Here is a 72,089-nt window from a genome sequence, read left to right as displayed (position 1 = left end):
GTCATCAGCAGTGTCACATGTCTCCACTTCAGAAAAGTGACGAGAAAATGGTTAGAACAGTTCAAGGAAGCGAGTATTTCTCCGTTGTGTCACAGTGGGTGAAGTGAATCTTGCTCTATGGAGAAATAGAATGGACAAGGCAATAAGTTTAAACAATCTGCGAAAGATCAGACTAAACATTTTAGTCACCTCACAAACAACTGTCTGTCGCGATTGCCGAATAACTGTGTTCAGTCCTATAAGGTAGTAAAATTTTTTGACGAAAGCTAAGGCTACAGTTAAATTAAAGCCTAAAGAAAAGAGAACCATTGAGAGGTGGTATGAGCTCCCTCTCATATTTCTATCTTACTCTGAGTAATTCGATTTTCCTAGACTAATTGCATGCGGTGAAAAGTCGCTATTCCTTCACACGCGGACTTCCCACGCAGCGTCTCTCGTCACCCAGGTGGTCCTGTGACAGGCGGGTACTGCTAATCTTGAAGGGGTAAGCCGACGGTTGTGAGGGAGTGGAGTGGATACTTTCCAGACGCCGACATTGTCATAAGAGCGGCGGCGACACGCCCGCAGGGGCCTGACGGAGCGGCTGGGCTAGAGATTCCGTTACTTCGCAGAAACTTAGTGAAAACGCTTTCTGGCAGGCTACCAGCCAGGCGTGGAAATGACTTCTGTTCCCAGGGAGTCTTGGCGGGCAAATTACCGCGTTTTCTGCAAAATAATAGCTTTGATTGGCTTGCTCAGGGAATAGCTCCGTGACGTAGCAAAATCAGCGCAGAAATTGGCGCCAAGTATCTCCATTGTTCGAATAGTAATGCGTCGGCAATAGAGGGGAATTTTCCGCCGGTTTTCGAGTTGCTGATTGGAACGTTTAACCACGACCACTGTCGTGGGGGCGGCAATGTTCTGCGTTCGGTTTGTACAGGTGCTCTTGAGACTGAATCCTCGCTGCTCTGGACAGCCTGCCTTCCGTTGGCTGTCTAATATACTTTCATTTAAAAGTAACTGTTTGCCGAAGTTGCTGAAGATTCGACTTCAAAGTAACTTTCCGAGTACAGTTGGCAATTGAGCGTTCTGCGTACAAGCGGACTATGTTGCCCATCTTGAGCAGTTTTCGCTAAAGTTGACTGTACCAGAGATACTGTGTGACTTCTCTTGTTAAAATCACTCACTGTACCATCTGTGATTGTGTAGCAAGCCTTTTTCGTCTCCCTCAGAGGCGTTTTTGTGTTGCTAGGAAGTCTTTAGTCTGGAACAACCAGACCAGGAGAATTTGTTTCAGGCTATACTCACGACATTATCATCATCATGACGGGACGTCGAAGCAACCAGCCATCGCCTCCGGTATGCCACATCGTGTCCTTGCAGTTAAGAAGACAGCTTGGTACTGTACGTCCGCAGCACCGGTAAATCAGGCAATTTTGCTAGGTGATGCTCAGAGCTCAGCAGAGCGCGCCTGTTCGTCTTTTCTAACTTTGTTCTGTCTTGGGTGTTCATTGTCTGAATTATCACTACTGTAGAAGCAATTAATGTAGGGTCGGCTGAGTGTTTCTCTTAAGATTTGAGTTGCAAGGAATTGGATCCACATACCACTTGGTCATAAATGTCCCAATCTAGTTTATGGACAAATTCACCTTCACAGCATTTATTTGAGTATCCAATTTGACGTGCTGTAAATGTTTCATGTGTTTTGTTTATTATTTTGAGGTTAGTCATAATAAATCAAATTGTTATTTTGGACAGAACTTTCATTCTGCGGATCGGTAGAGCAACTCTTTAATTTCTCGCTACGTTAATGAAACTTTCCTTTATCAAATTCATTTCTATCAAATTAAATTATTGCAGGTGCCAAAGTCTTTTTTACTCCACTTGCAGGGTCAATTAGAGTCAGTTTGCATCCATGTGCAACAGCAAAAGTCGGAGTTAGAAAAGTGGGGGCTTAGAGCATCATTTCCATATGAAGATTCTAGAAGAATTTAGTGTTAAATACACTGCTAGCTCCGGCACCTCGCACCATTCCTAAGAACGTTCGGTTTGGTTCTTTGCCATCTACACTACTGCCCATTAAAATTGCTACACCACGAAGATGACGTGATAAAGACGTGAAATTTAACCAACAAGGAAGAAGATGCTGTGATATGCAAATGATTAGCTTTTCAGAGCATTCACACAAGGTTGGTGCCGGTGGCGACACATACAACTTGCTGACATGAGGACAGATTCCAACCGATTTCTCATACACAAACCGCAGTTGACCGGCGTTGCCTGGCGAAACGTTGTTGTGATGCCTCGTGAAAGGAGGAGAAATGCGTACCATCACGTTTCCGACTTTGATAAAGGTTGCATTGTAGCCTATCGCCATTGCGGTTTTTCGTATAGCGACATTGCTGCTCGCGTTGGTCGAGATCCAATGACTGTTAGCAGAATATGGAATCTGTGGGTTCAGGAGGGTAATACAGAACGTCGTGCTGGATCCCAGCGGCCTCGTATCACTAGCAGTCGCGATGACCGGAATCTTATCCGCAGGGCTGTAACAGATCGTGCAGCCACGTCTCGATCCCTGAGTCAACAGAGGGGACGTTTGCAAGACAACAACCATCTGCACGAACACTTCCACGACGTTTGCAGCAGCATGGACTATCAGCTCGGAGACCATGGCTGCTTTTACCCTTGACGCTGCATCACAGACAGGAGTGCCTGCGATTGTGTACTCAATGACGAGCCTGGTTGCACGGATGGCAAAACGTCGTTTTTTCGGATGAATCCAGGTTCTGTTTACAGTATCATGATGGTCGCATCCGTGTTTGGCGACATCGCGGTGAACACACATTGAAAGCGTGTATTCGTCATCGCCATACTAGCGTATCACCAGGCGTCATGGTATGGGGTGCCACTGGTTACATGTCTCGGTCACCTCTTGTTCGCATTGACGGCACTTTTAACAGTGCGCGGTACATTTCAGATGTGTTACGACCCTTGGCTGAACCCTCCGATTCCTGAGAAACCCTACATTTCAGCAGGATAATGCACGACCGCATGTTGCAGGTCCTGTACGGGCCTTTCTGGATACAGAAATTGTTCGACTGTTGCCCTGGTAAGCACATTCTCCAGATCTCTCACCTTTTGAAAACGTCTGGTCAATGATGGGCGAGCAACTGGCTCGTCACAATACGCCAGTCACTACTCTTGATGAACTGTGGTTTCGTGTTGAAGTTGCATGGGCAGCTGTACCTGTACACGCCATCCAATGTCCGTTTGATTCAATGCCCAGGCGTATCAAGGCCGTTATTTCGGGCAGAGGTGGTTATTGTGGGTACTGATTTCTGAGGATCTATGCACCCAAATTGTGAGAAAATGTAATCATATGTCAGTTCTCTTGTAATATATTTATCCAATGAATACCCGTTTATTATCTGCATTTCTTTTTGGTGTAGAAATTTTAATGGCCGGTAGTGTAGTACGGAAGCTAATCTTGCAAACACTGATGTAAAAGACTGACTCACTCTTGTTTCTGGGGCAATCAGTGTTTATGGCAAACAAGATGCACATCTCTGATATTCTGACCCAGGATTTCTACTTTATGTATGAAATAAATTTTAATTTACTTTTTCATAATCTTATGTTATGTAACTGTGGATCATGCTCTTTTACCGCAAAATCCTAGAAAACCGTAAAATATTATTTCTTAATCTGAACTATTTGAAATATGTAATGTCAATGAACAATCATCTTGTGCAGCGTCAAGCGGCCACAGGTTACGAAATCAGTCTATTCACCTCGCCGACTACATATGAGAAAGCACTACTACATCAGAGCCGTAAGTTACACACAAAAACGTGATATATACTCATTTCCGTTTGTAGCTACATAATAAACTGATAAATAAAAAATTAAGTTTTGCTGTTTGCAGATGAGAAGTTGTAGATTGTGTAGATTGTGTAGCAGACTAGTTACCAACACAAATGTCCAATAGCATCATGTAAGGTACGTAAACTAAAGCATACATCCACTCTTTTGCCAATGAAGCTATAACTAGAACTTTAGACATAATGTTATAAACAGCTGTTAGATCGGTTACTGCTGCTACACTGGCAGATTATCAAGATTTAAGTCAGGCCTAACGTGGTGTTATCGTCGGAGCACCAGCGATAGGACGCAGTATCTCCGAGGTAGCGATGAGGTGGTTATTTTACCGTACGACCATTTCACGAGTGTACTGTAAAAATGAGGAATCCGGTGAAACATCAAATGTCCGACATCGCAGCGGCCGGCAAAGATACTGCAAGAAGGGGACCAACGACGACTGAAGAGACTCGTTCAACATGACAGAAGTGCAACCATTCGGCAAATTGCTGCAGATTTCAATACTGGACCATCAACAAGTGTTAGCGTGCGTACCATTCAACGAAGGCCCACTCGTATACCCTTGATAAAATGAAATGTCGTGTGACGAGGGCCTCCCGTTGTACGGTAAATAAACTCCCTTACCTCTCCATAAATATTTTGTAACACCATTGCCGGAAAGCCATAGCAAGAGATTTGCAGTATTATATTTATGCAAGAATTCTATTATTGCGTTCTTCGTCAGATATACTTGTACGTTATGGAGTGCAGTACTGTGCAAAGTATTTTGAGGTGTGCTGCTCTAGAAAAAGTGTCTGAATAAGCTCGTGAACTGAAACTCAATGAGGACAGACTCTGTTCACCACAAATAACGCGGCATGTTTATCTCGTTTTCGTGGAACTGGGTTTTGAGGGATCCGTTAAGGAAAAGTGAGAACGCCTTGCAACAAGCAGCTGCGATATTTCTGTAGCGATAGGCATTCGAGGAAAAACTGTAAGATACCACAGAGGGTTGCACAAGATAGTGCATGTGTTACAGTGATACGACACAGGGTAAATATTTAGAGCAAAGGTGCAACTAGTTTCCGCTTAGTGTTCTTGAGAGATAGGCCAGTATCAATACTTGTGACATATTTCATTCCTTCCATTGACCTCTACCAACACCAGCTATGGTAGATGGTGATTCCCATAACCGCACAGGGAACAGGAGGTTCGAACACTCCTTAGTAAAAGGTTCCTCGGCTGTAGTGTTGGTTACATGATTCGTAGCAACCTCAAAGTACCAAATGTGTTTTTGTCGATACTGCTACTGGAATTAACCCTAGAAACCTCTTGGAAAATCCTGACACATCTATGGATTAGTACCAAAAACATATTCACTGTGTTACACGCAAGAACGACACTTCCTTCGATAAATCAGCTATACCTCACTGGTCTTCACTAATGAGGTGTTTAATTGCTACTGGTGATTTTCTATGGCGTTAAGAGTATTCCTTGAATTAATAAGTATTTCTTCATCATTTTTAAACTGACAATACTAACGAAATTTCCACTTGGAAGATATATATGCTTCTCATAAATTATTCATTTCTTGCAAGACGTAATTTTCCAAGGAGTTTCGGAAGGTTCTTCGGGTTGTGTACGATATTTGATTATCGTAATCCCGTGGGCGTTCTTTTTTTCTTTATGAGTGCCATCATTGTAGTCTACGAATGAATAAAGGAGGGATATTTGGACAGGATGCTACTATAAAGTCAGAATTATGCCAAACACCTGGATGTAGCAGCACGGATGTCTTGAGATTCATTGTCGAATGTGGAGGCATTAAAGAGAGTGTTACTGACACTGCAACGGGAAAGTGAAAACAGAACTTCAATTATTGTTATTCAGATCCGTCTATTATGCAAACGAATCTTACTAATAATGCGCCGTCGTCAGTAGGTACTATTATATAGGTCTGCAAAATACAAATATGTTTTAATGAATAATAATTATAAGAAAACATGCCTAAAAATTTATATCTGTTGTGATTATCACAAGAAGTACGTATTTTCTGCCAAAAACAGTATAGCGTGATAATGCGTACTTGGACTCAGGAGAAGAGAGCTTCACAATGACTTCAAGCAAGTGAAAAGAGCGTTATTTCTAGACAAGATTATCTGATCAGCAAGCAGTGGTTGTAAGTAAAAGTTAAATATATTGTACAGGAAGTAGGTAGTAAAATGGTGATAATCAATTAACCGCCGTTCGACCTGTTTGGTAAATTTGCAAGACTTCCAATGGTGGTAAACGATAACGTTCTTAAGCGAAAACTAATTCGGGTCCTACCTGTCTTAAGACCTTAAAAGTGTGACCGAGCGAGGCGGCGCAGTGGTTAGACACTGGACTCGCATTCGGGAGGACGACGGTTCAATCCCGCGTCCGGCCATCATGATTTAGGTTTTCCGTGATTTCCCTAAATCGCTCCAGGCAAATGCCGGGATGGTTCCTTTGAAAGGGCACGGCCGACTTCCTTCCCCATCCTTCCCTAATCCGATGAGACCGATGACCTCGCTGTCTGGTCTCCTTCCCCAAACAACCCAACCCAACCTTAACAGTGCATGTACACTGTTTCTTCGTCTCTTGGCTGCCAAGCCTGAGGTTAAAGAAATCGGTAGATATCAACAAATGATGTGTTCATCAAGCTGTGCATTAATACAATTCTGCAGCGCGATACTGATTTGCATGTATGCATGTAAAATCTGAGAGAAATGTCAAAAATCGGAATATAAACAAGGTAAAGTTACTATGCCCTCAGGTCAAACATGGTTAATGAATCTTGTTTTATGTAGCATAATTGGTGTTGGAGGTACATGATGCAAGATGATTAAGAAATTGCGCCGGCCGGAGTGGCCGAGCGGTTCTAGGCCCCGCAGTCTGGAACCGCGCGATCGCTACGGTCGCAGGTTCGAATCCTGCCTCGGGCATGGATGTGTGTGATGTCCTTAGGTTAGTTAGGTTTAAACAGTTCTGGGTTCTGTGGGACTGATGACCTCAGAAGTTAAGTCCCATAGTGCTCAGAGCCATTTGAACCATTTGATTAAGAAATTGCACTATAAATATACCGGAATATCGCTCTCCCTCCAGCATTTTTCAAGGGTGTTTTCGATTTTTGACCATGCTGGTTCCCAATCTGGAAAGTTACAAACGGACGACATCCCGTTACTGTTACCGTAGCCCTCCGAAGATAATGACTGTTGGGCGCTTATATACTTATCTTACTTAACCGGTAATGTTTTGCCAGAAGCTTTGAAGTTACCATAAAGCCACTGCGCCTTCTCTTTTCACGATATCATGTGTCGTAGGAAAAGATGTAATCTTTCTTTCTTGGAAAACTGTCACGCTGACAACTAAAACTCAGTGAATGAATAAACCACGGTTACTTATCTCGATGCTATATACAAATAGTCGTAGAGGTCGCTTAATCTTAGACACTCTTTCTTACACAAACAGTTACGTGTGTAAATACTGAGAAGTGAATTCGTCACTCGAAGTGTGACACGTATTAATAACTTTGGAGATTTTAAACGTGCGAAGACATGAATGAGTTACACCGGAAACTGGTTTAACATTTGCGAGAATGTTCAGCTGTTAATGTTTGAGCCTCAGCAGGCAGAACAGGATTAGGCAAAACGTATGCCCGGTTACAAGAGAACTTCCGGTGATATCAGATTTGTCTTAGATCTACTGTGATGGATGGAAGTCACGAGAAAGAAATTCTCGCTAAGCACACGATCAATCAATTGTGAATTCAGTTGAATGGAAGCCGTCAGAATATGACAAGAAGGATTTACTCATAGTTTACGAAATTTTGTTCGACAGAAGTACAGTTGCCACAAATCACAGTTCCTGTAACCGTTGCAAAATACGAAACGTAGCTGCGCAGTCGCTGTGTTCGGCCCACTGCATTCAAACGACTCACTCGATACTTAGACCGTGCCTCATATGGAGCAGCTATCTTGATATATGAGTCTGCTTACCGTTTATTTTGTGGGTAAAAATATGGAACAAGAAATTCAGACCGGAACGAAACGCTTACTTCTTTGGCATCAGCGACAGAACCTCACTAGTTCCTCGGTTCTGCAGATGTATTAGCATTCCAGAAAGCAAAACACGACTAGTATTATTGATGACAGTTTTCTGTAGCATACGTCAGATTATTAAGTTAGCTGCTGTGAGTAATGGACCATGGATGGAGGAGTTGCAAACCATTTGAGTTTTCTTGTGGAGTTAATAAGTGAAGAACCATCACATGGACTTCAGTCTACGGATAACTCTTTTATAGAGGAACCTATTATGTATGAAGTGTAGTAATGATTCCAATCAATTTACACATTGATTTTAACTTCTATTCACAAATTTGGTACGATATCCAACAACTCTGTCAATCAATGTAAAGCCGAGTAATTGCTTGCATAAGGACCAGAAGTGGACGAACGTGTTACTTGCTTGCTCAATTTGTGAAGCTCTTGCTGTTGAATAAGTAATCCAATTTTTCTCAAATGTAATCGTTTGTTTGTCTCATCATGTACATCTATCAATTTCTGACCCATTCGGATAATTCCTCCGTGGTGCGTCGCCCTTTTCTTACCTTTGTATCTTAGAGTATATCTACTAAGAATAAACTTTGCTGTTTGCAACAGTCTCTTATGTCTGAAATGCAGAAACTGCTAGTAAAGAATCCCAGTGACACGTGTGTGCCAGATATAGAAAATAATTATAAATTTTTCCCGAAAAAGCTTTCACGAGGAAACTTTGTTGATCAGATCTAACAGCAAGGTTTTCTTAGTACCAAATTTGATTATTCCCATTGTTAAAACATCTAACACTCATAATGCCGGCCTTATCCGCGAATAGCTCTTGTATATATGGAAGCCAGCATCATTAGCATTTTAAAGAGAGAAATAACCAATAAATTCCAGGTGCGAAATCTTCCGGTCCTTGTATCTATATATTATGAAGGGTGTCTGCGTAATGGTTTTCATACCATCCTAACGGTTGCTTGGTTTGAGCCCACTGTACACTGTTAGCCATTACAGCTGCAACACCATGAATACAGCAGAGAACGAACGTGAAACTGGTGTGATGTGTGCTTCATTCTTCAGTATTCAAAAGAATGGCATTCCAAGCAACCGCCCAAAATAGTTTGGATTAACGCATTCTCCATTCCGTATACCAGAAAGATTACGCGGCGGGTATCTCATTCCAAAATCCCATTTGCATGTTGTTTGTTTGTGAGCAGATCGTGTTAAGCCCCTCGTGTGAGGAGAAGGAATATCTATCAGCACGTCGTGTCGGAACTCAACAGCAGCTGTTAACCGAAATTTCTGGTGCTGATTATGATTTCACGAGTTCACGACTGTTGTACAATTGCGGAATCGTTGGGTTTAGGGATAGCGCACTCAAGGCCATGCGGCCCCACGCGAATAACGGGCGAGAGGACAAAGATTTTCGTTCTGACACGCAGGATCGTACAGCAATGCCACACGTCTTGGATCAGAAATGGGGTGGTATTCAGCAAGACAAGTATCGACAGAATAGAGCGGTGAGGTCGGGAGCAATCGTGTACTGGCAGTACGGCAACCACTGTTACAGCTTCCCTTGACGTAACAGCACTGGCGCTGGTTCACACAACGACAAAAGTAGATATAAGAGCGGCATTTCGTTGTCTTTTCGAACGAGTCTCATTTCTGCGTACAGCATCACTATGGACGCATCCTTGTATGACGCCTCGAAGAACACCCAACGATTGCGGACTGCATAGCAAATGTGCTCATCGCCTGGCGTGATAGTATAGGGTGGCACTGTGTATACAACAGCATTATCTCTGGTTCCTATAGTCGGCAGTTTTGATAGTAGACGTGTTAAGGTTGGTGTCTGTGCCCCATCTTCGAGATCTTCTTACAACAAGTTAACCTAAGACCACATGTTAATCGTGCTGTCCTGACTTTCCTCGCTGCAAGATGGTGTTCGACTGTCGCCTTGACCAGTAAGTTCCCCATATAGTTCACCAGTTGAAATCACCTGGTCGTGAGTTGCCGAGAGACTGCCATACCACCACTCGTTAATTATTAAATTTGTTGACCGCTAGATTTGAGTTAAATCAGCATGGAATGATGTGTCCATCTCTGCCATCCAAGGTTTATTCGACTCGGTGCCTTGGTGGGTAGTCGCTGTTGTTCCTGCTAGAGGTAGTGTAGCAAATCTCTCGCTTTGTATGTGCCTAAAGTCACTCATAAGTTTATATTTGCTTCCACATACTGTCCACGCACAAGAAGCAAAGTTTATTTATTTCCTGGAGTTGCTACTGTAATAGTAATGAGCGTACATGCAACAGCATGCATGCTGATAACACCTAATTAAGTACAGCTCTCTACGAATCGCCCTCAAAATATGGGGTCGTCACATAACATCCCCCACCAACAACAAGATCACAGTGAAGACTTCGACTGTGTCAACTGTAGCACAGTTACTCGCTTCACCATAGCACACAGCCATGTCAGTGAGCTAAAATCACTGCCTCTTATACAAACTATGACAACTGGTAAAGGGACAACGAATGCTTGGAAGCAGAAGAGCAAATAATTGACAGTTAATTACGACGAGTTGCGTACCAGACAAATATGCCGTACTCTTGCAGGTAACTCTATATTTACGCAGCTGAAATCGACATGCTCCTTTAGAAAAAAAAATGATCCTTTGTGAGTGATTCGTCCTGTTCGAAAGTTGGTGAGTAAATAAATAACATCTGGCATTGTTGGCTGGGATATCCAAGGAGATGCATTCAACCACACAGGAAGTTGTGTTCTCCTGTACGCACATTGGCTCCTTGCCTTGCTCATGTTTGAGACCTGTGTAATAACTGTATTAGTAAAGTGTAATGGATACTTGTATAGAATTTGTGCTGTATGAAGATAATGAAAGAAGCGAGATGGTGAAACCCACTGCCGACACATAGCACCAGGGGGCCGACCAAGCTTAACACACTCAGCCGTCGGACGGATTATCATCAACAGTGTCAAATGCGTTCACTTCATGAGACACTCCAGAGAGGTTTGTAATTTAGTTCGGGACACTGACGTGAAGATTGTTGATCATGAATTTACCGCCATCAGCTCTCCTCCATTGTCGGTAAAATATTGGTGGTGAAAATTTCTTGCACCATCGGGATTCAAACCGTGTCACCTTTGAACAGAGCGTTATCGCACAGGTGTGCGTAGGCGATGAGGGTTATGGAGGGGGCAGCTGAGTCAGTGCATAAATTATTGATTATTATCAGGTGTGTGCCATGATTGTGGCGAACACCTCTCCCCCATCAAAAAGAAAAAAGAAAAATCACTGTAAGCATCATTGGTGGAAACCAGTTATTAATATTTGTATTGTCCAGACAGCTGCAGTCGTTTACGTGACACGATGTTTCGCCTGCGTAACTTCCAGTCATATTTTTGCAGCCTGTATGCACTCTCCAGTCTCCTACATATTTAGTCACATAAGTATGCTAATGTACCGCACACAACAAATAAATGTTATTTTTTAAGGAGTTATTATGGTCAGCAAATGATGGCAAGGTACACCACAGAGACACCTTGTTATATAAACGACAGCACGCGGCTGCATACCCGAGAACAATACAAACAGTTGGTCCCTCGGGATAACTTAAAGTCACGCTGGTTATTATGATTATATTTAAACATTTTACATATTTTATGGTAAGTGCGTCATGTTAATAGATAACTGTTCGGCTGAAACCGTTTGTTGGCAGACACTATGAAGAATAGCAAAAAATAATGGTCACAAGCCCACCATAGTCGACAAAATTTATACCAGGAATAGACACACAAACAAAAATAAAATAAAAGGCATTACCTTGATTATGGCCGATTATAGCAAAAATATTCAACTCGACATCATACCACGCTGGAGAAAATTTTTAGACAAAATCGACTTGCACTTCAGAGAACCATTCTAAAAACAGGCATCGGACACACAACACATTATTTTCACAAGTTTACCGTGTTATAGTACAGCGCTTTAAATTTACACTTTTAGGTGTTTATGAATTTAAATGCGATAGCTGTGAATAGTTTTACATACGACAAACAAAACGAAATTTAAAAAAAAAAGGTTTAAAGAACATCTGAGTGTGACTATCCTGAACTTATGTTCAGTTAGTACACATTTAAAAGAATAAAATCACGTAGTGGGTGACATGACAAAACGTCTATCAATCGTGCATATTGTCGAAAAAGGCAGCTATTTGCAGGACGAGCCACCCTGTACTACTTTGAATTAGCAACATCTGATCGACTGCGAAGGCAGATGCTTTTGTGCGCACAATATTATGTGACCTGCTGCTCCGCGGTGACGGAATGGTAACTATAATTCAGAAGCAGCAACGATGGTCCTAAAAGTAATATATGGGCTCTAAAAAAGAAGTAGAAAACATTTTTGTGGTCTGCTGAACGACGATATTGTATCGTACACTCAAGCGCCAAAGAAACTGGTACAGGCATGCGTATTGAGGTACAGAGATATGTAAACAGGCAGAATACGGCGCTGCAGTCGTGAACGCCTATATAAGACAACAACTATCTGGCGCATTTATTAGATCGGTTACTGCTGCTACAATGGCAGGTTCTCAAGATTTAAGTCAGTCTGAACGTGGTGTTATAGTCGGCTCACGGGTGCTGGGACACAGCATCTTCAAGATAGCGATGAAGTGGGGATTTTACCGTACGACAATTTCACCAGTGTACCGTGAATATCAGGAATCAGTTAAAAGATAAAATCTCCGCATCGCTGTGGCCGGAAAAAGATCCTGAAAGAACGGGTCCAACGACGACTACAGAGAATCGTTCAAGGTGACAGAAGTGCAATCCTTCCGCAAATTGCTGCAGATTTCAATGCTGGACCATCGACAAGCTTAGCGTGCGAACCATTCATCTAAACATCATCGATATGAACTTTCGGAGCCGAAGGCCCACTCGTGTACCCCTAACGACTGCACGACATAAAGCTTTACACCTCGCCTGGGGTCGTCAACACCGACTTTGGACCGTTAATGACTGGAAACGTGTTACCTGGACGGACGAGTCTCTTTTCAAATTGTATCGGGTGGCTGGACGTGTACTGTTATGATCTCATGACTCCATCGACCTTGTATGTTAGCAGGAGACTGTTCGAGCTGGTAGAGGCTCTGCAATGGTGTGCGCAAGTGCAGTTAGGACCCCTGGTACATCTAGATACGACTCTGGAAGGTGACATGCACGTAAGCATCCTGTCTGATCACCTGCATCCACTCATATCCACTGTGCATTCCAACCGACTTGGGCAATTCCAGGAGGACACACATCCAGAATTGCTACATATGGCTCCAAGAACACTCTTCTGAGTTTGAACATTTCCGTTGGCCACCAAACTTCCCTGACATGAACATTATTGAGCATACCTGGGATGCCTTCGAACGTACTGTTCAGAAGAGACCTAAACCCACTCGTAATCTTACAGGTTTATGGACAGCCCTGCAGGATTCATGGTGTCAATTCCCTCCAGCACTGCTTCAGACGTTACTCGCGTCCATGGCACGTCGTGTTGCGGCACTTCTGTGTGCTCGCGGGGGCCCTGCACGATATTAGGCAGCTGTACTACATTCTTTGGCTCTTTAGTATATATTTATTATAAGTAGCATACTATAAGAAAACGTGTCTTTTACAATGTAGATACTCCCGATGATGGGCAATGCCAGAAACTAGCCCTGTAAAATAAAAGTACTACCAACAAATAGCGTCTGTCAAAAAACTAATTATTAATATGTTATATTTACAGTTTCTTCTAGCTCCACGGCACCACACGTACAAGGTATTTTGTTGTTACGAGTACCAATATCAAAATCCTAGACATCTACGAGGCATGAAATGTGATAGTGATAACAAGCTACATTTCTATATTTTGGACTTTGGACGGGGAACGAGGAGGGCAGAAAAAATCTGTATCACCCCCCTCCCCCCCCCCCCCCCCACCCACCCTCTCCAGAGCCGAACCCTAGATCCTCGCCTGATTGCTACGTATTTCACCTTTCCTGAAGCTTTCGAACTCGATATTTTTCCTGAAGAAAGAATTTTCCTCCTGCATTAAGTGATACCAGCATGAGTAAGTGTAAGGTTGCGGCACTCTATTTAGAAGAAAGATCTGGGTGCTAACGGTGCCAAGGTCATCAGAAACGGTGCACGAGCTCTGACTGATGAAGGATAGAGAAGGAAGGCGGCTGTGACTATTCCAAAAGAACCAGCCTGGCGTTTCTCTTAAGGGTAGATGGTGGGCAACATAGCGAAGAAAATTCGAAAGTCTTATTATTGCTTCATTTCTTAGATTGAAGCTTTCAGAATGACATCTCAAAGTTTCATAAGCTAAATCTGACCAGAAATATGTTTTAAAAAGCCTTCCGTGCTATGATCCACACCTTCTTTACGTTACACCTTTTTGTGTTAATTTTACGGTTACACAATCTAAACAAACTGCAGATATATACAGACGACTGTGAAAGAACTGTACGCCAAGAAATTAAATTATGGAAAGCCTCTGGAAAGAGATAACACAGGGACAGGCAAATAAATTCACATACACTCCTGGAAATGGAAAAAAGAACACATTGACACCGGTGTGTCAGACCCACCATACTTGCTCCGGACACTGCGAGAGGGCTGTACAAGCAATGATCACACGCACGGCACAGCGGACACACCAGGAACCGCGGTGTTGGCCGTCGAATGGCGCTAGCTGCGCAGCATTTGTGCACCGCCGCCGCCAGTGTCAGCCAGTTTGCCGTGGCATACGGAGCTCCATCGCAGTCTTTAACACTGGTAGCATGCCGCGACAGCGTGGACGTGAACGTATGTGCAGTTGACGGACTTTGAGCGAGGGCGTATAGTGGGCATGCGGGAGGCCGGGTGGACGTACCGCCGAATTGCTCAACACGTGGGGCGTGAGGTCTCCACAGTACATCGATGTTGTCGCCAGTGGTCGGCGGAAGGTGCATGTGCCCGTCGACCTGGGACCGGACCGCAGCGACGCACGGATGCACGCTAATACCGTAGGATCCTACGCAGTGCCGTAGGGGACCGCACCGCCACTTCCCAGCAAATTAGGGACACTGTTGCTCCTGGGGTATCGGCGAGGACCATTCGCAACCGTCTCCATGAAGCTGGGCTACTGTCCCGCACACCGTTAGGCCGTCTTCCGCTCACGCCCCAACATCGTGCAGCCCGCCTCCAGTGGTGTCGCGACAGGCGTGAATGGAGGGACGAATGGAGACGTGTCGTCTTCAGCGATGAGAGTCGCTTCTGCCTTGGTGACAATGATGGTCGTATGTGTGTTTGGCGCCGTGCAGGTGAGCGCCACAATCAGGACTGCATACGACCGAGGCACACAGGGCCAACACCCGGCATCATGGTGTGGGGAGCGATCTCCTACACTGGCCGTACACCACCGGTGATCGTCGAGGGGACACTGAATAGTGCACGGTACATCCAAACCGTCATCGAACCCATCGTTCTACCATTCCTAGACCGGCAAGGGAACTTGCTGTTCCAACAGGACAATGCACGTCCGCATGTATCCCGTGCCACCCAACGTGCTCTAGAAGGTGTAAGTCAACTACCCTGGCCAGCAAGATCTCCGGATCTGTCCCCCATTGAGCATGTTTGGGACTAGAAGAAGCGTCGTCTCACTCGGTCTGCACGTCCAGCACGAACGCTGGTCCAACTGAAGCGCCAGGTGGAAATGGCATGGCAAGCCGTTCCACAGGACTACATCCAGCATCTCTACGATCGTCTCCATGGGAGAATAGCAGCCTGCATTGCTGCGAAAGGTGGATATACACTGTACTAGTGCCGACACTGTGCATGCTCTGTTGCCTGTGTCTATGTGCCTGTGGTTCTGTCAGTGTGATCATGTGATGTATCTGACCCCAGGAATGTGTCAATAAAGTTTCCCCTTCCTGGGACATTGAATTCACGGTGTTCTTATTTCAATTTCCAGGAGTGTATTATAAATATGCTATGAAGAATCCATCAGGACAATGTACATAATGTTAAAACAATGCTACAAGCAGTGTGAACAATGTGACTTCTGAAATTTTCCCGGCGTATTTCTTCTTCCAGTAATTTTCGGGTTTGCAGCCGGATCCCATCAACATTCTGCCACGATATTTCGGCCCAGAGACGTCCGGCCATCCTAAGGTGAGTAGACGAAGTACTGAAGAGACCTGATGCATTCATGGTATTTATAGCGAACTCCGCATGCGAATCGTACTGGCAGTTTACGGCGCATGCGTAGGAGGTGACATAAGCGAGGCAGCCAAGTTGTGTGTGCTGCCCTCAGTGGTGAAGTAAGAACAATCTAATCGCTGACTATCGGCTGCGCATGTCAATTCCATTGTGACCACATAATTTTAATAATCGAATTCCAATTTTTATCCAGCTGGTAGCTGTTGTCACGATTTATTAAATTATCAGGAAACGTACACTCCTGGAAATGGAAAAAAGAACACATTGACACCGGTGTGTCAGACCCACCATACTTGCTCCGGACACTGCGACAGGGCTGTACAAGCAATGATCACACGCACGGCACAGCGGACACACCAGGAACCGCGGTGTTGGCCGTCGAATGGCGCTAGCTGCGCAGCATTTGTGCACCGCCGCCGTCAGTGTCAGCCAGTTTGCCGTGGCATACGGAGCTCCATCGCAGTCTTTAACACTGGTAGCATGCCGCGACAGCGTGGACGTGAACCGTATGTGCAGTTGACGGACTTTGAGCGAGGGCGTATAGTGGGCATGTGGGAGGCCGGGTGGACGTACCGCCGAATTGCTCAACACGTGGGGCGTGAGGTCTCCACAGTACATGGATGTTGTCGCCAGTGGTCGGCGGAAGGTGCACGTGCCCGTCGACCTGGGACCGGACCGCAGCGACGCACGGATGCACGCCAAGACCGTAGGATCCTACGCAGTGCCGTAGGGGACCGCACCGCCACTTCCCAGCAAATTAGGGACACTGTTGCTCCTGGGGTATCGGCGAGGACCATTCGCAACCGTCTCCATGAAGCTGGGCTACGGTCCCGCACACCGTTAGGCCGTCTTCCGCTCACGCCCCAACATCGTGCAGCCCGCCTCCAGTGGTGTCGCGACAGGCGTGAATGGAGGGACGAATGGAGACGTGTCGTCTTCAGCGATGAGAGTCGCTTCTGCCTTGGTGACAATGATGGTCGTATGCGTGTTTGGCGCCGTGCAGGTGAGCGCCACAATCAGGACTGCATACGACCGAGGCACACAGGGCCAACACCCGGCATCATGGTGTGGGGAGCGATCTCCTACACTGGCCGTACACCACTGGTGATCGTCGAGGGGACACTGAATAGTGCACGGTACATCCAAACCGTCATCGAACCCATCGTTTTACCATTCCTAGACCGGCAAGGGAACTTGCTGTTCCAACAGGACAATGCACGTCCGCATGTATCCCGTGCCACACAACGTGCTCTAGAAGGTGTAAGTCAACTACCCTGGCCAGCAAGATCTCCGGATCTGTCCCCCATTGAGCATGTTTGGGACTGGATGAAGCGTCGTCTCACGCGGTCTGCACGTCCAGCACGAACGCTGGTCCAACTGAGGCGCCAGGTGGAAATGACATGGCAAGCCGTTCCACAGGACTACATCCAGCATCTCTACGATCGTCTCCATGGGAGAATAGCAGCCTGCATTGCTGCGAAAGGTGGATATACACTGTACTAGTGCCGACATTGTGCATGCTCTGTTGCCTGTGTCTATGTGCCTGTGGTTCTGTCAGTGTGATCATGTGATGTATCTGACCCCAGGAATGTGTCAATAAAGTTTCCCCTTCCTGGGACAATGAATTCACGGTGTTCTTATTTCAATTTCCGGGAGTGTATTTCCACTGATTCTGTAATTACAGAGTCCCAGAAGCTGGAAACCGGTGCTACCATTAGGGTAATTCTTCGGTCCTTTTGACAAGGGAAGCCTACAACGAGAAAATATATAGTCAACTTTGTGATTCTTTGTACCGTAAAATCGAAAAGGATCCAACGAGCCGTATATCCAGAAAAACTGACACTCTTTTGAATGATATTTCTTTACCTGAACAAGTTATCGAGATGCTGAGAGCACACAATGGAGTCCCACCAAGACTGTATGGGCTGCCCAAGATTCGCAAGGATGGCGTTCCTACGACTGATAATGAGCAATATTGGTGCTTCTGAATATTCGACTGGAAAACATCTGCCCTCCTTACTCAAGCCGTATGTGGGAAAGTGCTGCCACCATATCCGCCACTCCAAGGATTTTATCAATCGTTTGAAGACTGTTAAGCTGAGCAGCTCGGATTTACTAGCTAGCTTCGATGTGGTCTCACTTTTTACCAAAGTGGCTTTATTTGACTCGCTACATCTTATTGGTAACTTGTTCAGTAAAGATTTGACGGCTGTGTTTGAACATACTCTCTCCTCAACTTATTTTTTATTAAATAACGAATTTTTTTAAGGAACTGACGGTGTCGCCATGGGGAGTCCATTGTCCCCTGTGGTAGCTAATCTTTTCATGGAAGACTCTGAGGAGACAGCTCTTGAGTCTGCTGTCTTAAATCCTACGGTTTTCTGGCGATACGTAGATGATATTTTCGTTTTATGGCCTCATGGCAGACAAGAACTGGAAAAATTCCTTCGTTATTTAAACTTTTTGCATGACAACATCAAGTTTACTATGGAGATTGAGAAAGATGGGACTTTACCCTTTCTAGAGATGTTAGTACGCTGTAATAATGATGTGTGTTTGGGGCATTCGATGTACAGAAAACCCACACATACAGGTCTACATCTTCAGACGTCCAGCTGCCATCACCCCGCACAACCCGCCGGTGTCCGTAGTACTTTAATTCATCGGGCGCCCGTAATATCGGATGCTGATAGCCTTCACGAAGAATTAGAATATCTGGAGAAGGTTTTCAAAACTCATGGGTATACTTCGCGTCAGATCCGGAATGCCATGCACAATTATGATAACAAGAAGCAACTCCCTGAGGAGACTGATGACGACTATAAATCCACTGTGTTCCTTCCATGTGTCGGAACGTGTCTTCTAAAATAGGCAGATTGATTAGGAAGAATAGTATTAATGTCATCTTCCGTCCGCCAGAAAAGAGCAGGGCCTTAGTCAGATCCATTAAAGTCGATTTACAAATGAGAATGGCGGGTGTTTATAAGATTCCCTGTGAGTGTGGCTCTGCATGTATAGGTCAGACTACACGAACGGTCCAGGAACGCCTTTAAAATCAGCAGTAGCAGAACACTGCATTTCCATGTGACATCCATTGGCATACAATAATACCAAAATTTTAGCACCGGTTTCCAGCTTCTGGGACTCTGTAATTAAAGAATCCGGGGAAATACTTCTTGCTTATAATTTAATGAATCGTGATAACAGCTTTCAGCTGCATAAAAATTGAAATCCGATTGTTAAAATTATGCGGTCACAACGGAATCGACATCCTCAGTCGATACTTAGTGATTACATTGTTCTTCCTTCACCACTGAGGGCACCACACGCAACTTGGCTGCCTCGCGCATGTCACCTCCTAACGCATACCCGTAAACCGCCAGTACGATTCGCATGCGCGGAATTCGCTATAAATACCATGACTACATCAGGCCTCTTCAGTACTTCGTCTACTCACCTGAGGATGGCCGGACGTCTCTGGGTCGAAATGTTGATAGGATCCGGCTGTAACCCCGAAAATTACTGAAAGGAGTGTGAGCAACATTCTTCCACGATCTTTCAACACATGAGAATCCTTAGGACTTTCTTTGTGACATATAGTGGTGCAAATATCTTCTAGAAGAAATCAGTTGTAAGCCATACACCCATAAGCATGTTTTGTCGTTTTTTGTTTTAAATGTTGTAAAGCCAACTTTCAGATACACTATGTGATCAAAAGTATCCGGGCATCTGGCTGAAAATCACTTAAAGATTCGTCGCACCCTCCATCGGTAATGCTTGAATTCAATATGGTGTTCGCCCACCCTTAGCCTTGATGACAGCTTCCAATCTTGTAGGCATACGTTCAATCAGATGCTGGAAGGTCTCTTGGGGAATGGCAGCCCATTCTTCACGCAGTGCTGCACTGAGGAGAGGTATCGATGTCGATTGGTGCGGCCTGGTACGATGTCGGCGTTCCAAAACATCCCAAAGCTGTTCTATATGGTTCAGGTCAGGACTCTGTATAGGCCAGTCAATTACAGGGATGTCATTGTCGTGTAACCACTCCGCCACAGGCTGTGCATTATGAACAGGTGCTCTATCGTGTTTAAAGATATAGTCGCCACCCCGAATTACTTTTCAACAGTGGGAAGCAGGAAGTTGCTTAGAACATCAATGTAAGCCTGTGCTGTGATAGTACCACGCAGAACAACATGGGGTGCCAACCCCCTACATGAAAAACACGACTACACCATAGCACCACCGTCTCCGAATTTTACTATTGGAGCTACACACCTTGGCAGATGACGTTCACCGGGCATTCACCATACCAACACGCTGCCATCGGATCGCCACATTGTGTACAGTGATTCGTCATTCCACACAACATTTTTCCACTGTTCAATCGTCCAGTATTTACGCTCCTTACACCAAGCGAGCCGTCATTCGGCATTTACAGGCGTGATGGGTAGCCTATGAGCAGCCGCTCGACCATGAAATCCAAGCCTGACTGTCATAGTACTTGCATTGGATCTTGATGCAGTTTGGAATTCCTGTGTGGTGGCCTGGATAGATGTCTGCCTATTACGCATTACGATCCTCTTCAAATTTCGGCGGTATTTGTCAGTCAACAGACGAGGTCGGCCTGTACGTTTTTGTACTGTAAGTACGCATCCCTTCACGTTTCCATTTCACTATCACATCGGAAAAAGTGGACCTAGGGATGATTAGGTGTGTGGAAATCTTGGGTACAGACGTATGACACAAGTGACACCCAGTCACCTGGCCACGTTCGAAGTCCGGGAGTTCCGCTGAGTGCCCCATTCTGCTCTTTCACGATGTCTAATGACTACTGTGGCCGCTGATATGGAGTACCCGGCAGTAGGTGCCGGCACAATGCGCCTAATACGAAAAACCTATGTATTTGGGGGTGTCCGGATACTTTTGATCACGTAGTGTACCTAGTCAATCCTTAACTGCTGAAAAACTGTGTACATAGAAAACGCAAAATACGATTGAGAGCAACAACCACCTTACGTGGATGCGTTGTCCAAAAACGGTTTTTTATTCTCAAATATTTTGAAGAGAGCGGCATGATGCCTGTCAAGTGTTTGATAGTGGAAATGTAGCTAGGATTAAGTGCCTGCAGAGATTAGACCTCCATCCAGTTTCTTTCACAGTGAAAATACCCAGAAGCAACGGTGAAGCACAACTTGATAAAGCCCAGGCAGCAGAAGAACGTATGAAAAAGTTGGCTAGGGAAAGGAAGCGTGGAAAGAGAGAGAACACTCCAGAAAGACAAGGTAGAGAATGGTGATTATAGATATGGACAACGTTAGTAACTGTAAGAATGGCAATACTGTTTATAAATATTTCCGTTAATTCTTGGTAGAACAATTCCATATTTATGGTTGAATAACAAATACTCCCTTTCTGTTCTACTGATTTTTGTTTATTTCAAACTAGTTTTCAGGTTATTGGGCCATATTCAGAAAACAATTGGCTGGCTAGTTTGAAATAAACGAAAATCAGTAGAACAGAAACAGAGTAATTATTATTCACCCTGACGATGGCAATGTTAATAAAATTGAAATATAACTTTAATTGAGATTTTCTGTAGGCTAAGTGATTTTTTGAGGTGTAATGTACCTTTTCTTAGAAACTATGAAAGCTAAATTCCTGAAATTTGACTTCTCAGAATCATTTACTAAATAACCAAGTGCAGCACTTAATCTTGTGTCCGAGAAAAGTAGTATTTTATTGCACGAGAAAAATAGAGCCGTCTCGGTTAAAATAAAACTGAAAGATTAGTTTGAAATTAACTGTGAGCTTAAACAAAAATGGGTTTCACAGGTTTCACCAGGGATGCGGATGGACATCGTAAAGTTTTAGCTTTAATGATTCTTTAGTTTATGGGAAAAGGTACATTATATGTAAACTGCTAATCAAAAATTCAAACTCTTTTAAAATGAATGTATCTGAAGACTGAGAAAAACTGAATGTTTTTGGAAGAAAAGTAATGAGAAAAATCTGGTGACCTGCGTTGGAGAATGGCGTATGGAGAATTCGAAAGAACCGTGAAATTTATCAGTTAATGAAGCAACCCACTATCATCCAGAAATTAAAAAGTAGGAGACTGCAATGGGCTGGACATGTGGCAAGAATGGAAAACAACAGAATCACCAAGAAAGCATTTGAAGGAACTCTCCAGGCAACAAGACCATTGGGCCGACCTCGCACAAGGTGGAAAGATGACATAGAGAAGGACATCGCAGCATTAGGAATTTCCGCAGGGTGGAGAGAGGCTGCAAGAGATATAAGGCGGTGGAAGCAGATCGTTGATGCAGCGCGTGGTCTACAGGGCCTGTGATCGCTGTGAAGAGAAGAGAGAGAGACCCGAAGATTATTAAACAAAAACTGTACACATTATCGTGCACTATGTTGTAATAACAGCCTCAGTTTTTAACAGTTCACCTGTAGTATTTTAGGATATATAAATGTATAGAAGTCAGTATGCATTTTGGCATACATCTGCCCTTAAGCGATTTAGGGAAGACACTGAAAACCTAAATCCGGATGAGCAGACGGGGATTGATTGGGGTGGCCAGGGAGGAAAGCGGCTCCTGCGACTTACCACTGAGCCCTCTCGATTCAAATGGTTCAAATGGCTCTGAGCACCATGGGACTTAACATCTGTGGTCATCAGTCCCCTAGAACTTAGAACTACTTAAACCTAACTAACCTAAGGACATCACAAACATCAGACCGTAGCAAACGCGCGGTTCCGGCCTGAAACGCCTAGAACCGCTGCGCCACCACGGCCGGAGAGCCCTCTCGCTCGACGATATTCTCTCCTGAGTTCATCAGACCACGATATACGATATCGGATTTTCCTGAAACACCTGAGAACGCTGTCCTCATGTCTTCGGCTGCCGATGTGAGCGTTTACATGGTGTAAGCCGGCAGGGGACGACCAGTAAATCAGCATCTGCCTACCTACCGCCTGTGCTAGCGGACCTCATCGCGACCTTTCGTCACAGCTGCCCACTGGCCGCTGCCCCGGCAAGTGGCGCAGCCCCCGGGAATTCCTGGAGCGTGTCGGCGCTCTCGGCGCTCGGCACTCGCGCTTTTTGCCGCCGCGCAGCTGTGAAGCCCGCGACGCGGCGAAGCCAGACCAGGCGAGACCGGCAGCGTCGTACGGCTGTGGTCGGGACGTCTGCGCCGCTGCCGGGCGTGCCGACAGCCAATTAAGCGCAGCCAGCCGCGTAAAAGCGTCGCCTCCAGCCTCCGGCGTCCAGTCTTCCAGGAGCTGCCGCCGGCTGGAACGCGGCCGTCCGTGCGGGACACGTTTCCTGGAATGGTGGCCCGTCGCATCGCGTCGTGACCACGTCCCTCCCCTGCGGCAGCGCTCGTTACGGGCGCACTGGTCCTGTTCAGCGTATTCCAAGTCATTTACAGCTTGTCTGCCTTGACGTTCGTTAAATTAATGGAATCACAAGTAAGGAAAAAAAGTGCTGTTAGTACAGGTATCAAGTTTACCACCGGAAGCAGTCACGTTGAGATTATTTTTAGAAGAGTGCTTAAACCAGAGACTTTTCTGAGACATGACGCTCGTCGAGAAGCCTCAGCAGCAATGCAGTCAAAGAATGTTTCCTACACTTAGTTACTATTCCAGTGATGTTGCATAATTACGTGATTAGTCGATAAACTTAATTGGAAAATTAATAAGAATTTTCCTCAACCATCTGGACCCATGGGTGTGTTCTCCAGGTAAAGGACCATCGGATTTTGGGGGCGGATCATTTTTAATATCCTCCGATCCTAGTGCCACGACAGGTTACCCAACCGTAACGCCAGGAGGTTTCGCCGCCCGGCCTTCCCAGAGCAGCTGGAATCGTTCTCACCGCCATCTGCTTTAAAGATGGCTACAGGAATTACATTCTTTCGGGGTAGGTACTGTGTTTTTCTGTATCCGAATCCACAAAACTAAGGAGAGACGCTCTCTCGACACCATTCTGTGACAGACCGTACAAGGCCGCAGTCATATTTATTTGACTCGAACTGGCTTCCTTCAGCTTGGAAGCAGTCTTGTGTAAATTCAGGAAAGTTGCAGGTACGTCGCTTCGCGATAGTCTGCTCGTGGCTACTTCGACCACTTGTATTTAGCCACTAGTTGAGTACATGGCGTTGTCCAAGTATGTATTTATTCCACTCTATTAGTCTGTCACCTCTTCCCCCTCTCTCTGTGTCCTCTATCTTCTCTCAACACACTCTGTTCACCTTCTCCATCCTCCACTCTCTGTCCATCTCCTTCTTCCCCACTCTCTCTCCATATGCATCTACCCCCTCTCTCATGCTATCTCCCCCTCCCTACTCTGGCCCTCTTCTCCATCCCCCTCTGTCCATCTCATCCTTTCCCTTTGCTCCGTCCCCCTCTGTCCATCTCATCCTTCCCTTCTATCTCCACCTGCCCCCTATACCCCTTTTCTCATCCACTCTGTCCTTCTCTTCCTTCCCTCTCTCGCAGTCAATATCTTCTTCTTGCTCTCTCTGTCCTCCATCTCCTCCCTTCCCTCCTCCCTGTCCACTTCCTCCATCCCCCACTTTCTGTCCATCTCCTCCTTCTCCATCACTCTGTTTTCTTCTGCCCTCTATCTATCTCCTCCTCTTCCGTTTCTCTATATTTTCTTTCTCCATCTCCCTGTCAGTCACCTTCTCTTCCCTTTCTCTGTCCATTTCTCCTTCCCCATCTCTTTGTCCAACTCCTCCACCTGTATCTATGTCAGTGTCCCGTTTTCCACTCTCTATCTGTCCATCACACCCTCCCCCTCTCCCCCTTTTCTCTTCACTTTATACCCCCCTCCTCTCCCCCACAGGAAGTCCACAGTATCATTTCTTTCCAGATATTAAGTAATATATATACCAAGTCTGGTTCAAATCGATCCAGCGGATTAGAAGTAGCTTTATAACCAGATACGCATTTGCCAGATATTTTTGATGTATGTTTAAAATATTTCACACGTATTTGTATTTACACACATGAAAAAAAGTTTAGCATCACCCTAGTACCCAGATTTCCTGAAGGCAGACGTTGACTGTGGATATTGTATCACAGACGCAGTAACTTTAACTGTTCAGAGATGTCACTAAACCCACCCATGGATGTAAACAACCATGTATGAGCAGCGCCTATTAGACGAAGAGGGTTCAACAGCCGATCAGTTGCAGTCATTCCACAAGGAAGGAGGTACACGGCTCATGTTGTCTGTAGTTCAACAGTGCCTAGGTGATCAGTACCGCGGTTCGATCGCGTCCGCGTTGTTACTTTGTGCTAGGAAGGGCTCTCAACAAGGGAAATGTCAAGGTGTGTCGGAGTGAACCAAAGCGATGTTGTTCGGAAATGAAGAAGCTGCAGAGAGGCAGGAATTGTCGATAACATGCCACGCTCAGGCCGCCCAAGTGTTACTATTGCAGCAGATGACCGCTACCTACAGATTATGGCTCGAAGGAACCCTGATACCAACGCCACTATGTTGAATAATGCTTTTCGTCCAGGACAGGACGTCGTGTTACGACTCAAACTGTGCGCAATAGGCTGCATGATGCGCAACTTCACTCCCGACGTCCATGGCGATGTCCATCTTTGCTACCACGACACCATGTAGCGCGGTATAGATGGGCCCAACAAAACCGAGTGGACCGCTCAGGATTGGCATATGACTTCAACCAGACGTGTTTGGAGGCAACCCGGTCAGGCCGAAGGCCTTAGATACACTGTCCAGCGAATGCAGCAAGGTGGAGGTTCCCTGCTGTTTTGGGGTGGGTTTATGTGGGGCCGACGTACGCCGCTGGTGGTCATGGAAGGTGCCATAACAGCTGTACGATACGTGAATGCCATCCTCCGACCGACAGTGCAACCATTTGGGCAACATACTGGCGAGGCATTCGTCTTCATGGGCGACAATTCACGCCCCCATCGTGCACATCTTGTGCATGTCTTACTTCAGGATAACGATATCAAATGGTTCAAATGGCTCTGAGCACTATGGGACTTAACATCTATGGCCATCAGTCCCCTAGAAGTTAGAACTACTTAAACCTAACTAACCTAAGGACATCACACAACACCCAGTCATCACGAGACAGAGACAATCCCTGACCCCTCCGGGAATCGAACCCGGGAGGATAACAATATCACTAGATTAGAGTGGCCAGCATGTTCTCCAGGCATTAACGCCATCGAACATGCCTGGAATAGATTCAAAAGGGCTGTTAATGGACGACGTGACCCACCAACCACTCTGAGGGATCTACGCCGAATCACCGTTGAGGTAGAGGTGTGTACAGCAATCTGGACCACCACCTCTGAAGGTATCGCTGTGTGGTGGTACAACATACAATGTATGGTTCTCATGAGCAATAAAAAGGGCGGCAGTGATGTTAATGTCGATCTCTATTCCAATTTTCTGTACAGGTTCCGGAACCCTCGGAACCGAGGTGATGCAAAACGTTTTTGATGTGTATATGTTTGACCTGAATCTGTAGTGAATTTCGCCTTGCAGTTTCGTTTTCGACAGCTCAATGTGTACGACATCTTATCTCCTAAATTATGTATCGTACAATTATTGTGCTAGAAACTGCTGGCGTCACATATTCAACGATGCTGACGTGGTAAGAACTGTCACCCCACCCCTTTGGCGTCAGTATTCGATAATTCTCACTGTGAGTCACATCGCTCTTGATGTTTACCTCCAATACTTTAGCTCTTCTCAATAAATAAAACAGGTGAAAAATCCAGAATTAATGACTGAGTTCTTCCATAGCGTAACAAGGCAACAACGTACTTGATTTAGCTTTGATGATTTGTAGCTATTTCCCCTCTGTCTCGTATTTAACATAATTTATTCTGGCGATATATTAATCTGGAGCAAGAGAAGTCAGATGTCTCCACGTCAGTGCATAGAAGAACTGCAGGTAGATTTTCTTTTACTTGCTTGCAAGAAAATTGGAACATTCAGGACAGACGATTAGCTAGTTACATCTCTCCGAGAATCATCATCCCTACGGCTGCTTGTTCACGATATACTGTTCATGTATCTCCAATGAAGTGATTTCCATTGTCCTGTGCATCCCTATGCTGTTGAATATTGCTGATTCTTCCTTCTTCCGGCAGTTTTCAACGCCAAAGGCAGGATGGTATCCTGACTCGCTATTTCTCCTGCTCCCTCTTTTGACGAGCCCACTGCCAATGAATTCCATGCACAACGTGGGTGGACTCGAGGCCGTAAGCCTGCAAGACACATTGTTAGTCGAAGACGTGCTTGATGAGGAAAAAAGGTGAAGAAGATTTAAAGTAAAGGTACTAATGGCTAAGTTTATAGTGAATTCTTTGAGTTCTAAGCCCAGTTACTACTCATTTGACTAGAGTTTATCCTTGACAACTAATTTTCAGAGGAACTAATACTAAAAGCCTTTTTGCATCCAACTGCCTCTCCTTATGCTGTAATGGATCAAACTGATCTCAGTCTGGCACACACGCTAATAGTTAGGCCCTGAAAGTTTACAACACGCAACTGAAAGCCTTAATGTATCTGGATTTTCCCTTATAGGAACTATTCGTGCAAGGTGAGTGCTGTCTGTATAGCCTGTAAACCTGCTTGAATATACTGAAAACAAATAAAAGACTGAAACGTCCCCTTAGAAAAATTATAAATGACTGTGCTTAAACTGACACACAATATTTTTTTAGCGCAACGCAGTCCGACTTTCAGTAATCCGTACAAAAGAATGGCCCTGACTAACATTAACCTATACGTTTCACAAATCACTTACCTCACAAAAATCTTCGTTACTCGAACTACTGCAATACAGCGAGCGCCACTACTGCCAGCTAAATAAAAAATTCAAACTACTGCAGGCACTAACTACTGATAGGCACAGTTAGCAAAAGAAAGATTTTGATAGAGAACAAACAATGTATTTACCTTAATAGTGTTCAAAAGTCATAATATATATAGCAGTTCATGACATCCAGTCTTAAACATTTCAAAACTCCGCCATTTCTCTCCCCACATCCACCACTGCTGGCGGCTCACCTCCAACTGCGCAACGCTGCGCGCTGTTAACAGTCAACTGCCCAACACTACAATGGCAGACAACAATGTAAACTAGCCACAGACTGCACACAGCACGGCCAGTGATTTTCATACAGAGCGCTACGTGGCGTTACCAATAAGAAAACCTAAACAGTATACTTACATAGCCCCCATGTTCCCCACAAAAAATTTTGCAAATTGTTTTGGGCAGTGGCCAATAGAAATTTGAAAAAATTATTCATAATCATAATTACAATGACAAAGAACTCAAATGCACACACTTATTGATACAATATTAGTCAAAAGCTAAAAGTTTCTCACAGTCCATAAAGACAGTCCTGATCGTTCATCACAGTAAAATAGCAGTGTTTTTCTCAAAGTCTGAGCAGTAAAAGAAAAAGCACACGGAAGTAGTGGATTTCCATGCAGTCTTGAAGAAGCAGTGTTGTCCTTTCAACAGAAAGACAGTGCTGACTCTTGACATGCAGACAGGTAATGGGCTACAACAGAGCAAACCCACCGCAGAGTCAGTGGAAGTTTTGAAGAATATTGGTAGGCAGGTCATCACAGAGCAGACCAACTGTAGTCCTGGTAGAGATTACGGTATTGGTGGACCACCAGAGGTGCAGACCCACTGCAGTCCTTGTAGAAATAACGGTATTGGTGAGTCATCAAAGGTGGAGACCCACTGTAGTCCTTGTAGAGACAGCCAGCAGCCATCTGTTGCGACTGTGCAGGTGCACAATCACCATCGAAGAGTCTTGCCACTAACTGCAAGGTATAAGCATGCTGATTCGTCATTTGTTAAGAGGGTACGTGGTTTAATTCAGAGGAAGGTACTGCACGTTATCACTCGATGCTCTGCTCGTCAACTTTCCTTGTGACACTGAAAATTACAGATTATAAATAGAATCAGCTACGCAGCTAGTATTGCAAAGGTGCTGGAAAGTGTGCTTAATTAGGTTCTTTTGCATGATGCCGCTTGTTGCAGGTTTGCCGGCCGCTGTGGCCGAGCGGTTCCAGGCGCTTCAGTCTGTTTTACAAACAAGACTGACATATAAGATGGACTCGCTAAGTAACAGCACAAAATAACCCACAAACTGAATCCGAAAGTTGACTAGCAGTGGAGATATTAACAGGTGGAAAGCGTAGTAAGTTGCAAGGAAGTAGTCGCATCCATTATTAATACAGTTGAGCTCCGATAACATTATTCACAATGCTCTAAGACAATTCCCGAGGGGATGCTATAGAAGAACGGGTGATGAGTGAGCAAATGTCGTCGCCCATGTAGACACGAAGATCAAATCCATTAGCAAATCTCGAATTCTGGTTCAAGCGAGCCAGGGCTAGGTGAATTGCGAGTAGATCTGATCATAGTATCTACATGGGCGAGTGAAATCAACATCGCAAGTAGAATGAATTGTAATTTATTGCTGGAAATTATAATATCATAACGTTCGCTACGCCCAATATTATTTAGCGATCTCGTCAATTTAAGTAGCATGCGGCTCCGTGTAGATCTGCCTCTGCCCAGTTCAGGTATTCCACCACGAGAACCAAAACAAAAACCAGCCCTTTCAACATTTCCTATAAGATGCATACAGTGACATCTGCCCCAATGAAATTTGAGCCAAGAAAAGATTGAGGATGTGTCCATAATCCCACCGTCCTAAATCCACGACTTACCTAGCGATTAGAAGAGTCGAGGGAACCCATGTGGTGTGCCAATGGAAAGGGCTGGAGATGCTTGAACAAGGACTGCCTACATGTTTACAATCGGAAGCGATAATTTTTCTGTCACACGCAATAACTTTTGTTGTTCTTTTTACTTACGATCAGATCTTCAGCAAATAATCTGGAAGACATTTAAATCTAATTATGAAACTGGATTTAAAAAAAACGTATCTCTTCTACTTGACAAAACAAACTTTAGGATAAAATACGGTCTATACCCGTGGATTAACATATGGTGTAAGTAATGTACATAAGATGCGTTATCATACTAATTAAAACGTCACTGTGCATGTACAGTATAGGTGACATGATTTGTGCTTAGCTTATTGTACCAGTCCTAGCACTGCGTGAGCGTGTCCTCTAAAAACATAAAAACAACTTTCTTCACAGCGATAATTCTACCTCTATATCTACATCTATTTCCATTGTGAAGTATATGAGAGAGGGTACTTCCCATTGTATCAGTTATTAGGTTCCTTGCCCTCCCATTCAGGTATGGAGCGCGAGAAAAGCGAGTGACTGAACACTTTATTGGGCGCTGTAATTAGTTTCAATTTATCTTCAAGATGCCTACGGAGCCGATAAGTAGGGGGTTGTAGTATGCTTCTGGATTCGTTATTTAAAGCTTGTTCTTGACACTTAATGATTAGGATTTCACTGGATAGATTGCCTCGGTCTTCAAGCGTCTGCCGGTTCAGTCTCTTTAGTATCTCCTGAGCATCCTACCAAGGGTCAAACAAACCTGAGACTATTAGTGCTGTCCTTTTCTGTGTGCTGAAGGCCCACTGTTAGCCCTATTTGGTACGGATCCCACGTACTTGAGCAATATCCTACAATGGGTCACATATTTATTTTGGAAACAATCTCTTTTGTAGACTAAGTGCATTTTAGTAGTATTCTACCAACGGACCCAAGTCTGCAATCTGACCTGCGACAGAGGCTGTGTGATCTTTCCATTACATATCCTTAAAAATTGTTACGCCCATGTCTTTGTATGACTTGACCGATTCCAGTTGTGATTAGATGGTACTGTAGCCACAGGATACTACGTTGTCTTCTTCTGTAATGTGCACAGTTTTACATTTCTGAAAATTTAAAGCAAGTTACCAGTTTTTTACGACTTTAGAATCTTATCAGATCCGACTGAACATTTGTGCGGCTCTTTTCAGATATTACCTCGTTACAGATGATTACAACATTTGCGAAAAATCTGAGATTACAAGAATATTGTCTGCAAGGTAATTACACACCATCAACAATAAGAGTCCCAACAAACTTCCCTGGGATGCACTCGCAGCTACTTCCACATCTGATGATGACTCTCCATCAGAGATAAGATACTCCGTCCTTCCTTCCAAGAAATCCTCAGGCCAGTCACAAAATTCGCTTCGTACGCCATACGATCGTACTTTAGATAATAAGTGAAGGTGCGGGACATAGTCAAAAGGGTTTCGGAAACCAAGAAATACTGCATCTACGTGCATTTATCCACAGCTTTCAGAATGTCATATGCCAGATCTTCAATGTTTTTGAAATTAATGTTATTCGGCATGGAGGGGATCACTCTGTTCGAATCTGTCATTACATTTCAGCCCAGAATGTGTTATTAAGATTCTACAGCAAATGGATCTCAAGGATCTTGGGCGTCAGTTTTGTGGTTCACTTCTTATATCCTTGTTGTAGATGGGTGTGACCACTGCTTTCTTCCAACGACTGGTTAAGAGCTTTTGTTGAAGGGATCTACTGTAGATAAAGATAAAAAGCGAAGCTGACTCACTTACAAGACCGGTGTAGAATCTGTTACGGTGTTCATCGGTTTTAGCGGTTTCAACACCTTTGGCACAAATACCTATGTTATTCGTCTTTGCAGTGATGCGATAATTAAATAGGAGCAATCCTCCTCGATGATTCGGCTTGTCATTGTAATTGTTGCCACGTGAAATAAATGAGCATTACGGTGAGGTGACAGAAAGTCACGGTATAGAGATATGCAGGTATACAGATGGCGGTAGTATCGCCTACCCGAGGTATAAAGGGGCAGCGCGTCGGGGCAGCTGTCATTTCTACTCAGATGATTCACGTGAAGACATTTCCGCTGTGATTATGGCCGCACGACGAGAATTAACAGAGTTTGAAGATGGAATGGTAGATGGAACAAGAAGCATGAGACACTCAATTTCGGAAATAATTAGGGAATTCACTATTCCGAGATCTACACTCTCAAGAACGTGCTGAGAATACCAGATTTCAGGTATTAGCTCTCACAACGGACAACGATGTGGCTGACGGCCTTCACGTAAAGTATGAGACCAGCGGCTACTGCGTAGAGTTGTCAGTGCCAACGAACGAACAACACTGCGTGAGATAACCGCAGAAATAGATGTGTGACGTACAAGGAACGTATCCGTTACATACTGCGGCGTAATTTGGCGTTAATGGGATATGGCAGCAGACAACAGATGGGAGTGCATTTGCTAACAGTAAAATATCGCCGGCTCGTGACCATAACGGTTGGATCCTAAACGACTGGAAAACCGTCGCCTCGTCGGATGAGTCTCGATTTCAGTTGGTAAGAGCTGATGGTAGTGTTCTAGTGTGGCACAGATCCCACGAAGCTATGGACCCAACTCGTCAACAAGACACTGTACAAGCTGTTGGTGGGCCCATAGTGGTGTGAGATATGTTTACATGGAATGAATTGGGTCCTCCGGTCCAAATGAACCAATCATTGACTGGAAATGGCTATGTTCAGCTACTTGGAGACCATCTGCAGCCATTCAAGGACATCAGATTCCCAAACAACGACGGAATTTTCATAGATGTCAGTTTGCTATGTCACGAGGCCACAACTGCTCACGATTAGTTAGAAGAAAATCCTTGACATTTCGAACAAATGATTTCATCAGTCTGACCGTCATACATGAATCCCGTCGAACATTTAAGGGACATAATCGAGAGGCTAGTTCGTACACAATATCCCGCACCGCCAACACTTTCGCAATTGTTGTTGGTGTTGTGGTCTTCAGTCCTGAGACTGGTTTGATGCAGCTCTCCATGCTACTCTATCCTGTGCAAGCTCCTTCATCTGCCACTACCTACTGCAACCTACATCCTTCTGAATCTGCTTAGTGTATTCATCTCTTCGTCTCCCTCTACGATTTTTACCCTCCACGGTGCCCTCCAATGCTAAATTTGTGATCCCTTGATGCCTCAAAACATGTCCTAGCAACCGATCCCTTCTTCTAGTCAAGTTGTTCCACAAACTTCTCTTCTCCCCAATTCTATTCAATACCTCCTCATTAGTTAGGTGATCTACCCACCTTATCTTCAGCATTCTTCTGTAGCACCACATTTCGAAAGCTTCTATTCTCTACTTGTCCAAACTAATTATCGTCCATGTTTCACTTCCATACATGGCTACACTCCATACAAATACTTTCAGAAACGACTTCCTGACGCTTAAATCTATACTCGCAATTAAGAACTGTTATAGAGGCAGGAAGGCTCAATATTTCTGCAGGTAACTTACAACGACTTGTTGATTTCACGTCACGTCGAGTTACAGCACTACAACCGGCAAAAGGAAGTTCGAAACGATATTCGGAGGTACCCCAGGACTTTTTTCACCTCGATGAATACCTTAATTTATCACAAAACAACGTACGTAACTACTAAACAAAAAAAATTAAGGTGACAAAGGGTAACGATTATCCATATTAGGTTAGAGTGTGCATTATAAAAGAGCAAAAAGCACGATTTAAATGTTAAAACAAATACGACGTGTGTCATATGCTTATGTTAGAAGGCATATCGTAGAACGTTAAGTCAACAATTGGTGGCTCTCTTGCTCTTCTTCTGCCAGCACGAAGTTTTGTTTACGTTGCTGATAATGGATGGGAGCGCCGACGCGGCTCGGACATGGCAGCACGACGCCCCGAAGCGGTCATGCGAAGCCTCTCTAGTGGACGAGGACTCAGGATGCGGGTAGACCGTGACGTAATAGGCAGGTAGTTTCCGAGAAAACTGGATGCAGATTTCAAAGATTTCTGGTTGGCTGCATATTTCAGAGAGTGCTCTTTCATGTATCTCCCTTCCAAACCTCCGCCACGGTCCCCTGCCGCTAGAAGGTGGTGTGTTCTGCTTAGTACACAGCGGTAAGGAGAGGTGGGCTGCAGACTGGTGCAGTGGCTGTGGTCTTATGAAAGCTCGACAGGAGCAAAGATTATTAGCGATCAAATTGACACAGTAAATAGAAGATTTACCTTCACTTGTGTTTCTCCAAGTGTAGGAAGACTCGTTCCAAATACTGCAGCAGGAAACAGAGTCCAGCTATCACATTGTCAACAAGAAAAAGGCTCGCTGTACTGAAGCACAATCGTTGATGTCAGTGCTGCGACTAGCGGCGTCTCCATAGAACCCCGTAACGAAGTGACTCCAAGCCCAAGTCGGGTGACCGGCTGCCATTGGCCGTCCTTTATTGCGGCGGCACAGGGCGCTCATAGTACAGAGCTGCTGGAACTGTGGCTCAGCGGATGCGCATCATTGGATCCGCCAGGCACTGTGCGACCATTGGCATCAGACGGAAAATTCCCATTCCGTTACCAACTGAGAGACGCCCTTGGGGTGGTATTGATATGTGATGCCGCACAAAGGAGTCTGTAAGACGCAATTGTCATCCTGCCATGGGTCATCCCAAAGATTGTTGCACAAAGCCTACCGAGGACCAGCCCGTGCACACATATATGAAAATTTTGCTAAATAATGAACAGAGGTGAAACAGCACCCAAATTTCAAAACATTTCAAGTGGATATGTTAATCCAGTAAAAGTACCAGTAAACGTTCTTAAGCACTATCAAGCAGTTACTACAGAAGAGTAATATAAAGACATTTCATAATTATACTTTGCTTTTGTTTCTGAAAAAATTATTCCTACTTAGAGGTAATGAGGGCTGCGGTTTTAAACCACGTCCAGCCCTGACATCTAGGTTTCCTACTGTTTTCCTTAATGACTTACGCCAAATGCTGTGATTTTTTGGTATGAGTATCATACAAACGATTTCTTTTCTATGCCCCAGTCTTAGTTCGTACTTACAAAGTGGAATGATATTCAAAAGTCGTGTAGTTTAACACTTTTTTTCGCACCTGACAACAGCGAAGGAAAACTCGAAACGTTAATTTCATGATGGATACCTATTTACAACATAATTCTGTTCTTAAATTTATTTTGCTGCCCTCTGTGTGAAAGTTAATCATTGTGTCAAACTTTTATCTGCATAGATATAATATGAAAACCGAGCTTAAGATATCCTTGTCAAGGTCTGCTTTAGGTGAATCCATTTGCATGCTTGTCAGTCTTTTTGTTTCGGATGAAGACGAGAGCTCTACATAAAGAAGTGGAGAGACCGGTAGTGTGTGTGTGCGTGGGGGGGTTTGTAAGTCATCAAAAAGAACAGTAGTTTGCAGTCTTGCTTTCAGTCCTTTTTGGCATAAGGCTAGTTACATTAACGGCTGTTCATAACAGCACATAAAAAGCGTTGATATGTTATGCTTCATACAATGTGGGCGCATCACCTAAGAAATGACGAATAATCGTACACATAAGTGAGTTAGAAATAGTTCATAATTGCTTTAGGGGAATAGGTGGTACTGATTGGATGCCAAAACGGGTAGCTGCCTAAGAAGCCATATTCACTAATCTCTCCACTATAAATTATAGCAAATATTAAGAAAAAATTGTTGATGGGTGAAGTGATTAGTAGTGTACTATCCATTATTCCTAAATAGTCAGAGCAAAACTAAACTGAAATCCATCTAGACCTAGTTATTGCAGCACATAAAAAGAGTTGCAATGTTATGCTTCATACACAATTATAGAGGTAGAGCCTAGCTTCAGTAGCTCTGTGTTTTCGTCATGAGCCCAGGACATGCTATAGTATGGATAGTATTCCTTAGCCAATTGATGTTTTTGCGTATATTGAACGGATGGAATGTCGTAGATAGGTAGGTGTAACATACCTTTATCGTATTAATTGTACCCTATTTGGATGTTTCCACCGTGTAATTCAATTCGCCTAACTGACCTGTACAAGTTTTATTATGCGTTTGTGCCTTACTCAATATATGTGATAGTCTGCTTTTATCGAACAGTACAGCTATTGTTTTAGCCGTTTTGCTTCAACAGTAAATATGAGTGTTACAATGGAACAACATTTGTATTTCAGGTTCTTTTATAGTTTTAGAGCTTTGCTGGTAACACAAACAGGTGTAATTTCATTTGGTTCAGTATAATACTAACTAACTCAACTTTGGTTCATAAACGTTGTCATAGACATTACGATGCTGCATGTTTTAGATAGTTGACGCTAACGTTATGTTTTACGTATCTAGGGGCCTGATGGTTGTGAAGTGGACCATCGGAACCGGTCACAATTGAATAAATACGAAGATACACTGCTGACAGTGGTATTCATTGGTTCACCACCTGCTGTCCCACTACCTGTCTGAAGATGAAAGTACGAAAATGAGTAAGACTTCGTCTTATTGTCTGTGTGAAATAAGGAAGACAAAGGGAAGCATTTGAGATGTGATCCCATGAAAGTATTTTGAAAATTAGGTGAACAGATAAGAAAAGAAACGAAGATGTTCTCCGCAAAACCGGCGAGGAAAGGAACATCTATAGAACACTGACAAGAAGAAGACACAGGATGATACAACATGTAGGGAATACCTTCTATGGCATTAGAGGGAGCTGTAGAGGGTAAGAACTGTAGGAGAAGGAAGAGACTGGAATGTATCCAATAAATAACTGACAACTTTGGATGCAAGTGCTATTCTGAGTTATACTTCTCAGATGACCGAAAAAAAGAAAAATGGACAACAGAAAGGTGATAAAAGAAAATGGATCTACATACAGCGTCCTTCTCGCGTTCATACACCTATTTGTGGTGACTTGACACTGCTTACGTAAATTCAGCATTGAAACTGATCTTAGATGCAATTTCAGACTATAAACGTAATTTGATCTCTGTTACAGCTTTCGATTAAAATAAGTTTGTAAATAGACCACATGAGGAACGCTGAAAAGTGACTGCCACCAGTTTATGACAGTACGTTCGATTAAAAATGTGCTCAATAGTGGAAGAAGAGAAACTATCCAAAGAATAAATACGTCAGTACCTAGGGTATGGCTCACAGTTCATTACAAGCTACAGAAGTTGTTTCGCACAGAAGAGTTCTATGTTCAGCTCACTGAACTTCTAAGTGAGTGAATATGTTTTCCATAGTTTAAGAGATTCTTCTGTTAGCAGATTCTTGCGTCGCTTCTTGTAGAATCATCAGACTTTAACTGTTTTCCGTCGTCAAAGACGTTACAGTATTCGTAAACAACACTGAGAAACTTGTTGCTCATATAGACTAAGACAGAAAGTGTCAACTTTTAACAATGCTGTGTGCTGTGGTAACGCAGTTGAAAAGATAAAAAGTTGAACAGTAAAGAAATATAAAGGGAGCAAATCAAGAAAAAGATTAACACTAAACTCGATGAACAGTGCCTATATAATAAATTAAATTAAAAAACCCATTTAACTAAAATTACTGCTTGACATGAGTAATAATAAAGAACACCTAGAATAGATATTACACATGGAAAATGGTACAAAAACAAACTAAAACACAGAATTGAAATTGTAACAAGAGAATAGATGAAGTACATAGGAAATCACAATTAAATAAAGAAATACATTAATAAAATGTTAATTCAAATTTATTAAAGTAAATTTAACTTCTGGTACCTTTCGTGTGTTTGTTGATTCCCTAACTGCCAACAGGTTTAGTTTTGGCCTTGGATTGCTAAGTGTAGGTCATGAGACTGTGGTTGATATCTGTGGTCCTCACTCACGCTCAGCAAGTTTGGAGTCATAATTCTGCAACCTCGAGCTGCATTCAGATTGGTTGAGAAACAAAATGGCACATGTTCACTTAAAATAATAAAATAGTCCTCAAAATGGGAACCATTTTAAAGAAACAGAAACTTCAAAGAGGTTACCGTACGTACATCATGGTGCAGAAAAATGTAGCACACAAGACACATCTATAGACAAGTTAAGTTGATCAGTCATACACCAACTTACATGGAACTCATGTCAGTTAGTATTCGTATGGCAAATATGCAGAAATTTTGTAACAAGATACTTCGAAGATCTCACAGGTCTGTAAAGTAATAACTCACAGTAGTAGAAGAAAAATAGACTGCAAACGACTACACTTCCCTACCTAATGACATACTATTGGGCAATTTATGGAGCTACAAACAACCGAAAAAAACAAAGAAAAGAGAAAAGTGAAGCCACACACACACACACACACACACACACACACACACACACACGTACATACACATAGGGCATGAAAGAGAGAGAGACAGAGATAGTGAGATAACGTAAAGATAATTCAAATGAGGTGCCGGGAGGTGCATGAAAACAGGTGAAACTTAAGAGGGGCCAAACGTAGAGCATCAAATCAAATTTCAGTCTGTGTAAATTTTCGAAGCTAGAACTTGTGAGATTCATTTGGTACAAGTATGTGCCGGTTTATGTTTGTGTTTCTACAGCAGATGAGCATGCACGCGAGAACAATAGTCATAATTACACTCCTGGAAATTGAAATAAGAACACCGTGAATTCATGTCCCAGGAAGGGGAAACTTTATTGACACATTCCTGGGGTCAGATATATCACATGATCACACTGACAGAACCACAGGCACATAGACACAGGCAACAGAGCATGCACAATGTCGGCACTAGTACAGTGTATATCCACCTTTCGCAGCAATGTAGGCTGCTATTCTCCCATGGAGACGATCGTAGAGATGCTGGATGTAGTCCTGTGGAACGGCTTGCCTTGCCATTTCCACCTGGCGCCTCAGTTGGACCAGTGTTCGTGCTGGACGTGCAGACCGCGTGAGACGACGCTTCATCCAGTCCCAAACATGCTCAATGGGGGACAGATCCGGAGATCTTGCTGGCCAGGGTAGTTGACTTACACCTTCTAGAGCACGTTGGGTGGCACGGGATACATGCGGACGTGCATTGTCCTGTTGGAACAGCAAGTTCCCTTGCCGGTCTAGGAATGGTAGAACGATGGGTTCGATGACGGTTTGGATGTACCGTGCACTATTCAGTGTCCCCTCGACGATCACCAGTGGTGTACGGCCAGTGTAGGAGATCGCTCCCCACACCATGATGCCGGGTGTTGGCCCTGTGTGCCTCGGTCGTATGCAGTCCTGATTGTGCCGCTCACCTGCACAGCGCCAAACACGCATACGACCATCATTGGCACCAAGGCAGAAGCGACTCTCATCGCTGAAGACGACACGTCTCCACTCGTCCCTCCATTCACGCCTGTCGTGACACCACTGGAGGCGGGCTGCACGATGTTGGGGCGTGAGCGGAAGACGGCCTAACGGTGTGCGGGACCGTAGCCCAGCTTCATGGAGACGGTTGCGAATGGTCCTCGCCGATACCCCAGGAGCAACAGTGTCCCTAATTTGCTGGGAAGTGGCGGTGCGGTCCCCTACGGCACTGCGTAGGATCCTACGGTCTTGGCGTGCATCCGTGCGTCGCTGCGGTCCGGTCCCAGGTCGACGGGCACGTGCACCTTCCGCCGACCACTGGCGACAACATCGATGTACTGTGGAGACCTCACGCCTCACGTGTTGAGCAATTCGGCGGTACGTCCACCCGGCCTCCCACATGCCCACTATACGCCCTCGCTCAAAGTCCGTCAACTGCACATACGGTTCACGTCCACGCTGTCGCGGCATGCTACCAGAGTTAAAGACTGCGATGGAGCTCCGTATGCCACTGCAAACTGGCTGACACTGACGGCGGCGGTGCACAATTGCTGCGCAGCTAGCGCCATTCGACGGCCAACACCGCGGTTCCTGGTGTGTCCGCTGTGCCGTGCGTGTGATCATTGCTTGTACAGCTCTCTCGCAGTGTCCGGAGCAAGTATGGTGGGTCTGACACACCGGTGTCAATGTGTTCTTTTTTCCATTTCCAGGAGTGTATAACACTAAGTAATCACAATATATTTTCGCGAAACAAAATTACGTCTATAAATTCACCAACTAACTTCACAATAACATTATTTTGTTGTATACGCTCGAAGGCTATAGATTAATGGAAACATGGTCTAACAGCCCCTTACAGTATAAGGAGAATGATGAAAATCAGAATAGATTTAAAGTGTTAACAGGCGTAATTTGTTAAGATAATTATTACTTATGGCATGTTTGCATTTCATACACTGCAAAAAATAAACCCACTGACGATGGCACAGAGATGCTGAATCAAGATTGAACATGAGAAGAATAATAGGTGTTTACATAATAGGTGGAGCTTAATTCCTATAACGTCATCAGATGATCTATTTAAAAGAAAGAAAAGCGAAATAGCAAAATACTGCGAAACTGAGGTGGAACATCAGATTACTTTTATACACAATAACATCGTAAGACATCAAAGTAAGATTGAATAAGCCAGGAAAATCACTCACGACAACATGGTAACCATTTCACTTTCAATAACTGAAAACTGCAGATCACCACGTCCACAAGACATCCCTTAACAGTTATATCTTGACGTCACCTGTTTTACAAATATAATTCAAATGGTTAACCTAAGGAAATCACGCACATCCATGCCCGAGCCAGGATTCGAACCTGCTGCCGTAGCAGCCTCGTGGTTCCGGACTGAAGCGCCTAGAACCACTCAGCCACCGCGGCCGGCCCGCAAATATAATTGATAAATTCACCAAGGTCAAACAAATCTGCTGGGAGACGACATTGATTTCATTAAAGCTACAGGTACAATATTCTTCATTCATTGCCGAACTGGACGTTGAATCAGTCTGAACTCTGTCACTATCAAACGTTCAACAAGTGGCACGCAAAGACGGAGATAAAATTTCAGACGCAGACTGAGAGGCGGCAAGCTACCCATACTTTACCAGCACTGTCAGTAAAATTAATATTCATATTTTAGGTCATAATCTCAGTCGCGATTAAGAAAATGTTTCGGGGCTATTATACCGTGGTCGAATGGATTTCACTTTATAACTCGACGTTTCGTCCCCATCTGTGGAGGACATTTTCAAAACATGTGACGTCACACCAACGCGGGGAAACTAGCGCAATTGAAATTTTCCTGTAGTCAGTAGCGAGCCAGGGTGTCAAGTGGACATTCAACAAAGCTACAGTCCCCCTTGAAAATGTCCTCCACAGATGAGGACGAATACCCGATTCACACCCTAGCTCGCTACTGACTACAGCGAGCTTCCGCGCAGTGGCACGACTCATATGTTTTGAATACGTGAGCGCAATTGGTCACTGTCGACTGCCGTCGTCTGCTGTTGCTATCATCACATGATAGAAGACTGGTACACATCTTCTTTCAGCACCAGAATCCAAATGTCATTCAGTTTCACGCCCTCCATCTTCCTACTGAAAAATCTGGGGTGTTTTTCAATCTCTGTGGCCTCTCTGTGTAGCCTTTCATGGTACCCCCTTCTGGCTGCCAGTACTTGAGTCCTATCAAAATGAATGTGGTGGTCTCCTGGCCGTAAGGCATATTCCCCAACAGCTGATCTGCCAGTCTCTCCTCTTCTGCAGTTGCCCTTGTGCTCTTCCAGTCGTTTTTTGACATTTCTTTTTGTAGTAACCACGTACGCCTCCCCAAAACTACACGGAATCCTATAAATTCCAGCTTTTTCTAGCAGTTGGCGAGCATCCTTGGCCAATTTTAGGTGATATTGTATCTGCCGTGTAGGTGTGTAGATTACCGCGGTGCTCCGCTTTTTCAAGTTTTTTCCTAGCAGTCAGTCACGTCCTTAATGAATGGCAAGAAAACTAACGATTTCACCGGCGCTAGAGCATTGATATAATTTCTACGCGGTGGCCTTAACGCTCTCTTCACCTCAGTAAACTAATTACCATTCTTGAGCAATGCATTTGAGATGTTTTAATTCCGCGTCAAGCAGCTCTGGTTCGCAGTTTTTTTTTTTTTTTTGCTCTATCCACAAACGTTTTAATGGCGTCTCGTTTTTGTTCTGGTTGGTGGTTCGAATTCCGGTGTAGGTAGCGGTCGTGTGCGTGGGTTTTCCGTAAATTGTGTTTCCTAAGCTATCATCTTCTTTCTTGAAAACTAACTGCCTCCTCCTTCTTGGTAAACTGAATCTTCAGATTGATCCATTTCAGATGTTTGTGGAAACGATCCAGTTCCTCCCTTCCACGTCGCCACAGAGCAAACGTATCATCCACGCAACGGAACAAGATATTAGATTTCTTCTTCGCCATTTCCAATGTCTGCTCCTCGAATTTTTCTGTAAAGAAGTTCGCTATGACCGGGCGTGAGAGGCTCCCCAGAGCGACACCATCCGTCCGCTCACAGAACCCTTTGATCCACTCGAAATACGTGGTTGTGATGCAAAATTTAAACACGTCTCAGGATAACGGAAGGAAAAATCCGATTCAGCTGTTGCAACACTTCATTGAGTGGAACCACTGTGAATAGCGACACCACATCAAAACTAACTAATGTGTCCTCCGCCACTATGCAGTAAACTTGTCCACATCACGAATGCCTGCTTCTACACTGTGTGTTCTTTCTTCCGTGGGCACAACTCGCTGGCTAAAGGCCAAATTTCCACCCTTGGCAAGCTACGATCCTCCTTGAAAATGTCCTCCGTATATGGGGTCGCAACTCGGGTTTTAAAGTGAAATCCATTGAATCACAGTATAGCAGCCCATAACATTTTATTAAGTGTGACATTTCCGGCCGTGAAAGCTTACATTTTACAATGAGACGACTCTGTGGGGAGGAGATGTCAAGAAATGTGCGACGCATCGAACGTCTCCAGAAGAAGAGAGTGTAGCTTTTATATTCCCTCACAGTTCTGTCTCGTTGCTAAGCGGTCAGTGTTGTTGTGAAGGTTTCGAGGATTAAGCGACCACACATCTCGGCCAAGGCGGTACCATGAAAGACTATACAGAGAGGCCGTAAAGATCACAAAGCACTCGAGGAATTTAGAGAGGAGGGAGGAGGGCGGGAAACTGAATAACATGTGGATTCTAGTGCTGAAGAAGTGCATAGTCTTCCACTATGGGATGATAGCGACAACAGGCGATGGAAGTAGACAACGGCCAATTGCCCTCGCATATCGAAAATATGTGATGTCACACCACTGCGGGGAAACTCGCGGAATCGGGATTTTCCTGTAGTCAGCAGCGAGCCAAGATGTGAACCGGACATTCAACAAAGCTACAATCCTCCTTGAAAATGACCTTCGCAGATGGGGACGAAACGTCGATTTTTAAAGTGAAATCCATTCTACTGTGTTATAATAGCCCAGAACATTATATTAATTAACATATTATTAATTGCAACATTTCCGGCTGTGGAAGTTTACATTTTACCATGATCTCAGTGTTCCCCACTATTACATTTGCTATATGTAGTTAATTACTTTTAACATGAAGAAATTGCGAGCAGGATGTTCATATAACTGCATGAGTAACCTGTGGAGAAGTTGTACCTGAGAGGCCATAATTGAGGGGACAGAGAACAGGGAGAGAGTTGGACTGCAGGCCATAAATGCTGATGGCAGCGAGCTGGCTGTGCGAGTGATTCTGGGAAGCAGCTTTCTATGGATGGTACCTGAGAGGGACTTCTGGCCATTGCACTCCCCTCTTTCCACTTAGTGTTAGAGCAGGAGTGCGCCGGCTCGCAAAACATTTTACCTTAGACAGGGGGCAATCTGTCACAAAAGCAGTGAGTTGGTGGAAAGTGGGTGGAAGAAGCCATTTAAGTGAGACTGCTGTAAACTGAGCCTTCGTGAAAATGGTGAGAAGGTCATAAAACTCCATGCATTCTCATATTAGAAACTGGTAAGATACGTGACAGCAGCTGGTGCATGTGTTTAGTGGAAGCAAGACTGTAACACCTCTGATGCCAGGAAGTAGCCAGGTTCTTTTAACAATTGGCAAAATACATGTATTTAATGGCACAACTGTCTTGGAAGCTTAACAGCCATCTTTCAGAAATTTGAAATGGTCAGGCTGGACAGGATTAGATGCCTCCGTAAATGAGAGAGTGTGGCCCCATCTAGGTACATTTCTCTTTTTGTCAGAAACGTGGCCATGCTTACCATGAGAACGACGCCACCTAGTCTAAAATCTCCTTTTTTCAAATGAGAGAGATTTTGAGTCACTGATTGGCTCCTCTCAGAATATGCAAAGTAGACACTTGCTTCACCAGTGTGGGAACCCCGATGCTCTTTCTGGATAGGCTACCAGGCCAACAGAACAGTCAAGAGGTGAGATTCAAGTGAGTAAAGGATAGTTCGATTGGTTTGTACAAGATGGGGGCAGTTTTGTTTTTACTAATTCGGCTGCCACGCCGAGGCTTAGTGGAAAGCCTTCTTCATCTTCAGGCCCTCCTATGGTGGGGAACTTCAGGTCTTTCCCTAGTGGGTCAGACTTGTGGCCTGTATCTTATGGTGAACTGAGAGATAGAGGCAGTTTCCAACTGTACTGACAGTGGAACTGCGTATCATCTCGGACACATCGTGTGTCATGAGGATGAACTTATTTGTCTTGAGTCGACCGTCTGACGTTTGACAATTCCAGTACGCACCGTTGTTCCTGTGAGTCAAATTGGTTTGGATAGACCGACAAACTTGCGCTCCTCACTCTGAAATCTACTGGGGCTTGAGGGCCCCAATCTGAAATCTGTTGCGATTTGAGGGCTACGATAGGGAAGTTTCCCACGTTCTGATAATCAGAACGCCAGTCCGTGTAGTCTGCAAATTTTCTTGAAGGTGTCATAACATTACAGCTGTCGCAGCGCGCCGCGTCTCTTCCACAGCGTGCCGTTTTCTGTCGCCGCCGGATTCAAGGCGAAACGGTAAAATACTGTTGCGCTGGCCTAGTTTGAGATTCACAGCGCCCTGTGTTCCGGTGAACCATACTTTCTGGTATACTTGGTCGTAGTTGATTTCATTTGAAAAGAGTTGGGCCTCACACTGGATTTATGTAAGCAACGTCAGATTGCATTGTAAAATTGTTTAATTCAGGGGAGAATTTGTGTAGCTTCCACCCTAAATGAGTGTTTTGCCAGTCAAGCAAAATCCCTGTTATGATTTGTGTCAGTCATTTCCTTGTGTAAGGTTTATCAGCTCATTGTAGTTGCAAAATGATTAATAAAACCTCTCATTATTTTTGTAAACATAAACACGTCACTGTTCTCATTCATACTCCCTCATCTGTTCAGTGTTTTTATTTTGTTGTAGAGTGCATGGGTACACAGCAATTCAAGGTTCATTCTTATTATGTTAATTAATTTATTAATTTGAATAATGAAAATGACTAATTCACATATAAAAATTAATTGATTTGAAGGTTGCTGAGAAGTTAATTTTTCGTGTAAAGATAATAACATTTAACATCACTCACACATTTATTTGTGATTAAAACCAATCGACGGCTTGCAGAACTTAGATAATTTTCTCTCTTTCACCGTACAAATCATAGAACATGTAAATGGCACTTCATGATATATGTATTCTGGTATATCAAAGAGAGAACTTAATCGGGTTTTATTAGACGCAGGAGAGCTTAATCAGGGACTGTAAGGCAGTTTATTCACTTGAAATATGGCTGCGAAGGCTCAGCATACATTCATCTATGTAACTACAAATGTTTCTGGTTGAAAGCGAAGAAACTCTGTCGTCTTTTGTGGCAGGCTGTTAAGTCACTCATTTTAGGTTTCGTATCTAACTACTAGAAAGGGGTTTCAGTGTGTAAGTAGGCTGTTTAGGTTTTTATATTGGTAACGCCACGTAGCGCTCTGTATGAAAATCACTGGCTGTGTTGTGTGCAGTCTGTGGCTGGTTTGCATTGTTGTCTGCCATTGTAGTGTTGGGCAGCGGCAGCTGGATGTGAACAGCGCGTAGCGTTGCGCAGTTGGAGGTGAGCCGCCAGCAGTGGTGGATGTGGGGAAGTGAGATGGCGGATTTTTGAGAATGGATAATCTGGAGGTGTGTCCATCAGAAACAGTTCATTTTTAAGAATGGATGTCATGAACTGCTATATATATTATGACTATTAAGGTAAATACATTGTTTGTTCTCTATCAAAATCTTTCATTTGCTAACTATGCCTATCAGTAGTTAGAGCCTTCAGTAGTTTGAATCTTTTATTTAGCTGGCAGTAGTGGCGCTTGCTGTATTGCAGTAGTTCGAGTAACGAAGATTTTTTGTGAGGTAAGTGATTTGTGAAAGGTATAGATTAATGTTAGTCAGGGCCATTCTTTCGTAGGGTTTATTGAAAGTCAGATAGCGTTGCGCTAAAAAAAATTATTGTGTGTCAGTTTAAGCACAGTCATGTATAATTTTTCCAAGGGGATGTTTCATATGTCGACCCTTAGCCGAGGATACCTCACTGGAATCTTCTGATTTTTTCTTGTAGTTTGTGTAATTATTGTAGCTATTGTATATTGCTAGTGCGTAATTGTAGAGAGAATCTCCTTTGTAGTTGCAGTCTTTCATTGTTGTACAGTAAAACAGTTGTGGCATGCATGTAGATTTGCACCAAGTATTTCGCAGCTACGCTTGCAATTAGCTAGATATTATTTTCAGTGCTAATTTAATGTGTTCTCTTATTTTTGCTCTTCAAATTGTGCTTTTTCCGTGTTATCATGTGAAATATTGTGACAATAATGGCGTGTGAAAAACGTAAACTAGGATCCAAAGTAAGCTGGGAAATAATAGTGACGACGAGCGTAGCTTATCAGCACCACTGTGTAGTGAATTAACAGACATTCGAAGTAGTAATTTGGTAACTGTCCTTGGGAAATGGAGCGGGCGGCAAATAATGGTGTAGACAGTGAAACAAGTAATGAACAGGGAAGCATTATCGATCGATCGGTCGGCAACAGCTCGCCTCAGGAATCGGGAATGACAGAATACAATATTGCGTATACTGTAGACTCAGGTTTTGGGTTCTCACTGTTTTCTCAAATGAGTGGAGACACATTTTATGCTTGTCAAAATGTGAATGTTGCCGGTGAAAATGCCACAAAGCATAGAGAAACAGATTCCAGACACTAATACATTGTTATTGCAATTAATGCAACAAATGGAACAAAATCAGAGACAAACACAGCAAAAGCTTCAAAAGTTAGACACAATAGAACAAAATCAGAGACAAACACAGCAAAAGCTTCAAAAGTTAGACATAATGGAACAAAATCAGAGACAAACACAGCAAAAGCTTCAAAAGTTAGACACCATGCTTGAACAAACACGTGAAAATTTAACTACTGAGTTACATAACATCGAATCGAAATGTCAAAAAGTCTGTAATGACATAAACACACAAATTTGTGAGCATTTTCAACCTATTTTTTCGCGGCATGAAAATGCATTACAGAATCACGAAGCAGCCATAAAAGAACTGCAAACTATTGTTCATGAAAATCATGAGACCTTGCAAGCTAAATTTGACTCAGTTGCATCTACCGATTCGGTTACACAACTTGCAAAAACTCGGGAAAACTTAAAGGACACAGTAGATACTCTGAAAATTCGTTCAGAAAGACACATGGAGAAAATTAGTTCATTAGCAGAGAAAGTAGTTGAACTTTCGGATCAGCTAAATAATTTATCTACGAAGGTGAATGACACAAAACCGGTAGTCTTTAATGACACAGAAGAGTGTGAACAAACTAGGAAATTCAAACAAAATCAGAATCAAATTAATACGCAACACCAAAGAGAAATCCGGGAAGTACAAGATCAGCTGACACAAATAACACAAGAATTACATATTTCAGAGGACACTCGCGCCCCAATATGGGAAGAGGGACATAGAAATACAGAACAGCCACAAAAAAATAACACGGGGTACTTCGGAAATTATGCAAGAAATTGGCAAGGTACACCGAATTTTGAGATGGAACCGCCGAAACGAAGTAACAATGACCAATATGCGACTCGCCGACATGATGATTTTGCCTACAAGCTGTTTATTACCACACGTAAATTCAAAACATTTAAGAATTCCGGCAACGACATTCATCCACAAGCGTGGCTTCATCAATTATCTCATTGTTTTCCTCCCAACTGGTCATTAGAATTTACGTGTGGCTACTTAGAGAATGAACCAGCTGCAAGAATGCGATCGGTCATTCACGATTGCCACAGCGAAGGAGAATTTTATCATGCCTTCCTCTCGGCATATTGGTCTCAAGCTACACAAGACCGAGTAAAACATAACATCATAATGATGAAACATTTCGAACAATCTGAATTTTCCAGTCTTGTGAAATATTTTGAAGACATGTTGCACAAGAACCAGTACCTGTGCCGGCCGGTGTGGCCGTGCGGTTAAAGGCGCTTCAGTCTGGAATCGTGTGACCGCTACGGTCGCAGGTTCGAATCCTGCCTCGGGCATGGATGTGTGTGATGTCCTTAGGTTAGTTAGGTTTAAGTAGTTATAAGTTCTAGGGGACTTATGACCACAGATGTTGAGTCCCATAGTGCTCAGAGCCATTTGAATCAATCAGTACCTGTCAAACCCATACAGCCCCTCATTACTCATCCGCATTTGCTTCATCAAATTACCTGAATGTTTATGACATATTATTTTGGCAGGACGTTGCAAAGACGACATTGAAGCTTTTCAGGGACTCTTACAAGAATTAGAAATTGACACTAACATTTGCGGAACGCGAAAACAGGAACACAACATTTACAGGTCACATCCGTCGCAATTCCGCAATGAAAGAAATAATAATGTGACATGACAAAGCCATTCTCACAACACAAATCGTGACCAAAACAGACACCACCCCTATGACAACCGTTGTCAGAGTAGTAATAATAACAGGGAAAGATCACCTCTCCGCAGTAGTGACTATCACAGAGACAATCAGAGGAACAGACAATACGGGAACCAAAATAATTATTATCAAGGGAACTTTAGATGCAACGGTACAGTGTGCAGTTACAATTCAGGGAGAAATTCTCCACCACGTGACCGACAGGAAAGAAACCAAGGAATCTACCGACATGATGACAGACGATATGATCGTAACGACAGACCTGAATTGCATCAGAACTGGCGGGATTCAAACAGGGCAGGGCCCTCTCGGCAAGGTGAATTTGTAGAAGTTAGGTCTCCTTATCCCAATAACGACGCACGCCAACAAAGAGATAGCTGACAATGACTCGCACTGCAGGCAGCCACGTGCGCCGGCTGGCTCAGAGAAAAATAACATAGATGCTAACCTTGAGAAAAATTTGAGCATTCTTTACCGATGTACCATATATCACATAATTCCTTTGAAGCTGGATCTCTGCATAGCAGGAAGAGTAAAGGATTGCACCACATTTCACATGTAAAACCGTTTGTTGAGAGATAATCTGCTTTTTAACTTAGTCTTGGCTATAAAATTTTTCACTTTACATTACTAGTATGCTTTGTCAGACTTAGAATCTGTTAACATGCAACAATGTTTAAAGCTAACTATCTAGTCAAGAACCTAGGGAACATATTTAGACTGTAATTACGAATGCATTGTTATAATGAACCGACGACAGAGTGTTATTGTGTGTGTACATTCTTGCCTGTTAGATGTATGATTACATAACGACTATAAGGCTCGCATACTCAGAGCATATGCCAGTACTGCAGACGAGATTTTAATGCAACATTTTGGTTTACTTGAGAATACATTCTGGATTTAAAATACTTTCTGTGAGATTAAAGATAACTTAGCATTTGGTTTCTTTGATAGGTACATGATTATATCACGACGCTACTAATATGTGACACAATTTACATTGTTGCTTTTGCGGTGTATCTGTTTTATATCTGCATAGTTTTCCTGTATTATTCTGGAAAGTAAAACATGTTTTAGTAGTAACTTTTGTGGTATAGCTACAATGAGACAGCCTTTATCGTAGCACAACAAAACTTTACATTATAATACTTTCTTGATCACGGTAAGGTACGTAATAACTACGATATCTATATGCAAAGCATTTCACTTTCGTTTATGATGAGGTAAGTACATTGACTTCAGCAGAACTATGCTTACAGGGGACAATAACTACGACACCTCCACAGAATTATCTTACAGCAAGACGCACATCTAGTGCTACAAGACACGCATTTGAGAGATTAATTTTGTACTTAAACCATTTATTATTCAAGATTTTTGAATTACAAAGAAAGTTTTCCATGATACATTTCATTCCATTGATGTAATCTGTAACACCTGAGGGTATAATTACATTAATCATTAGGGGGTACACGCTTACTTTGTGTACCATGTGTGTGGCAAGCGCAAGGAGCCCTAGCTAATATGGTATTTGCTTTTACAACTTTACACATCGGTACCATATTTCTGTAACACAGAATTACACAGCTATCTGATCATTTAACTGAGAGAGACAAATATTTATTTTACTACATCAGTGACTGATGTTTATGTAATTACACAGTTGGATAACTTCACACTTATGAAATTGTATTTTGTCTGTACTTTGTGAACTGTTCACATTTTTTCAGAACCATTGTGATACAATGAGAGCTTTGAATGATGTATTTGGTATGGGATCATGATTTTTAAAGTACATTTGAGGTAGATGACACTATTGAAATGAGCAGAGAATTTTTTTAGGTTTTGAAATTATTGCAGAAAGCTACGATATTTTTGAGATTTGACTGAGCTGTTATGATGTTATTATTACGACGATGATGTGTATTATGCTGTTGAGCAATGTTTATTATGATGAAATACTGAAGAAGTGTCGACGAATATGTATATGTCTAATAACGTAAGGAATAATGAGTAGTGGTTAGGGACTCTGGTTTGTGAAAAAGGTTGTTGGAAACCATGAATCGTACTGTAAGAGTTATGAAATGTATGTAAATGTGTGAATGTATCACAATGCCAATGAAAATTTTTTGGATACTATTATATTTAAAGGATTTTGTTTCTACACATTTGTAACGCAAATTCTCGACCTGTGAAATTTTTATATGAGACTGTCACTGTAGTGTAAACTGGTGTCATAAATATTTCGGTAAGAAAGGTAAGCGACTACCTGCACGTAATGCGTCATGGGCACCCAGCTACGTGACAGTTGCCTGGAAAAAGCCATTAGCGTGTGCCTTTCAGAGGTGCAGGTGGAGAAAAAAGGAGGCCATTATCCTCGCTATTGCAAATACGACACGCTCAAACTTGAAAACATATGATTACTATGTGGAGCTCTTAATTTATGATATTTACTAAAATGCCGAATGAAATGATGAGAAACATTTTTACATCTATTGTCTTTCTAGTTGAGAGATCGCTCAATTTGTTTAATATCTAGTTTCTAGCTCCACTGCAGCATTGGTTAAAATAAAATTTAATAGATGTACTAATATAGATATTTTCTGTTTACAGATCCAGTAAATAATAATTTTATGATATACTTCCAAAAAAAAATTAGGGATCACAAAAAAACATTTCCCTTCACAGGAACTGCATACATAATATTCTTTTCGAGTACTTGGTAATTTATTTTGTAGAATAAGTTGTGGTGCACCACTTTAATTACATAGACATTTAGATGTGAATATACATTTCCCTTATCTGCATTGTTGTCTTTAGTGTAATATTTTTTCTGCTTGAGCTTTATCATGTTTAGTTATAAGTTATTGCATTTGCTGCTGCTGTTTGCCAGGGATAGTGCTACTAAATTTCGCTTTGTGTTACTCTGTTAAGCCAGTTTTACTACTGATTTATTTTTCTTGTTTGCTGCACAGTGCCTTATATTAGTTGTAATATTGCAATTGCTTTGCTAATTTAGATTTCCTACTGCTTGCTTTACCAATTTGCCATTTTTGTCATTGCTGTTTGTGTTAATATGTTAGTTTATGCATCTGAGCTCAGTAGATTTAAGTTAGCTTAAGATGGGGTAGGCTATATAAGAGAACGAGTCGTGATGAATTGGAAGAAATGCATTGAGAAGCTATAAGAAAATGGTTTGGCCAAAAAAGTATTTTGAAAGAGGATACGAACAAAAAAGTAGGGATTAGGGACAACAGTTTTAGGTAGGATTTTCTTGGAAATAAATGATGAGGTAAGATAATGGAAAATAAATAATGAGGTAAGAAACATGTGAACGTATAAATACAGAAAGCATGCTTGGATAGGATTTTTTTGGTGGAAACAGATGTTGAAATAAGACGAAAGCTCTATGGAATGATGTTTTAGGTTGGACTGCAGTACCAAATGTTACACTGAAAACAAACCCTGCCTTTTCCTCTTGTGTTATTCTGATATGTGTTTGTGTACTCTTGTATATTTGTGTTCTTCCTGTCTTTATGTGTTTAGCTGAAATGCGTTATGTTGTGGAATTTTTCAAATATTATGTTATTTTCATTGTAAAGATGCTTAGACATTATTTATTCCGTTTTGTTAAAATGCTCATGTGTGAAATTAATGTTTTGAAAACTATTCTCATTGTTTTATGTAATTACTTATGTCATAATTCCTGTAACACTGATGTATATGTTTATTTCTATTCTCTTGTAAAGCCTGTATTACTACAAATGTTATCTGTATTATTATGTTTTAATGATGTATTTTGTACCTTTGTTATTGTATTCTTATGTTATAAAATTGTAATTGACACCAGTTCAGCAAATTAAGTAACTTGTAAGTTACATTTCACTGCACACGTTTCTGTTGGTCATAATATATGCACAATATGTGAGCAGTTGGGACTGTTAGTGTTTGGACGTGTGTTAATAATTCAGCAAGTGACTGGTTAACAGCATTGCTGGTTCTAAGGACAATTAGAAAAAAAACTTTGTGAGTGCACAAGTGGTGGTTTGTGGACTTCCTACATTCTCCGCAAGACTCTTTAATGGTGACTGTGCACCCGTGCAGTCACAATGCATGGCTGCTAGACATCTCTACAAGGACTGCAGTGGGCCTGCAACTTTGATGGCCCACCAATACCATACTCTCTACCACGACAACAGCGCGACTGCTCTGTGATGACCTACCTACCGATATTCTTCAAAACTTCGACTGACTCTGCAGTGGGTTTGCTCTGTTATGGACCATTACCTGTCTGCATGTCAAGAGTCAGCACTGCCTTTCCGTTGGAAGGACAAGACGACTTCTTCAAGACTGCATGAAAATCCACTATTTCCATGTGCATTTTCTTTTACTGCTCAAACTTTGAGAAAAACACTGCAATTTTACTGTGATGAATGATCAGGACTGTCTTTATGGACTGTGAGAAAATTTTAGCTTTTGACCAACATTGTATTGATACGTGTTCATTTGATTTCTACGTTATTGTACACTCCTGGAAATTGAAATAAGAACACCGTGAATTCATTGTCCCAGGAAGGGGAAACTTTATTGACACATTCCTGGGGTCAGATACATCACATGATCACACTGACAGAACCACAGGCACATAGACACAGGCAACAGAGCATGCACAATGTCGGCACTAGTACAGTGTATATCCACGTTTCGCAGCAATGCAGGCTGCTATTCTCCCATGGAGACGATCGTAGGGATGCTGGATGTAGTCCTGTGGAACGGCTTGCCATGCCATGTCCACCTGGCGCCTCAGTTGGACCAGCGTTCGTGCTGGACGTGCAGACCGCGTGAGACGACGCTTCATCCAGTCCCAAACATGCTCAATGGGGGACAGATCCGGAGATCTTGCTGGCCAGGGTAGTTGACTTACACCTTCTAGAGCACGTTGGGTGGCACGGGATACATGCGGACGTGCATTGTCCTGTTGGAACAGCAAGTTCCCTTGCCGGTCTAGGTATGGTAGAACGATGGGTTCGATGACGGTTTGGATGTACCGTGCACTATTCAGTGTCCCCTCGACGATCACCAGTGGTGTACGGCCAGTGTAGGAGATCGCTCCCCACACCATGATGCCGGGTGTTGGCCCTGTGTGCCTCGGTCGTATGCAGTCCTGATTGTGGCGCTCACCTGCACGGCGCCAAACACGCATACGACCATCATTGGCACCAAGGCAGAAGCGACTCTCATCGCTGAAGACGACACGTCTCCATTCGTCCCTCCATTCACGCCTGTCGCGACACCACTGGAGGCGGGCTGCACGATGTTGGGGCGTGAGCGGAAGACGGCTTAACGGTGTGCGGGACCGTAGCCCAGCTTCATGGAGACGGTTGCGAATGGTCCTCGCCGATACCCCAGGAGCAACAGTGTCCCTAATTTGCTGGGAAGTGGCGGTGCGGTCCCCTACGGCACTGCGTAGGATCCTACGGTCTTGGCGTGCATCCGTGCGTCGCTGCGGTCCGGTCCCAGGTCGACGGGCACGTGCACCTTCCGCCGACTACTGGCGACAACATCGATGTACTGTGGAGACCTCACGCCCCACGTGTTGAGCAATTCGGCGGTACGTCCACCCGGCCTCCCGCATGCCCACTATACGCCCTCGCTCAAAGTCCGTCAACTGCACATACGGTTCACGTCCACGCTGTCGCGGCATGCTACCAGTGTTAAAGACTGCGATGGAGCTCCGTATGCCACGGCAAACTGGCTGACACTGACGGCGGCGGTGCACAAATGCTGCGCAGCTAGCGCCATTCGACGGCCAACACCGCGGTTCCTGGTGTGTCCGCTGTGCCGTGCGTGTGATCATTGCTTGTACAGCCCTCTCGCAGTGTCCGGAGCAAGTATGGTGGGTCTGACACACCGGTGTCAATGTGTTCTTTTTTCCATTTCCAGGAGTGTAATTATGAAAAATTTTTTCAAATCTGTATTGGCCACTGCCCAAAACAATTTGTAAAATTTTTTGTGGGGAGCATGGGGGATATGTAAGTAGGCTGTTTAGGTTTTTATATTGGTAACGCCACGTAGCGCTCAGTATGAAAATCACTGGCTGTGTTGTGTGCAGTCTGTGGCTGGTTTGCATTGTTGTCTGCCATTGTTGTGTTCGGCAGTGGCAGCTGGATGTGAACAGTGCGTAGCGTTGCGCAGTTGGAGGTGAGCCGCCAGCAATGGTGGATGTGGGGAAGTGAGATGGCGGATTTTTGAGAATGGATAATCTGGAGGTGCGTCCATCAGAAACAGTTAATATGTAAGAATGGATGTCGTGAACTGCTATATATATTATGACTATAAAGGTAAATACACTGTTTGTTCTCTATCAAAATCTTTCATTCGCTAACTATGCCTATCGGTAGTTAGTGCCTTCAGTAGTTTGAATCTTTTATTTAACTGGCAGTAGAGGCTCTCGCTGTATTGCAGTAGTTCGAGTAATGAAGATTTTTTGTGAGGTAAGTGATTTGTGAAAGGTATAGGTTAATGTTAGTCAGGGCCATTCTTTCGTAGGGATTATTGAAAGTCAGATTGCGTTGCGCTAAAAAAAAATATTGTGTGTCAGTTTAAGCACAGTCATGTACAATTTTTCTAAGGGGACGTTTCAAGTGTTATGCACCACCTCCTAAGTGTCACGGCGTAAAGTCAATCGCCGGTACGCCAGACGGGAACGTTAGAGCAGAGAGGGCTGTGAAGAAGACGCCAGCCAATCGCACACTGACCGACCCCTCTCCAGGACGACAACGCGACAGCAGCGGCCTCTATGCGAAGGGAACATTAAGCGCCGCGCCCGACTAGCCGCGGCCCAGCTCTGCACCTGCATCAAGATTAGGTACTTTCAGACAAGCGACTTAAGAATTGTGTATATTTCTTATGTTGCATGTCGCTCTTTGCTTGTGAAACATTTGTGTAAATACAATGTTAAGTATTGCAATCTTTTCCTTTTGTAATGAAATTCATTAATACGCTTTGCTTGAATTGTTGTCAAGTGATCCGAGAAACCAGGTTTGCTAGACATCCCATATTCGGCGACTAGGCAGGGTTCAACACTAAGCAAATAAGAATGAGAGTCTGTGAAAGGAAGGACCTGATACTATGACTCACAAAGATTGAAACAGATACCGCGAAACTGGCACCTGCTAGTCAGGCTCAAGGAAACCGCTATTAGCATAGATTCAATTGGTTATTGTAACTATAATTATTACTACTCTCACATATTGTAAAATTCTCTTGACAATTAAAGATTAATCTGTACCGTCTATTTCCTCTTTCGTCACACGTTCCTACTAGATAGTAACTAACGTTTGAATTACCCATTCCATTCAGATAACGTCTCCTCCATCCAAATTTAATTGTTATTGTGTCCCAGACAGACCTATTTTTAATTACTCAGTTGATTAAAATACTTCCTTGTTCATTTCCGATATTAACGCTAATGTCTTAAAAATACGAGATATTTACAAAAGGTGTTATGAAATCTATGACATCGTCTTAAAAAGTACTACATATTCCCGACATACAGCCGGTAGAACAGCGACCAATACAGAACTGTAAAAGTACATGTGTCTACAGTCGCAGTTTATTTATTTTGCCACACTTACTTGGGAAGCAAGCGTAGCGACTCCGTGCCAAGGGATAGCGTAGCCAGTAGGGAAGATAAATTAACTATGACTGTAGACAAAAATGTATACTTAAAAAGCATGCTGAAAAATTTCAACAGAATGCTTAAAGGATATATTTTTCGGGTGATAGTAAGTTTATCTTAAGGATACAGTGTACTTATAAACGGTGGAAAAAGCGAAATTTTTTATGGCTTAACTAAATTCTATGTAGTCTTTCCTGACTACATTGATATACACATTATAGGGTTTCAAATGAAAAATGACCTATATACAAGGTGGTCCACCGATCGTGACTGGGCAAAATATCTCACGAAATAAGCGTCAAACAAAAAAAACTACAAAGAACGAAACTTGTCTAGGTTGAAGGGGGAAATCAGATGGCGCTATGGTTGGCACGCTAGATGGCGCTGCCATAGGTCAAACGGATATCAACTGCGTTTTCTTAAATAGAAACCCCCATTTTTATTACATATTCGTGTAGTACGTAAAGAAATATGAATGTTTTAGTGGTACCACTTTTTTCACTTTGTGATACATGGCGCTGTACTAGTCACAAACATATGGCTCACAATTTTAGACGAACAGTTGGTAACAGATAGGGTTTTTAAATTAAAATACAGAACGTAGGTACGTTTGAACATTTTATTTCAGTTGTTCCTGTGTGATACATGTACCTTTGTGAACTTATCATTTCTGAGAACGCATGCTGTTACAGCGTGATTACCTGTAAATGCCAGATTAATGCAATAAGCGTTCAAAATGATGTCCGTCAACCTCTATGCATTTGGCAATACGTGTAACGACATTTCTCTCAACAGCGAGTAGTACGCCTTCCGTAATGTTCGTACATGCATTTACAATGCGCTGACGCATGTTGTCAGGCGTTGTCGGTGGATCACGATAGCAAATACCCTTCGACTTTTCCCACAGAAAGAAATCCGGGGACGTCAGATCCGGTGAACGTGCGGGCCATGGTATGGTGCTTCGACGCCAAATCCACGTGTCATGAAGTACGCTATTCAATACTGCTTCAACCGCACGCGAGCTATGTGCCGGACACCCATCATGTTGGAAGTACATCACCATTCTGTCATGCAGCGAAACGTAGTAACATCGGTAGAACATTGCGTAGGAAATCCGCATACATTGCATACATTGCACCAATTATATTGACATCGATAAAATGGGAGCCAATTATCCCTCCTCCCATAATGCCGCACCATATATTAAAACTCCCAAGGTCACTGATCTTCCACTTGTCGCAGCGATCGTGGATTTTCCGATGCTCAATAGTGCGTATTATGCCGGTTTACGTTACTGCTGTTGGTGAATGACGCTTCGTCGCTAAATAGAACGCGTGCAAAAAATCTGTCATCGTCCCGTAATTTCCCTTGTGCCCAGTGGCAGAACTGTAAGCGACGTTCAAAGTCGTCGCCATGCAAATTCTGGTGCACAGAAATATGGGACGGCTGCTATCGATCTTGATGTAGCATTCTCAACACCGACGTTTTTGAGATTCATGATTCTCACACAATTTGTTTGCTACTGATGTGCGGATTAGCCGCGACAGCAGCTAAAACACCTACTTGGGCATCATCATTTGTTGCAGGTCGTGGTTGACGTTTCACATGGGCTGAACACTTCCTGTTTTCTTAAATAACGTATCTATCCGGCGAACGGTCCGGACACTTGGATGATGTCGTGCAGGATACCGAGCAGCATACATTGCACACGCTCGTGGGCATTTTGATCACTATAGCCATACATCAACACGATATCGACCTTTTCCGCAATTGGTAAAACGCCCATTTTAACACGGGTAATGTATCACGTAGCAAATACCGTCCCCGCTGGCGGAATGTTACGTGATACCAAGTACTTATACGTTTGTGACTATTACAGCGCCATCTATCACAAAGCGAAAATGTGGTCCAACTAAAACATTCATATTTCTTTACGTACTACAGGAATGTGTAATAAAAAATTGGGGTTCCCATTTTAAAAAAAGACGCAGTTAATATACGTTTGATCTATGGCAGCGCCATCTAGCAGACCAACCATAGCGCCATCTGATTTCCCCCTTCAAGCTAGACGAGTTTCGTTCTTTGTAGTTTTTTCGTCTGACACTTATTTCGTGAGATATTTGACCTGGTCACTATCAATGGACCACCGTGTATACCAAATTTTAAAGTTACGGTCATATATGCCTCCACACTTCCTTTATTTCTGTTACTCAAACCAGTATTATTTCGAAAAGAACTGTGAACTTTCTGTTTCCAGCGATTATACGTACGATACATTGTATATGGAGGTAATAGTGCAGGTTTTTAGTATCTGTAAATGATTATCTTTGCTGGTAATTACTTTTGTTTCGCTGAAGCAGTTTGTTCATGTGTTGCTGAATGTTTGTTACCCAAGGGATACATATATTTGTGGAAGTATATATCCTTTACTGTGCAATATATACGAACTATGCCACGCATCAAGAAATTCAATAAAAGCAAATTCCGTTGTAACCACTTCACAAACAATGCAAGCCGCGCTGTTGAAAGTAACCTATGTATCAGTTCTTCAGGGAAGAAACTCCCACGTGGCACGCCTCCTGGTGATTCAAATTTTTGTGTTAACAATGACGCTGTTTGTTAGTGGCTTTGTTGTTGTTGGTGTGGGCATCTTATCTTCTTTGATAAAGGAAGTGGCGAAATGTAAACAATGTGATGGTGTAGGCTGTCTGGAAATAACTGAACAATGAAGTAGCAGGAAGGGTTTAGCGTCAAAATTAGTTGTAGTGTGTAGATACTGCGGTATATCTACCTCGAAAATGAGACCGAACATTGTGTGTGATTCATATGATGGCAATTTGAAGTTCGTGTATGCAATGCGTGAAATAGGAAAAGGAAAAAAGGCTGCTCAGACGTTTTGTGGTTTGATAGACTTTCCTCCTCCACCCAGTAGGTTGATCAAGTACATAAAAATATTTTTAGGAGCCTTGACGGTTGTGTCTAAAGCGTCAATGAAACTTGCAGTAGAAGAAACTGTAAATAGAGGAACCAGGGACATTGCTGTTGCAGTTGATGGGGCACGGCAACGTCGAAGACTTCGTTTCTTGAATGGTGTTGTAAGTGCTATGTCTCTGGAGAATGGAAAAGTTGTTGATTTTGAGTGCTTATCTAAGTACAGCCACACGTGCCATGGTAACAATGAAGGACATATTGAACATCAGTGTTTTAAGAATTATGATGGTTACAGTGGATGTATGGAGTGTGATGAAGCTCTAAAAATATTTCAGAGGGCGGTGCCCGTTTATAACGTTAGTTATACGAAGTACACAGGCAAAGGGGACCTTAAAGCTTCAATAAAATTAATTAGTTCAATGTTTATGGTGATACATTGGTAACAAAACTGGAGTGTTGTGGACATGTGCAAAAGAGGATGGGTGCTAGATTGAGGAGGCTACGAAGAGAACTGAAAGGAAAGTTGCTATAAGATGGAAAATCTCTGTCTGGCCGAGGCAGACTGACAGAAAATGAAATAGAGCTTCTTCAGAGTTATTATGGACTAGCCATTAGACGAACTGCACCTCTGAATGACGTTACAGAAATGAGAAAAGCTGTATGGGTCACTTACTTTCACAAGTTGTCCACAGATGACTACCCTGTTCACGGACTTTGCCTTAAAGGAGCAGATTCTTGATGTGGTTACCAAAAAGCAAAAGCAAGTGGTCAAATATACCATCATAACCATTCCCTTCCTGAGCCTGTTATGAATGAAATAAAACCAATTTTTAGAGGCCTGAGTGACCCTGCTTTGCTTAGTAAATGGCATCACGGAGGCACTCAGAATACAAATGAAAGTTTCAACCACTGCGTATGGGAAAGATTACCTAAGAATTTTTTTGTAGGACTAAATACATTAAAAGTTGGTGTACTAGATGCAGTGATATGTTTCAGTGATGGACTTATAGGAAAGTTGAAAGTCCTGAAAAATTTAGACATGAAATGTGGCTCCAATATGGAAGATCAGTTGCTTGCATGTGACAGACAACAGGTGCATGAAGCTAAAAGATTCGCTCTTCAAGTTACTAAAGAAGCAAAAAGTGCTAAAAGGAACGCCAAGAGGAAGATTGAAGCTGAAGAAATGGTGGAGGATGAAGAATATGCATCAGGAATGTTCTGAGGCACAGTTTAATAGGACTCATATCTCCATTTGCAGTTTCCCACAAGTTGTATTTTTCAGAATTCAGGTACAAATATTTCCTAAAGTTTATAAATCATTGCTCTAATTTTTCTCTGTCACTTGCAGCAGTCCATACTTATGTAGTACACCTAAGCTTTATTGCGGAATCAACTAAATTATAAAAAAATAACATTTTTATTAGGAAAAAAATATAAAAATTAAAATGTAAGATGTGATACTTTTTATTCTTGTAATATTCATAATAGGTGAAATTAGATAGGTGTAGTACCTCAGCCATCACGTCATGCACATCTGGTAAAAATTTGGTCTCCTTCAAATGTATAACATTGGATTAAATGGTACCTCAATTTGAGGAAGCATTTTGGAAAAAAAATATTGCTTCAGTTTCTTTGTAATTTTTTCAGTAACACTAAGCAGGTTTGAAAATATACAAAATACTTCTTATTTGTTTAGAAAGTGTGCTTCTTTACCTCATATCAACAAAAAATCTGTAAAACCGTACCTGAAAGAAATAGGTGTAGATTTTTAAGTAGTATTGAGCAGGAAAAGTACCCTGTATCCTTAATGTAAATATATTACGTATAAAAATTTATATACATTTTTATAGCTGTGAGTATTACAAGCTTTTGTAGGTGGATTCATATGAATGGTAACAGTTAACTGCGTTTAAACTCAGCTGATTTGAGATTATCCTGACGTGCAGAGGGGATAGTGGGGGGAAGGTTATCAGGCTACCATTCCAAGGCGACAAGATGGTGTTGAGTCGAGAATGGTTTGAGAACTAGTGGCCAACAGGGTACCTACCTCCTCTGGGTGCCAAAACGCAAAAATTTACAGTTAGTGTAAAGGCTAAATTGGACGGGTACTTGACATCATTAGGGCCAGGGCATTGGGAAGTGTCCTGGGAAAGTACAGGGTATCTATAAAGGAACCGGCAAGACTGTAATATTATGAAGTACCCTTCGAACGTTTAGAATAGTACCCAAGAAGATATGACAGGAGACAACGAAGGAACACAAAAAAGCACTGCTAGAATGTTGACAGTCCTGTATAATTCCGCGCGAAAGAGTAATTGAGATGCTCAGGGAACGTAAACGAGATTCTCTGCATAACAGTCGACTCTGGTTTCGCACATTCAGGTGGTAAATTAGAGAATAGGTACGTATTTGAAGAAGTTTGTATTGCAGTTTTGCTGTTTCCGTTGTGTACTCCGTGTAGGGATCGTAAGAGAACGTAAGGGAGGTCAGGGAACGTACCGAGACGTGAGGACTGTCATTGTTCTGTGGCTCCGTTCACGAATGGAATAGGGAGAAAATGTCGCTAATACTGATACTAAGGACACTCCGCCACGCATTATCCAGGAGCTTGTGGCGGGTGTAACTTAAGGGAAGCCACGGAAGACAAGTCAAGGTGGACCCATGGGGTTTGAACCCCAGGCGGTACGGAAACTATTTCATTGTCATTACTTCACTATCTCGCCCGGTTCATTGGAAATTTAGACACGAAAACTGCGTCGCAATAGACGCTCATAATTACTACAAACTGTCTACATATATATTATCTTCCATTTGTTCTACAACACTTTCTCCTGTACTCTGTGTGTCTTCTTCGTAATAACGAATTTAATGAATTTCCATAGCTGTTAAAACATCGGTGGAAACACCGCGCAAGTGCCTGTTGAAAATGTAATTTACCTGTTAAGCGTTAGTCATAAAGTTTCAGTTATTACATTGAGAGAATAAATGCGCGAAATTAATTTCTCGGTTGTTTGCAGGTATGTGTCTGCACTTCCCATCCACGTTTAAATTCAAGCACCACAGTAAAGTAGTAAAAACCAGTATAAAGGTGTGGATATTTGTAGGAAAATTAACATTGTCGGTTGGAATAGTTGCGCAAAGTGTATATGCAATAGTATGAGATCCATTATAGTGACAAATGTACTCAAATAGTATCGCATTTGATGTCAGTAGTACAGTATATAGCAAGACATCAACGATGCAGGTGGGAGACAGTGGAACTCGGTATAAAGACAGTTGGCTCTGTGTGGCGTTAGTGTGTGTGTACGTGCCTTTTCTGCAGATAAGAAACGGACACCATTAGTGAAAGTGTTTATTGTGTACATAAATCAAGATTGTGACATAGCCACGAGGAAAACCGTTATCATGTGATGAAAAAGCAAAATTCGGTGCGTAGAAGGAAATGGGATTCTGCAGCGTCAAATCCCCTAGAAGTTGAACCGTTCAAGTACAGTGGTTTATAATTTAGTTAGATTCGCGTTCGATGTGGACAGAACGCAAAATACGGTGAAGCAGAAAATTATCTGAGGCATCTAAATGGTTAGCTTTGCGCAAAGCAAGGGCCACAAACCGTTATCCTTCTCAACATTTTTGCTGATTTACAGTTCCCGGTATCTGCAAGACATGTACGACAAATTTTGTCAAATGAAATCTTCCATTCCAGAAACTACTGCAGAAACTTGCTCTAACACCCAAACATAAACAGGTCGGGTAGGATTTTGCTGAAAAACGTAAGTCATGGACTGCAGAATGGGGTAAAGTGATTTTCAGTTACGAGAAGAAATTTAATTTAGATGGCCCTGATGGGTTTCAATATGATTCTAAAGGTAAGTCAGGCCCTGCTTGGGTGAACACCAGAGTGAACTATAATGTGTACATTGAGATGCTAGAGACATAATGGATTAGAATGTTTGAGGTCATCATTCCATTTGCATACGGGAGGACGACGGTTCAATCCCGTCTCCGGCCATCCTGATTTAGGTTTTCCGTGATTTCCCTAAATCGCTTCAGGCAAATGCCGGGATGGTTCACTTGAAAGGGCACGGTCGATATCCTTCCCCATCCTTCCCTCGCCCGAGCTTGCACTGCGTCTCTAATGACCTCGTTGTCGACGGGACGTTGAACACTAATCTCCTCCTCCTCCTCCTCCATTTGCATAAATGTTACATTCAAGAAAACAAATGAAATTTAGACCGAACCCCAGTGGTTCTCAGTGCAAAAGACAATGAATAAATTTTAATTTGTTGTAAATTTAAAACCGAGGAAAACATAATTGGATACGACTGACTCAGGGGGAGAAAGTCATATATTATGAAAATAATAGTTTTGAAAACACGGGGTATATGTATTTCCAGTGTGCTTATGGAGCCGTACTGACTTCACAAATGCTAGTAGGGTTAAGGATGTTTTCCAGCGTTTGTGTTAATAACAAACTTACCCAAGAATTTATTGAATATGTTTATTGGGTTTCTCCATGTCGAAACGTTAAAGGAAACTGCATCATCTCCTACACTCTGAGAATTAACTTAACAACAAGACATGAAAGACACGGTAACTGCTCTCTACACTACTTCCTTTGGTAACGCCTAGGATGTAATCTCTCCATCTGGGATAGTGTATTTGTCCTGAATATCAAGAAACCCTCTATCAGGAACGAGTATTTAATCGGTATGGTTCGAATACATACTTAATTGAGAGCACTTAATAATCGAGAGACTATTATCTGGTCCTTTAGTTTCTAGCTTATCACATACTGAGAGTTCAACCTTGCGGTACTGATAAGCGGAACATGTGTTATTCACGTGGGTTAACCTGAATTTCAGTTTTCAAAAAGTGACTAGTACACAGCTGAGGCACGTATCGTATTTGGCCTCGCACTAATCCCGACCATAAATATTAAAAAAGAGAGTCCAGCTTCTGTTTATAGCTCCTTTATCCGTAGCACAATTCGAACGACGGATTGTATCTTAAATAGGCCTGAGCGGGATCAAATTTAATCTTTTTGTTTTTCAAAATGATGCAATTAATCCTCTACGCACGACATTCGGGTATATCGCCAACCAGCGTCATCGGGAAAAGATGCGGAAATCTCTTTCCTTTTGCCTGAGTGTGCCATAAATTGAAAAAAACAGACACATTGTAAATGGGTGACAAGTTGAAGACGAAACAGAAACTTAAAATTGCGTTACTGCCGAGATAAGTAAAGTAAAAATAATGTAATTTAACTACTGGGGAACCCCAATACAACATAATACTGAAGTTATGTCTCAGGCTGGTAAATGCTTCTAGATCAACCATGTAAGGGATATTGCAACTTTCATCTTCATAATAGTTTAAACGATGAAATCTGATAACAGTTTCCATACTCTTTTTTATTTTTGTCTTACGAAGAGTTTTGTGTCTGAATAGCTACATAATGAGTGTGTGTGTGTGTGTGTGTGTGTGTGTGTGTGTGTGTGTGTGTGTGTGTGTGGGTGGGTGGGTGGGTATGTGTGTGTGTGGGTGGGTGTGGGTGTGCGCGTGAGTAAGCTGTCAAAATGTGCATTATCAGAACGAATTTGTCATGGATATAGAGAGACAGAGCATTCATCATGACACCAGCGTTCAGCCTCACATGGTCCACATAATGTACCTGTAACACTTTCATCTGATGGAATTCCAGTAGCTAGAAAACTGGTTAATGATACCATGCAGTGTGTCAATATACAACAAAACAACTTGTTGCATATTTCAACCACATAAATCGCCAATTCAAATGACAGTTGCAGTTCTTCATCCACAACAGATACAGAGATCAATCCGTATTAGATAAACAATTAGGGCTTTTAGCCAATCGGCGCTATGGTTGCATAATGCATGATTTACTTCTTAGAGATAGGTCTTCATACTGGTGTAACACTAGCTACAACCAACACCAGTTCTCTTTAATTCGTAGCTGTCAGTGTGGTTTGATATCAGAAGTTCTGAAAAGGAGCCCTATCGAAGCTTTAAGCTGAAATATTTAAGCCATCAAAATTGTTCGTATAACGCAAAAGATATTTCTTATGAATCTCCATAAACAATTCGGAAAGAATGCTGTACGAAAAACACTCGAGAAACTGAGAAAGGGAAAAATATATTGGAAAGAAAAGCTGTTCAGCAAATGGGCGAAGATGAATACGTGAATAAGGAACTGAATGATCTAGGGAAGGAAATTCGAAAGGTATGCTATGAACTGCCATCATCTGAACAGTAACCCACCGTGTCCGAGGTACTCCTCCAAAAATTAATGCATCGGAAGATGATGTGAAGGGACTGGGGTTGTTGTAGGAGAAAGTTTCAGATCTGACCGAAGAACTAGACGAGATCCGATAACAGCTTCCCGTACTTACCCACAAAAACGAGAGATAACTGCGAGCTTTTCGTTAAAAGAATGTGAAGGACTGGAGGAAGCTGACATCGCTTTTTAGGGGTATCGTAAACTAAGTGAAAATATTAATTATATCCTTACTCTGTGGTTACCTTAAAGACTAGAAACCTCTGTCACAGCAAACAGGCAGCTTTGAGTCCTTTGCTAGTTTTGTAGTTGCGAATCCGTTTTGTGTGGCTTATGATAAATGTCAGCTGAAAAATTCCGCATCCTGTGGCAATAGACACACTTAAACGTATAAAATGTATTATCATTCTGTTATCAGTGAATTGCATAAAGGTCACAATCAGTCGTTGAATAAGTGAAACTGAGATGAAACAATGTTAAGTGGATAAATGTAGCGTAGGAATCGACAAGATGTGGTTCAGCACGCAGTCGTCCCTAGTACTTATCGCTTCTTTCACGTCTGGCCATGATTTTTCCATACGAAAAATGTAAACGTTACACAATGGTTTGGAGACCGTGCTGTACTGTAGGCCTCAGTGTAAATGAATGTGTAAGGCGGTCAGAGGCATACTGGAGCATACCAACTCCAACAGAACCATGCATAGTAAACAACTGATATTCAGACCTATCTTCGGGTTGAGCAATGCGAATTTCGTGACATCAGCAGCAATGGTTGTATATGTATTACCCAATTTGTGCACAGCCGGGACTCCAACATAGATTTCCCGCCTATCGCGAGAGGTCACTTTATCTACTTCAGCTCTCCAGCTCCATCCAAACCTCCATCTGTCACTGTCCACTACCTTATATCGTAATGTTAGACAAGTCTCCCTTTAAGCTTCTAACATTGCTTGATTCCCCCTGAACGAGAATGACACTGTCAGAAGGAATCGAGACCATTTTTATTGTGGTATGCCCCGTCTCGGCTTATGATACTTAAATATGATTTAATGATCAGTGGCTGTATAAAATATCAATCCAAATTATTCTATGACTGCAGATTTAATGACAATTGCATTAAGTATAGGTGCATTACCTAATCATGACATATGGAACTAGGCCAAGACATTTTCCTTTCTTCATCCGCCCCAAGTTAAACAAGAGCGCAGTTCGTAAATAACAATGCATCGCTAGGGCGAAAAGCCTCATTCATTTTCTCCATCGTCGTGTTAAGGACTCAGAAATTTTGGTTTTCTCACCATGTTTTCTGTCGTCCAAACAATTTATTTTGCGTAGTTTGTGCCTGTGGCTTCTTACTTTGTATCCCTTTGATCACTATGGCCAGGGGGAGAAATAAATCTGTAGAAAATATTTACTAGAAGAACAGACGGGTTAATAAAACACGTTCCAAACCAGTTTGGAACATTAATTAAGCAGTGTTTGGAACTAGGGAAAAAATAATATGGACGGTGAAAGATAAAAACGTGTGTCCATATATGTTTCAGCTACAACTCTTTGTTTATTGTCGCGTCAATTATTAATACAGTATGTAAGTTGAAGTTCAAGACTGCAAGACAACGATGTTCGCTAACAGCAGATTATGGCTGCCCATTCAATTTTTTGTAAATTTGAAAGCATGACATAACGTTAAGAATTTGTTTGCTCTTACAGCTGACTAGCAAAAAAAGTCTCTTCAGTCCACGCCAAGGCTTTAGTGATGTTGTGTACTTCATATGAAATTGAACGGAAATAATAGCTGACATGACCATTTGCTTTAAATGAATCCGAACAACATTTCTGAAAAGTGTTGCTAAAGAACGTCGTTGTCATGACGCAGCGTTTCCATGAGCTATTGACTCGTAGTTACTGAAAACACGAACAGTTGAAACAATTTTTCTTTATAGCTCCTTCTGTGTAACGAAGTGAAGGTAAGTCCACAATCGCGATGAAAATTGATACATTGAGATTGCTATAAGTTGTTCTATCCCAGTCTGGATCTAGAGCTTAGCTGCGAAATGTAGTATAATCTGATGACATTTGTTCTTTCATTACTTTTACTATTTCACTTTACTATTCAGTATGTGTTTATAGTACAGGGCTTCTGGATATTCTACAAATCACTGAAGTAAGGTACGTGAAATCATCATTTCCAGCAGACTAACCAGGCTCTTGTAACATGAAGACTGATCATAATTTTACGTATAAATCTTATAACGAATTTTAAAGCAAGGGTCCGTTTCCCCTTCTTAGCACTTAATTTTTTCATGTGTGGTTGATTCGTCATGATCTGCTGCGGGTGGAATCCACTGACGCGTCGCAGTAGGAAGACTAGGATTTGTATTCAGCAAGACTAGAGTTCAATAATTGGTCCCGGCCACAAAGATTTGTATTTTCAGTTGGTTTCCCGAAATTCTTGAGACAAATGACGGGTGGTTCATATGATATGCACACTGATGATTTCCTTCCCCATTCTTGTCCAGTTGGAGCCTGTGTTTCGTCGCCATTGACCTCACTGTTCGACTGGGAGTTGACTAATAATAACATTTCTTCATTCTCTGACCGTGTACGGTTCCGTCGCTGTGCCGTAAGCTGAACAAAGATTTGGACGGAAGCTGTATGTGTCAGGTGACAGTGAATCGCTTAACCTCTGCAGATTGAATTTGATTTTGTGTACTTGTGCTTTGTTAACATGAAATAAGAAAAGGAAACGACTATCAGTGTTAAATATACAATTCTGGAAAATTGCTTAAAAAGTAGACCAGGCATTCCTGACTGCTAAATCAACAGTTATTCGTGCGTTCTGATTAACTGGATACCACTGTTGCTCAGCTACGTGCCTCACTAGTTATTGTTTCTAATATTAACTGAAAACTTGTTGAGCTTTGTCACCACACTTTCAGGCTACAGTAATTCAAGAGTGCTATTCAAATTTCGTCCTTAGTGGATTCTACAGGAAACTGCCTCACCTTACTACGTAAATGAGTAGCTTAACCAATAAATACTGCGAATATCCTCTTGAAAGTACTTGTACTGTTGCTATTACTGGATTCCAGGGGAGAAACGTATCGTAAAATGTACTTCTTATTTCGACAAGCGCAGGTGCTTGTTGTACAGCATAAGAATTGAAACGAAGAGAAATATTTTAGTTCGTCTTACTTCAGATCTGCATAATGTAGCTAATCTTTAATGAATAATGGGAAAAGTTTTCTAGTAGAAATCTACTCATACGGAGAAGTTTTCTTTTTGTAGTTACGTTTCATAGTTGCAAATCAGCACATATGTTAATCACAGCTCATTTTAGGCAGTTATTTTGAGGTAATTTTGAAACTGTCTGTGTTCACCAAAACAATACAAAATTTTTCACATTTCATTCGAATCAAATATTTGTAAGTGAATAACGTAATCAATAGATTTGTGCCACTCACCATTGTACCCACTTTTCCTGAAAATACTAGGCACTTAAATTCACCAGCTAGAAAACATGCGTTGTCTCTTATCTTTCTAACCTGTCCAGTAACCCACTGCTCACAGAAGGTTATTGCGCTTACCATTGGAATTTCCCCTGATGCCATTAAGCAGGTACATTATGTGCCTGTACTCAGAACTGTCGCGAAGAACACTTTAGCTTCCTTGTTGACTCATCATACACGTCCACTTTCAGATCTACAGATACCGAAGTCGTCAACTGGACACACACATTAGAAGCTCATTTGTCAAGATGTATACCTGCTGATAAGCGGGGCTTGTTGAGCCATTAAATGGCTTTTGTGTACACTTGAAGGGAAACCGCGTACCGTTGGCGGCTGTGAAACCCTTAACGGTAATCCATCCTCCTAAATCGGAAAAAGTGCTCATCGTTGTACTGCTGGCACATCACATTCGCCAAATGCGTGATGTATGTATTTGTTCGTTACCGAACCTAGGAATACTTCTCACAGTTACTAAATGTGACAGGGAATGAATGTACATCCGAGACTCCTTCTCCCCCCCCTCCCCCCCCCCCCCTGGCCCTCTATCTCTATCACCTGCTGCCCCGACGACACTATGTTCGTTTCCCTCTGCCCCCTTTCTTCATCTCTTCTCCTACTCTCTGAGTTTAGGCTCGTTTATTGTTATTACAAATTCAAATTCCGTAGTACTAATTTAATCGTAAGCTGATAAGCCATATATGCAACTTTCCTGTTTTCTCACTAAACCGAGTACGTGGAAGAAAACACAACACCATGCATATACAATTTTTGCTGAAAAATATGTATGATGAGAGAGAATATATGTGGGATACACACTTTGTCTAATAGTTTAAATGTCCTGGTATCGTAGTTAAAACTGACTGCGAGGAAGAAAACAAAACCTCAGAGCACACCTGATCATTTTCTTTGTCGAGCCGGTTTTAATAGAAAACCTGTATACGGTTGTCTGGAAGAAAAATGTAACCTACGTCCGTCTGAAATTTTCTTAGCGTTCGAAAATTTGAAGTGGAAAGATCATGCAGTTTTTGAGATCTAACGACAATTCCCTACCACAGATATTCTAAACTACGAAGCCACTGTGCGTCTGAACGTGTGATAGACTACGGTGCGAAAATTTGAAGTCAACTGTTCAAGAAATTTTCGAGATTTTTGCTGTCAACATTTCCGTATTATATATTGCATATATATTTCTGTATTATATATATTTAAAAATACATAGCCTATGTCTGTCCAAGTGTTTACTAGAGTAAGATTTGAAATAAATTTGTAACGTACTTTTCGAGCTTTTTACGCCTTCATATAATACATGTACATTGATTTACTTAAAAATATAGGGCCTACGTCTGTCCAAATATTCAATAGAGCTTCACGTACAAATTTTGAGTAAATCGGCTAAGAACTTTCGAGATATTTTGGTGACATTTCCCCTCTGTGTGTATGTGTGTGTGTGTGTGTGTGTGTGTGTGTGTGTGTTTGATTTGGAAGAAGGCTTTTTGACGGAATGCTTACTTGTTCAGCAATCTTTTTGACGTACGTCTCCGGGACCAAACATTTCCACTATGTGGTGAGTAGCAATCTACCCTTTTCATAATATTATACTTTATGTACGTCCGAACGATTATTAAACTATCGTAAAAATCTGAAATTAATCGGTCAAGAACTTTACGAATACTTTGGAAAAACGTTAAACAACGACTTGTCTTTATATAGTAGTACAAAAAGCAAAGGGTTTCAAAGTCCAAGTTAATTTATCGAATTAATTAACTGACGAAATATTCAAATTGGTAAGTTGCTACTTACAGACCTGCATAAAAAAGAAATAAGAGTTCTCTGCTGGTCATCCCGCTTCTGTTTTATGTTAGTTCGCAGACAAGGTTATCATCTCCGTGATCTTGTGATTAACAGCGTAGCCTAGTGACGTGGACGATCAAGATCGATTAGTTGCGGGCGTTAGGATACTGTGAAGGAAAAGTGTGGAAAGGACTGAGTCGCCCACTCAGATACCGGCTAACTGAGAAGTCGATTACACAAGGAAGCACTTACAGCGACATACAAGTGAGGCCAAGCTTAAGATCTTCCGCCAATTGACGATTTCATAATTACACTAAATAGTAATCTCGAACAATGAAGACTGCACTTCATTCGACCAATGGGTTGCTGTATATCTTCAAGTAATTAAGTTCACACTCACGGAACTCAACCACAATTCATATACTTAAATTAAGATTGGGGTTCAAAGCACCGTTGTCGTCGAGATTATCATAATCGGTGCATAAGCTCGGCTTGAGCAAAAATGGGAAACGAAATCGGAGGTTCCATCCCGACATTTGACGTAAATGTTTTAAGGAAAACATGGAAAACCAAAATCTGAAAAATCTTCACTCGGATAGCGAGTATGTTCTCGTGGCTTACCGACACAGACGGAAAAAAAATTCGCAACACCAAAAAATAATTAATGTCGGTAATGAAATTACTGGAATAAATTTGTGTAGGTAACATATTAAAGTGACTAACATTGCAAGATCACATGTTTTTAATCTAAGCGCGAGATATGCCATTGCAAAAGTGAAATGCTGGTACATTAATAACGGTTTAAAAGTCAGAATGTTGAACGCAAGAATGGCAGACGTGTTGTGTTGTACAGATTCCGTATGTCAGTTTGTCGGATATTTCAGAGCCTGTTGGACTTGGTCGGTCAATACAGGTACGGTTAATGCTGTTTGGAATGACGTTGGAACTGTCGTCCGATGATGTCCCTCCATGTGTGCGACTGGAGGCAAATCCGGTGATCGAGCAGGCCAAG

This window comes from Schistocerca piceifrons, chromosome 4, assembly GCF_021461385.2.
Source record: "Schistocerca piceifrons isolate TAMUIC-IGC-003096 chromosome 4, iqSchPice1.1, whole genome shotgun sequence".
NCBI lineage: Eukaryota > Metazoa > Arthropoda > Insecta > Orthoptera > Acrididae > Schistocerca > Schistocerca piceifrons.
Note: the sequence above shows the minus strand (reverse complement) of the source record.